We start from the raw sequence: 70,653 nt of genomic DNA, 5'->3' as shown, positions 1-70,653 counted from the left end.
GTTAGGATTGCAACTAAGGTTAGGGTTATGTTGAGGGCTAGGGTTAGAGATATGGTTAGGGTTAGGATTGCAAATAGGGTTAGGGTTATGTTGAGGGCTAGGGTTAGAGAGATGGTTATGGTTAGGATTGGACCTAGGGTTAGGGTTATGTTGAGGGCTAGGGTTAGAAAGATGGTTAGGGTTAGGATTGGACCTAGGGTTAAGGTTATGTTGAGGACTAGGGTTAGAGAGATGGTTAGGGTTAGGATTACACCTAGGGTTAGGGTTATGTTGAGGGCTAGTGTTAGAGAGATGGTTAGGGTTAGCATTGGACCTAGGGTTAGGGTTATGTTGAGGGCTAGGGTTAGAGAGATGGTTAGGGTTAGGATTGCAACTAAGGTTAGGGTTATGTTGAGGGCTAGGGTTAGAGAGATGGTTAGGGTTAGGATTGGACCTAGGGTTAGGGGTATGTTGAGGGCTAGGGTTAGAGAGATGGTTAGGGTTAGGATTGGACCTAGGTTTAGGGTTATGTTGAGGGCTAGGGTTAGAGAGATGGTTAGGGTTAGGATTGGACCTAGGGTTAGGGTTATGTTCAGGCTTGAGGTTAGAGAGGTGGTTACGGTTACGATTGGACCTAGGGTTAGGGTTATGTTGAGGGCTAGCTTGATGGAGATGATTAGGGTTAGGATTGGAACTAGGGTTAGGGTTATGTTGAGGGCAGTGGTTAGAGAGATGCTTAGGGTTAGGATTGGACCTAGGGTTGCGATTATGTTGAGGGCTAGGGTTAGAGAGATGGTTAGGGTTAGGATTGGACCTAGGATTAGGGTTATGTTGAGGGCTAGGGTTAGAGAGCTGTTTAGGGTTAGGATTGGACCTAGGGTGAGGGTTATGTTGAGGACTAGGGTTAGAGAGATGGTTAGGGTTAGGACTGAAACTAGGGTTAGGGTTATGTTGAGGGCTAGGGATAGAGAGATGGTTTTGGTTAGGATTGGACCTTGGGTTAGGGTTATGTTGAGGACTAGGTTTAGAGAGATGGTTAGTGTTAGGATTGAAACTAGGGTTAGGGTTAGGTTGAGGGCTAGGTTTAGAGAGATGGTTAGGAATAGGATTGGACCTAGGGTTAGGCTTATTTTGAGGACTAGGGTTAGAGAGACGGTTAGGGTTAGGATTGGACCTAGGGTTAGGGTTATGTTGAGGGTTAGGTTTAGAGAGATGGTTAGGGTTAGGATTGGACCTAGGGTTAGGGTTATGTTGAGGGCTAGGGTTAGAGAGATGGTTAGGGTTAGGATTGGACCTCGGGTTAGGGTTATGTTGAGGGATAGGGTTACAGAGATGATTAGGGTTGGGATGGCACCTAGGGTTATTTTTATGTTGAGGGCCAGGGTTAGAGAGATGGTTGGGGTTAGGATTGGACCTAGGGTTAGGGTTATGTTGAGGGCTAGGGTTAGAGGGATGGTTAGGGTTAGGATTGGACCTAGGGTTAGGGTTATGTTGAGGGCTACGGTTATGGAGATGGTTAGGGTTAGGATTGGACCAGGGGTTAGTGTTATGTTGAGGGCCAGGGTTAGAGAGATGGTTGGGGTTAGGATTGGACCTAGGGTTAGGGTTATGTTGGGGGCTAGGGTTAGAGAGATGGTTAGGGTTAGGATTGGACCTAGGGTTAGGGTTATGTTGAGGGCTACGGTTAGGGAGATGGTTAGGGTTAGGATTGGACCTAGGGTTAGGGTTATGTTGAGGGCTAGGGTTAGAGAGATGGTTAGGGTTAGTATTGCACCTAGGGTTAGGGTTATGTTGAGGGCTAGGGTTAGAGTGATGGTTAGGGTTAGGATTGGACTTCGGGTTAGGGTTATGTTGAGAACTAGGGTTAGAGTGATGGTTAGGGTTAGGATTACACCTAGGGGTAGGGTTATGTTGAGGGCTAGTGTTAGAGAGATGGTTAGGGTTAGGATTGGAGCTAGGGTTAGGGTTATGTTGAGGGCTAGGTTTAGAGAGATGGTTAGGGTTAGTATTGGACCTAGGGTTAGGGTTATGTTGAGGGCTAGGGTTAGAGAGATGGTTAGGGTTAGGATTGGACCTAGGGTTAGGGTTATGTAGAGGGCTAGGGCTAGGGAGATGGTTAGGGTTAGGATTGGACCTAGGGTTAGGGTTATGTTGAGGGCAGAAGTTAGAGAGATGGTTAGGGTAGGGATGGCACCTAGGGTTAGGTTTATGTTGAGGGCCATGGTTAGAAAGATGGTTGGGGTTAGGATTGGACCTAGGGTTAGGGTTATGTTGAGAGCTAGGGTTAGACAGATGGTTAGGGTTAGGATTGCACTTACGGTTAGGGTTATGTTGCGGGCTAGGGTTAGAGAGATGGTTAGGGTTAGTATTGGACCTAGGGTTAGGGTTATGTTGAGTACTAGGGTTAGAGAGATGGTTAGGGTTGGGATTTCACCTAGGGTTAGGTTTATGTTGAGGGCCAGGGTTAGAGAGATGTTTGGGGTTAGGATTGGACCTAGGGTTAGGGTTATGTTGAGGGCTAGGGTTAGAGATATGGTTAGGGTTAGGATTGCACTTACGTTTAGGGTTATGTTGCGGGCTAGGGTTAGAGAGATGGTTAGGGTTCGGATGGCACCTAGGGTTAGGTTTATGTTGAGGGCCAGGCTTAGAGAGATGGTTAGGGTAAGGATTGGACCTAGGGTTAGGGTTATGTTGAGGGCTAGGGTTAGAGAGATGGTTAGGGTTAGGATTGAACTTAGGGTTAGGTTTATGTTGAGGGCTAGGGTTAGAGAGATGGTTAGGGTTAGTATTGGACCTAGGGTTAGGGTTATGTTGAGGACTCGGGTTAGAGAGATGGTTAGGGTTAGGATTGCAACTAGGGTTAGGGTTATGTTGACGGCTAGGGTTAGAGAGATGGTTAGGGTTAGGATTGGACCTAGGGTTAGGGTTATGTTGAGGGCTAGGGTTAGAGAGATCGTTAGGGTTAGGATTGGACCTAGGGTTAGGGTTATGTTGAGGGCTAGGGTTAGGGAGATGGTTAGGGTTAGTATTGCACCTAGGGTTAGGGTTATGGTGAGGGCTAGGGTTAGAGAGATGGTTAGGGTTAGGATTGGACCTAGGGTTAGGGTTATGTTGAGGCCAGAAGTTAGAGAGATGGTTAGGGTTGGGATGGCACCTAGGGTTAGGTTAATGTTGAGGGCCAGGGTTAGAGAGATGGTTGGGGTTAGGATTGGACCTAGGGTTAGGGTTATGTTGAGGGCTAGGGTTAGAGAGATGGTTAGGGTTAGGATTGGACCTACGGTTAGGGTTATGTTGAAGGCGAGGGTTAGAGAGATGGTTAGGGTTGGGATGGCACCTAGGGTTAGGTTTATGTTGAGGGCCAGGGTTAGAGAGATTGTTGGGGTTCGGATTGGACCTAGGGTTAGGGTTATGTTGAGGGCTAGGGTTAGAGAGATGGTTAGGGTTAGCATTGGACCTAGGGTTAGGGTTATGTTGAGGGCTACGGTTAGGGAGATGGTTAGGGTTAGGATTGGACCTAGGGTTAGGGTTATGTTGAGGGCTAGGGTTACAGAGATGGTTAGGGTTATTATTGGACCTAGGGTTAGGGTTATGTTGAGGGCTAGGTTTAGAGAGATGGTTAGGTTTAGGATTGGGCCTAGGGTTAGGGTTATGTTGAGAACTAGCGTTAGAGTGTTGGTTAGGGTTAGGATTACACCTAGGGTTAGGGTTATGTTGAGGGCTAGTGTTAGAGAGATGGTTACGGTTAGGATTGGACCTAGGGTTAGGGTTATGTTGAGGGCTAGGGTTAGAGAGATGGTTAGGGTTAGTATTGGACCTAGGGTTAGGGTTATGTTGAGGGCTAGGGTTACAGAGATGGTTAGGGTTAGTATTGCACCTAGGGTTTGGGTTATGTTGAGGGCTAGGGTTAGAGAGATGGTTAGGGTTAGGATTGGGCCTAGGGTTAGGGTTATGTTGAGAATTAGCGTTAGAGTGATGGTTAGGGTTAGGATTACACCTAGGGTTAGGGTTATGTTGAGGGCTAGTGTTAGAGAGATGGTTACGGTTAGGATTGGACCTAGGGTTAGGGTTATGTTGAGGGCTAGGGTTAGAGAGATGGTTAGGGTTAGTATTGGACCTAGGGTTAGGGTTATGTTGAGGGCTAGGGTTAGAGAGATGGTTAGGGTTAGGATTGTTCCTAGGGTTAGGGTTATGTAGAGGGCTAGGGTTAGGGAGATGGTTAGGGTTAGGATTGGACCTAGGGTTAGGGTTATGTTGAGGGCTAGGGTTAGAGAGATGGTTAGGGTTAGAATTGCACCTAGGGTTAGGGTTATGTTGAGGGCTAGGGTTAGAGAGATGGTTAGGGTTAGGATTGGGCCTAGGGTTAGGGTTATGTTGAGGGTCAGGGTTAGAGAGATGGTTAAGGTTAGGAATGGACCTAGGGTTAGGGTTATGTTGAGGGCTAGGGTTAGAGAGATGGTTAGGGTTAAGATTTCACTTAGGGTTAAGGTTATGTTGAGGGCTAGTGTTAGAGAGATGGTTAGGGTTAGGATTGGACCTAGGGTTAGGGTTATGTTGAGAGCTAGGGTTAGACAGATGGTTAGGGTTAGGATTGCACTTACGGTTAGGGTTATGTTGCGGAATAGGGTTAGAGAGATGGTTAGGGTTAGTATTGGACCTAGGGTTAAGGTTATGTTGAGTACTAGGGTTAGAGAGATGGTTAGGGTTGGGATTTCACCTAGGGTTAGGTTTATGTTGAGGGCCAGGGTTAGAGAGATGTTTGGGGTTAGGATTGGACCTAGGGTTAGGGTTATGTTGAGGGCTAGGGTTAGAGATATGGTTAGGGTTAGGATTGCACTTACGTTTAGGGTTATGTTGCGGGCTAGGGTTAGAGAGATGGTTAGGGTTCGGATGGCACCTAGGGTTAGGTTTATGTTGAGGGCCAGGCTTAGAGAGATGGTTAGGGTAAGGATTGGACCTAGGGTTAGGGTTATGTTGAGGGCTAGGGTTAGAGAGATGGTTAGGGTTAGGATTGAACTTAGGGTTAGGTTTATGTTGAGGGCTAGGGTTTGAGAGATGGTTAGGGTTAGTATTGGACCTAGGGTTAGGGTTATGTTGAGGACTCGGGTTAGAGAGATGGTTAGGGTTAGGATTGCAACTAGGGTTAGGGTTATGTTGACGGCTAGGGTTAGAGAGATGGTTAGGGTTAGGATTGGACCTAGGGTTAGGGTTATGTTGAGGGCTAGGGTTAGAGAGATCGTTAGGGTTAGGATTGGACCTAGGGTTAGGGTTATGTTGAGGGCTAGGGTTAGGGAGATGGTTAGGGTTAGTATTGCACCTAGGGTTAGGGTTATGGTGAGGGCTAGGGTTAGAGAGATGGTTAGGGTTAGGATTGGACCTAGGGTTAGGGTTATGTTGAGGCCAGAAGTTAGAGAGATGGTTAGGGTTGGGATGGCACCTAGGGTTAGGTTAATGTTGAGGGCCAGGGTTAGAGAGATGGTTGGGGTTAGGATTGGACCTAGGGTTAGGGTTATGTTGAGGGCTAGGGTTAGAGAGATGGTTAGGGTTAGGATTGGACCTACGGTTAGGGTTATGTTGAAGGCGAGGGTTAGAGAGATGGTTAGGGTTGGGATGGCACCTAGGGTTAGGTTTATGTTGAGGGCCAGGGTTAGAGAGATTGTTGGGGTTCGGATTGGACCTAGGGTTAGGGTTATGTTGAGGGCTAGGGTTAGAGAGATGGTTAGGGTTAGCATTGGACCTAGGGTTAGGGTTATGTTGAGGGCTACGGTTAGGGAGATGGTTAGGGTTAGGATTGGACCTAGGGTTAGGGTTATGTTGAGGGCTAGGGTTACAGAGATGGTTAGGGTTATTATTGGACCTAGGGTTAGGGTTATGTTGAGGGCTAGGTTTAGAGAGATGGTTAGGGTTAGGATTGGGCCTAGGGTTAGTGTTATGTTGAGAACTAGCGTTAGAGTGATGGTTAGGGTTAGGATTACACCTAGGGTTAGGGTTATGTTGAGGGCTAGTGTTAGAGAGATGGTTACGGTTAGGATTGGACCTAGGGTTAGGGTTATGTTGAGGGCTAGGGTTAGAGAGATGGTTAGGGTTAGTATTGGACCTAGGGTTAGGGTTATGTTGAGGGCTAGGGTTACAGAGATGGTTAGGGTTAGTATTGCACCTAGGGTTTGGGTTATGTTGAGGGCTAGGGTTAGAGAGATGGTTAGGGTTAGGATTGGGCCTAGGGTTAGGGTTATGTTGAGAATTAGCGTTAGAGTGATGGTTAGGGTTAGGATTACACCTAGGGTTAGGGTTATGTTGAGGGCTAGTGTTAGAGAGATGGTTACGGTTAGGATTGGACCTAGGGTTAGGGTTATGTTGAGGGCTAGGGTTAGAGAGATGGTTAGGGTTAGTATTGGACCTAGGGTTACGGTTATGTTGAGGGCTAGGGTTAGAGAGATGGTTAGGGTTAGGATTGTTCCTAGGGTTAGGGTTATGTAGAGGGCTAGGGTTAGGGAGATGGTTAGGGTTAGGATTGGACCTAGGGTTAGGGTTATGTTGAGGGCTAGGGTTAGAGAGATGGTTAGGGTTAGAATTGCACCTAGGGTTAGGGTTATGTTGAGGGCTAGGGTTAGAGAGATGGTTAGGGTTAGGATTGGGCCTAGGGTTAGGGTTATGTTGAGGGTCAGGGTTAGAGAGATGGTTAAGGTTAGGAATGGACCTAGGGTTAGGGTTATGTTGAGGGCTAGGGTTAGAGAGATGGTTAGGGTTAAGATTTCACTTAGGGTTAAGGTTATGTTGAGGGCTAGTGTTAGAGAGATGGTTAGGGTTAGGATTGGATCTAGGGTTAGGGTTATGTTGAGGGCTAGGGTTAGAGAGATGGTTAGGGTTAGTATTGGACCTAGGGTTAGGGTTATGTTGAGGGCTAGGGTTAGAGAGATGGTTAGTGTTAGGATTGGACCTAGGGTTAGGGTTATGTTGAGGGCTACGGTTAGGGAGTTGGTTAGGGTTAGGATTGGACCTAGGGTTAGGGTTATGGTGAGGGCTGGGGTTAGAGAGATGGTTAGGGTTAGGATTGGACCTAGGGTTAGGGTTATGTGGAGGGCAGGAGTTAGAGAGATGGTTAGGGTTGGGATGGCACCTAGTGTTAGGTTTATGTTGAGGGCCAGGGTTAGAGAGGTGGTTGGGGTTAGGATTGGACCTAGGGTTAGGGTTATGTTGAGGGCTAGGGTTAGAGAGATGGTTAGGGTTAGGATTGGACATAGGGTTAGGGTTATGTTGAGTACTAGGATTAGAGAGATGGTTAGGGTTGGGATTGCACCTAGGGTTAGGGTTATGTTGAGGGCTAGGGTTAGAGAGATGGTTAGCGTTGGGATGGCACCTAGGGTTAGGTTTATGTTGAGGGCGAGGGTTAGAGAGATGGTTAGGGTAAGGATTGGACCTAGGGTTAGGGTTATGTTGAGGGCTAGGGTTAGAGAGATGGTTAGGGTTAGTATTGAACTTAGGGTTAGGTTTATGTTGAGGGCTAGCGTTAGAGAGATGGTTAGGGTTAGTATTGGACCTAGGGTTAGGGTTATGTTAAGAGAAAGGGTTATAGAGTTGGTTACGGTTAGGATTGGACCTAGGGTTAGGGTTATGTTGAGGACTAGGGTTAGAGAGATGGTTAGGGTTAGTATTGAACTTAGGGTTAGGTTTATGTTGAGGGCGAGGGTTAGAGAGATGGTTAGGGTAAGGATTGGACCTAGGGTTAGGGTTATGTTGAGGGCTAGGGTTAGAGAGATGGTTAGGGTTAGTATTGAACTTAGGGTTAGGTTTATGTTGAGGGCTAGCGTTAGAGAGATGGTTAGGGTTAGGATTGGACCTAGGGTTAGAGTTATGTTGAGGGCTAGGGTTAGAGAGATGGTTAGCGTTAGGATTGAAACTAGGGCTAGGGTTATGTTGAGGGCTACGGTTATAGAGATGGTTAGGCTTAGGAATGACCTAGGGTTAGGGTTATGTTCAGGACTAGGTTTAGAGAGATGGTTAGAGTTAGGATTGAGCCTAGGGTTAGGGTTATGTTGAGGGCTAGGGTTAGAGAGATGGTTAGGGTTAGGATTGGACCTAGGGTTAGGGTTATGTTTAGGGCTAGGGTTAGAGAGTTGGTTAGGGTTAGGATTGCACTTAGGGTTAGGGTTATGTTGAGGATTAGGGTTAGAGAGATGGTTAGGGTTAGGAATGGACCTAGGGTTAGGGTTATGTTGAGGCATAGGGTTAGAGAGATGGTTAGAGTTAGGATTGCACCCAGGGTTAGGGTTATGTTGAGGGCTAGGGTTAGAGAGATGGTTAGGGTTAGGATTGGACCTAGGGTTAGGGTTATGTTGAGGGCTAGGGTTAGAGAGATGGTTAGGGTTTGGATTGGACCTAGGGTTAGGGTTATGTTAAGGGAAAGGGTTATAGAGAAGGTTACGGTTAGGATTGGACCTAGGGTTAGGGTTATGTTGAGGACTAGGGTTAGAGAGATGGTTAGGGTTGGGATTGCAACTAGGGTTAGGGTTATGTTGAGGTCTAGGGTTAGAGAGATGGTTAGGGTTAGGATTGGACCTAGGTTTAGGGTTATGTTGAGGACTAGGGTTAGAGAGATGGTTAGGGTTGGGATGGCACCTAGGGTTAGGTTTATGTTGAGGGCCAGGGTTAGAGAGATGGTTAGGGTTAGGATTTGACCTAGGGTTAGGGTTATGTTGAGGGCTAGGGTTAGAGAGATGGTTAGGGTTAGGATTGGACCTAGGGTTAGGGTTATGTTGAGGACTAGGGATAGAGAGATGGTTAGGGTTAGGATTGAAACTAGTGTTAGGGTTATGTTGAGGGCTAGGGTTAGGGTATGTTGAGGGCTAGGGTTAGAGAGATGGTTAGGGTTAGGATTGAAACTAGGGTTAGGGTTATGTTGAGGGCTAGTGTTAGAGAGATGGTTAGGGTTAGGATTTGACCTAGGGTTAGGGTTATGTTGAGAACTAGGGTTAGAGTGATGGTTAGGGTTAGGATTACACCTAGGGTTAGGGTTATGTTGATGGCTAGTGTTAGATAGATGGTTAGGGTTAGTATTGGACATAGGGTTAGGGTTATGTTGAGGGCTAGGGTTAGAGAGATGGTTAGAGTTAGGATTGGACCTAGGGTTAGGGTTATGTAGAGGGCTAGGGTTAGAGAGATGGTTAGCGTTAGGATTGAACTTAGGGTTAGGTTTATGTTGAGGGCTAGGGTTAGAGAGATGGTTAGGGTTAGTATTGGACCTAGGGTTAGGGTTATGTTGAAGGCTAGGGTTAGAGCGATGGTTAGGGTTAGGATTGCAACTAGGGTTAGGGTTATGTTGTCGGCTAGGGTTAGAGAGATGGTTAGGGTTAGGATTGGACCTACGGTTAGGGTTATGTTGAGGGCTAGGGTTAGAGAGATGGTTAGCGTTAGGATTGAAACTAGGGTTAGGGTTATGTTGAGGGCTACGGTTAGAGAGATGGTTAGGCTTAGGAATGGACCTAGGGTTAGGGTTATGTTCAGGACTAGGGTTAGAGAGATGGTTAGAGTTAGGATTGCACCTAGGGTTAGGGTTATGTTTAGGGCTAGGGTTAGAGAGATGGTTAGGGTTAGGATTGGGCCTAGGGTTAGGGTTATGTTTAGGGCTAGGGTTTGAGAGTTGGTTAGGGTTAGGATTGCACCTAGGGTTAGGGTTATGTTGAGGACTAGGGTTAGAGAGATGGTTAGGGTTAGGATTGAAAATAGGGTTAGGGTTATGTTGAGGGCTAGGGTTAGGGAGATGGTTAGGATAGGAATGGACCTAGGGTTAGGGTTATGTTGAGGCATAGGGTTAGAGAGATGGTTAGAGTTAGGATTGCACCCAGGGTTAGTGTTATGTTGAGGGCTAGGGTTAGAGAGATGGTTAGGGTTAGGATTGGACCTAGGGTTAGGGTTAGGTTGAGGGCTAGGGTTAGAGAGATGCTTAGGGTTAGGATTGGACCTAGGGTTAGGGTTATGTTGAGGGCTAGGGTTAGAGTGATGGTTAGGGTTAGAATTGGACCTAGGGATAGGGTTATGTTGAGGAATAGGGTTAGAGAGATGGTCAGAGTTGGGTTGGCACCTAGGGTTAGGTTTATGTTGAGGGCTAGGGTTAGAGAGATGTTTAGGGTTAGGATTGGACCTAGGGTTAGGGTCATGTTGAGGACTAGGGTTAGAGAGATGGTTAGGGTTGGGATTGCACCTCGGGTTAGGGTTATGTTGAGGGCTAGGGTTAGAGAGATGGTTAGGGTTGTGATTGCACCTAGGGTTAGGATTATGTTGAGGGCTAGGGTTAGAGAGATGGTTAGGGTTAGGATTGGACCTCGGGTTAGGGTTATGTTGAGGGCTAGGGTTAGAGAGATGGTTAGGGTTGGGATGGCACCTAGCGTTAGGTTTATGTTGAGGGCCAGGGTTAGAGAGATGGTTAGGGTTAGGATTTGACCTAGGGTTAGGGTTATGTTGAGGGCTAGGGTTAGAGAGATGGTTAGGGTTAGGATTGGACCTAGGGTTAGGGTTATGTTGAGGACTAGGGTTAGAGAGATGTTTAGGGTTAGGATTGAAACTAGTGTTAGGGTTATGTTGAGGGCTAGGGTTAGGGTATGTTGAGGGCTAGGGTTAGAGAGATTTTTAGGGTTCGGATTGAAACTAGGGTTAGGGTTATGTTGAGCGCTAGGGTTAGAGAGATGGTTAGGGTTAGGATTTGACCTAGGGTTAGGGTTATGTTGAGGGCTAGGGTTAGAGAGATGGTTAGGGTTAGGATTGCACTTAGGGTTAGGGTTATGTTGAGGACTAGGTTTAGAGAGATGGTCAGGGTTAGGATTGCAACTAGGGTTAGGTTGATGTAGAGGGCTAGGGTTAGAGAGATGGTTAGGGTTAGGATTGCAACTAGGGTTAGGGTTATGTTGAGGGCTAGGGTTAGAGAGATGGTTAGGGTTAGGATTGGACCTAGGGTTAGGGTTATGTTGAGGGCTAGGGTTAGAGAGATGGTTAGGGTTAGGATTGGACCTAGGGTTAGGGTTATGTTGAGGACTAGGGTTAGAGAGATGGTTAGGGTTAGGATTACACCTAGGGTAAGGGTTATGTTGAGTGCTAGGGTTAGAGAAATGGTTAGGGTTAGGATTGAAACTAGGGTTAGGGTAATGTTGAGGGCTAGGGTTAGAGAGATGGTGAGGGTGAGGAATGGACCTAGGGTTAGGGTTATGTTGAGGACTAGGGTTAGAGAGATGGTTAGAGTTAGGATTGCACCTAGGGTTAGGGTTATGATGAGGGCTAGGGTTCGAGAGATGGTTAAGGTTAGGATTGGACCTAGGGTTAGGGTTACGTTGAGGGCTAGGGTTAGAGTGATGGTTAGGGTTAGGATTGGACCTAGGGATAGGGTTATGTTGAGGAATAGGGTTAGAGAGATGGTTAGGGTTCGGACTGCACCAAGGGTTAGGGTTATGTTGAGGGCTAGGGTTAGAGAGATGGTTAGGGTTGGGATGGCACCTAGGGTTAGGTTTATGTTGAGGGCTAGGGTTAGAGAGATGTTTAGGGTTAGGATTGGACCTAGGGTTAGGGTTATGTTGAGGCCTAGGGTTAGAGAGATGGTTAGGGTTAGGATTGCACTTAGGGTTAGGGTTATGTTGAGGGCTAGGGTTCTCGAGATGGTTAGGGTTAAGATTGGACCTAGGGTTAGGGTTATGTTAAGGGAAAGGGTTATAGAGATGGTTACGGTTAGGATTGGACCTAGGGTTAGGGTTATGTTGAGGACTAGGGTTAGAGAGATGGTTAGGGTTGGGATTGCACCTAGGGTTAGGGTTATGTTGAGGGCTAGGGTTAGAGAGATGGTTAGGGTTAGGATTGGACCTAGAGGTAGTGTTATGTTGAGGACTAGGGTTAGAGAGATGGTTAGGGTTGGGATTGCACCTAGGGTTAGGGTTATGTTGAGGGCTAGGGTTAGAGAGATAGTTAGGGTTGGGATGGCACCTAGGGTTAGGTTTATGTTGAGGGCCAGTGTTAGAGAGATGGTTAGGGTTAGGAAAGAAACTAGGGTTAGGGTTATGTTGAGGGCTAGGATTAGGGTATGTTGAGGGCTAGGGTTAGAGAGATGGTTAGGTATAGGATTGAAACTAGGGTTAGGGTTATGTTGAGGGCTAGGTTTAGAGAGATGGTTAGGGTTAGGATTGCACTTAGGGTTAGGGTTATGTTGAGGACTAGGGTTAGAGAGATGATCAGGGTTAGGATTGCAACTAGGGTTAGGTTTATGTTGAGGGCTAGGGTTAGAGAGATGTTTAGGGTTAGGATTACACCTAGGGTTAGGGTTATGTTGAGCGCTAGGGTTAGAGAGATGGTTAGGGTTAGGATTGGACCTAGGGTTAGGGTTATGTTGAGGGCTAGGGTTAGAGAGATGGTTAGGGTTAATATTGGACCTAGGGTTAGGGTTATGTTGAGGGCTAGGGTTAGAGAGATGGTTAGGGTAGGATTGGACCTAGGGTTAGGGTTATGTAGAGGGCTAGGGTTAGAGAGATGGTTAGGGTTAGGATTGGACCTAGGGTTAGGGTTATGTTGAGGGCTACGGTTAGGGAGATGGTTAGGGTTAGGATTGGACCTAGGGTTAGGGTTATGTTGAGGTCTGGGGTTAGAGAGATGGTTAGGGTTAGTATTGCACCTAGGGTTAAGGTTATGGTGAGGGCTAGGGTTAGAGAGATGGTTAGGGTTAGGATTGAACTTAGGGTTAGGTTTATGTTGAGGGCTAGGGTTAGAGCGATGGTTAGGGTTAGTATTGGACCTAGGGTTAGGGTTATGTTGAGGACTCGGGTTAGAGAGATGGTTAGGGTTAGGATTGCAACTATGGTTAGGGTTATGTTGACAGCTAGGGTTAGAGAGATGGTTAGGGTTAGGATTGGACCTAGGGTTAGGGTTATGTTGAGGGCTAGGGTTAGAGAGATGGTTAGCGTTAGGATTGAAACTAGGGTTAGGGTTATGATGAGGGCTAGGGTTAGAGAGATGATTAGGGTTAGGATTGGACCTAGGGTTAGGGTTACGTTGAGGGCTAGGGTTAGAGTGATGGTTAGGGTTAGGATTGGACCTAGGGATAGGGTTATGTTGAGGAATAGGGTTAGAGAGATGGTTAGGGTTCGGACTGCACCAAGGGTTAGGGTTATGTTGAGGGCTAGGGTTAGAGATGGTTAGGGTTGGGATGGCACCTAGGGTTAGGTTTATGTTGAGGGCTAGGGTTAGAGAGATGTTTAGGGTTAGGATTGGACCTAGGGTTAGAGTTATGTTGAGGCCTAGGGTTAGAGAGATGGTTAGGGTTAGGATTGCACTTAGGGTTAGGGTTATGTTGAGGGCTAGGGTTCTCGAGATGGTTAGGGTTAAGATTGGACCTAGGGTTATTGGTATATTAAGGGAAAGGGTTATAGAGATGGTTACGGTTAGGATTGGACCTAGCGTTAGGGTTATGTTGAGGACTAGGGTTAGAGAGATGGTTAGGGTTGGGACTGCACCTAGGGTTAGGGTTATGTTGAGGGCAAGGGTTAGAGAGATGGTTAGGGTTAGGATTGGACCTAGGGTTAGGGTTATGTTGAGCACTAGGGTTAGAGAGATGGTTAGCGTTTGGATTGTACCTAGGGTTAGGGTTATGTTGAGGGTTAGGGTTAGAGAGATGGTTAGGGTGCGATGGCACCTAGGGTTAGGTTTATGTTGAGGGCCAGGGTTAGAGAGATGGTTAGGGTTAGGAAAGAAACTAGGGTTAGGGTTATGTTGAGGGCTAGGATTAGGGTATGTTGAGGGCTAGTGATAGAGAGATGGTTAGGGTTAGGATTGAAACTAGGGTTAGGGTTATGTTGAGGGCTAGGTTTAGAGAGATGGTTAGGGTTAGGATTTGACCTATGGTTAGGGTTATCTTGAGGGCTAGGGTTAGAGAGATGGTTAGGGTTAGGATTGCACTTAGGGTTAGGGTTATGTTGAGGACTAGGGTTAGAGAGATGATCAGGGTTAGGATTGCAACTAGGGTTAGGTTTATGTTGAGGGCTAGGGTTAGAGAGATGTTTAGGGTTAGGATTGCAACTAGGGTTAGGGTTATGTTGAGGGCTAGGGTTAGAGAGATGGTTAGGGTTAGGATTGGACCTAGGGTTAGGGTTATGTTGAGGGCTAGGGTTAGAGAGATGGTTAGGGTTAGGATTGAACTTAAGGTTAGATTTATGTTGAGGGCTAGGGTTAGAGAGATGTTTAGGGTTAGTATTGGACCTAGGGTTAGGGTTATGTTTAGGGCTAGGGTTAGAGAGATGGTTGGGGTTAGGATTGGACCTAGGGTTCGGGTTATGTTTAGGGCTAGGGTTAGAGAGTTGGTTAGGGTTAGGATTGCACCTAGGGTTAGGGTTATGTTGAGGACTAGGGTTAGAGAGATGGTTAGGGTTAGGATTGAAACTAGGGTTAGGATAATGTTGAGGGCTAGGGTTAGAGAGATGGTTAGGGTTAGGAATGGACCTAGGGTTAGGGTTATGTTGAGGCATAGGGTTAGAGAGATGGTTAGAGTTAGGATTGCACCCAGGGTTAGGGTTATGTTGAGGGCTAGGGTTAGAGTGATGGTTAGGGTTAGGATTTGACCTAGGGTTAGGGTTATCTGGAGGGCTAGGGTTAGAGAGATGGTTAGGGTTAGGATTGCACTTAGGGTTAGGGTTATGTTGAGGACTAGGGTTAGAGAGATGATCAGGGTTAGGATTGCAACTAGGGTTAGGTTTATGTTGAGGGCTAGGGTTAGAGAGATGTTTAGGGTTAGGATTGCAACTAGGGTTAGGGTTATGTTGAGGGCTAGGGTTAGAGAGATGGTTAGGGTTAGGATTGGACCTAGGGTTAGGGTTATGTTGAGGGCTAGGGTTAGAGAGATGGTTGGGGTTAGGATTGGACCTAGGGTTAGGGTTATGTTTAGGGCTAGGGTTAGAGAGTTGGTTAGGGTTAGGATTGAAACTAGGGTTAGGATAATGTTGAGGGCTAGGGTTAGAGAGATGGTTAGGGTTAGGAATGGACCTAGGGTTAGGGTTATGTTGAGGCATAGGGTTAGAGAGATGGTTAGAGTTAGGATTGCACCCAGGGTTAGGGTTAGGATTGAAACTAGGGTTAGGGTTATGTTGACGGCTAGGGTTGGAGAGATGGTTAGGGTTGGGAATGGACCTAGGGTTAGGGTTATGTTGAGGCATAGGGTTAGAGAGATGGTTAGAGTTAGGATTGCACCCAGGGTTAGTGTTATGTTGAGGGCTAGGGTTAGAGAGATGGTTAGGGTTAGGATTGGACCTAGGGTTAGGGTTATGTTGAGGGCTAGGATTAGAGAGATGGTTAGGGTTAGGATTGCACCTAGGGTTAGGGTTATGTTGAGGGCTAGGGTTAGAGTGATGGTTACGGTTAGGATTGAAACTAGGGTTAGGGTTATGTTGAGGGCTAGGGTTAGAGAGATGGTTAGGGTTAGGAATGGACCTAGGGTTAGGGTTATGTTGAGGCATAGGGTTAGAGAGATGGTTAGAGTTAGGATTGCACCCAAGGTTAGGGTTATGTTGAGGGCTAGGGTTAGAGAGATGGTTAGGGTTAGGATTGGACCTAGGGTTAGGGTTATGTTGAGGGCTAGGGTTAGAGAGATGGTTAGGGTTAGGATTGCACCTAGGGTTAGGGTTATGTTGAGGAGTAGGGTTAGAGAGATGGTTAGGGTTAGGATTGAAACTAGGTTTAGGGTTATGTTGAGGGCTAGGGTTAGAGAGATGGTTAGGGTTAGGAATGGACCTAGTGTTAGGGTTATGTTGAGGACTAGGGTTAGAGAAATGGTTAGAGTTAGGATTGCACCTAGGGTTAGGGTTATGATGAGGGCTAGGGTTAGAGAGATGGTTAGGGTTAGGATTGGACCTAGGGTTAGGGTTATGTTGAGGGCAGGGTTAGAGTGATGGTTAGGGTTAGGATTGGACCTAGGGATAGGGTTATGTTGAGGAATAGGGTTAGAGAGATGGTTAGGGTTCGGACTGCACCTAGGGTTAGGGTTATTTTGAGGGCTAGGGTTAGAGAGATGGTTAGGGTTGGGATGGCACCTAGGGTTAGGTTTATGTTGAGGGCTAGGGTTAGAGAGATGTTTAGGGTTAGGATTGGACCTAGGGTTAGGGTTATGTTGAGGCATAGGGTTAGAGAGATGGTTAGGGTTAGGATTGCACTTAGGATTTGGGTTATGTTGAGGGCTAGGGTTCTAGAGATGGTTAGGGTTAGGATTGGACCTAGGGTTAGGGTTATGTTAAGGGAAAGGGTTATAGAGATGGTTACGGTTAGGATTGGACCTAGGGTTAGGGTTATGTTGAGGACTAGGGTTTGAGAGATGGTTAGGGTTGGGATTGCACCTAGAGTTAGGGTTATGTTGAGGGCTAGGGTTAGAGAGATGGTTAGGGTTAGGATTGGACCTAGGGTTAGGTTTATGTTGAGGACTAGGGTTAGAGAGATGGTTAGGGTTAGGATTGGACCTAGGGTTAGGGTTATGTTGAGGACTAGGGTTAGAGAGATGGTTACTGTTGGGATTGCACCTAGGGTTAGGGTTATGTTGAGGGCTAGGTTTAGAGAGATGGTTAGTGTTAGGATTGCACCTAGGGTTAGGGTTATGTTGAGAGCTACAGTTAGGGAGATGGTTAGGGTTAGGACTGGACCTAGGGTTAGGGTTATGTTGAGGGTTTGGGTTAGAGAGATGGTTAGGTTTAGTATTGAACCTAGGGTTAGGGTTATGTTGAGGGCTAGGGTTAGAGAGATGGTTAGGGTTAGGATTGGACCTAGGGTTAGGGTTATGTTGAGAACTAGGGTTAGAGTGATGGTTAGGGTTAGGATTACACTTAGGGTTAGGGTTATGTTGAGGGCTAGTGTTAGAGAGATGGTTAGGGTTAGGATTGGACCTAGGGTTATGGTTATGTTGAGGGCTAGGGTTAGAGAGATGGTTAGGGTTAGTATTGGACCTAGGGTTAGGGTTATGTTGAGGGCTAGGGTTAGAGAGATGGTTAGGGTTAGGATTGGACCTAGGGTTAGGGTTATGTAGAGGGCTAGGGTTAGAGAGATGGTTAGGGTTAGGATTGGACCTAGGGTTAGGGTTATGTTGAGGGCAGGAGTTAGAGAGATGGTTAGGGTTGGGATGGCACCTAGGGTTAGGTTTATGTTGAGGGCCAGGGTTAGAGAGATGGTTGGGGTTAGGATTGGACCTAGGGTTAGGGTTATGTTGAGGGCTAGGGTTAGAGAGATGGTTAGGGTTAGGATTGCACTTAGGGTTAGGGTTATGTTGAGGTCTAGGGTTAGAGAGATAGTTAGGGTTAGTATTGGACCTAGGCTTAGGGTTATGTTGAGTACTAGGGTTAGAGAGATGGTTAGGGTTGGGATGGCACCTAGGGTTAGGTTTATGTTGAGGGCCAGGGTTAGAGAGATGGTTAGATTAAGGATTGGACCTAGGGTTAGGGTTATGTTGAGGGCTAGGATTAGAGAGATGGTTAGGGTTAGGATTGAACTTAGGGTTAGGTTTATGTTGAGGGCTAGGGTTAGAGAGATGGTTAGGGTTAGTATTGGACGTAGGGTTAGGGTTATGTTGAGGACACGAGTTAGAGAGATGGTTAGGGTTAGGATTGCAACTAGGGTTAGGGTTATGTTGAGCGCTAAGGTTAGAGAGATGTTTAGGCTTAGGAATGGACCTAGGGTTAGGGTTATGTTGAGGACTAGGGTTAGAGAGATGATTAGTGTTAGGATTGCACCTAGGGTTAGGGTTATGTTGAGGGCTAGGGTTAGAGAGATGGTTAGGGTTAGGATTGGACCTAGGGTTAGGGTTATGTTTAGGGCTAGGGTTAGAGAGTTGGTTAGGGTTAGGATTGCACCTAGGGTTAGGGTTATGTTGAGTACTAGGGTTAGAGAGATGGTTAGGGTTAGGATTGAAACTAGGGTTAGGGTTATGTTGAGGGCTAGGGTTAGAGAGATGGTTAGGGTTTGGAATGGACCTAGGGTTAGGGTTATGTTGAGGCATAGGGTTAGAGAGATGGTTAGAGTTAGGATTGCACCCAGAGTTAGGGTTATGTTGAGGGCTAGGGTTAGAGAGATGGTTAGGGTTAGGATTGGACCTAGGGTTAGGGTTATGTTGAGGGCTAGGGTTAGAGAGATGGTTAGGGTTCGGATTGCACCTAGGGTTAGGGTTATGTTGAGGAGTAGGGTTAGAGAGATGGTTAGGGTTAGGATTGAAACTAGGCTTAGGGTTATGTTGAGGGCTAGGGTTAGACAGATGGTTAGGGTTAGGAATGGACCTAGGGTTAGGGTTATGTTGAGGACTAGGGTTAGAGAGATGGTTAGAGTTAGGATTGCACCTAGGGTTAGGGTTATGATGAGGGCTAGGGTTAGAGAGATGGTTAGGTTTAGGATTGGACCTAGGGTTAGGGTTATGTTGAGGGCTAGGGTTAGAGTGATGGTTAGGGTTAGGATTGGACCTAGGGATAGGGTTATGTTGAAGAATAGGGTTAGAGAGATGGTTAGGGTTCGGACTGCACCTAGGGTTAGGGTTATGTTGAGGGCTAGGTTTAGAAGAATGGTTAGGGTTGGGATGGCACCTAGGGTTAGGTTTATGTTGAGGGCAAGGGTTAGAGAGATGTTTAGGGTTAGGATTAGACCTAGGGTTAGGGTCATGTTGAGGCATAGGGTTAGAGAGATGGTTAGGGTTAGGATTGCACTTAGGATTAGGGTTATGTTGAGGGCTAGTGTTCTAGAGATGGTTAGGGTTAGGATTGGACCTAGGGTTAGGGTTATGTTAAGAGAAAGGGTTATAGAGATGGTTACGGTTAGGATTGGACCTAGGGTTAGGGTTATGTTGAGGACTAGGGTTAGAGAGATGGTTAGGGTTGGGATTGCACCTAGAGTTAGGGTTATGTTGAGGGCTAGGGTTAGAGAGATGGTTAGGGTTAGGATTGGACCGAGGGTTAGGGTTATGTTGAGGAGTAGGGTTAGAGTAATGGTTACTGTTGGGATTGCACCTAGGGTTAGGGTTATGTTGAGGGCTAGGGTTGGAGAGATGGTTAGGTTTGGGATGGCACTTAGGGTTAGGTTTATGTTGAGGGCCAGGGTTAGAGAGATGGTTAGGGTTAGGAATGGACCTAGGGTTAGTGTTATGTTGAGGAGTAGGGTTAGAGAGATGGTTAGGGTTAGGATTGCACTTAGGGTTAAGGTTATGTTGAGGACTAGGGTTAGAGAGATGGTTAGGGTTAGGATTAGACCTAGGGTTAGGGTTATGTTGAGGGCTAGGGTTAGAGAGATGGTTAGGGTTAGGATTGGACCTCGGGTTAGGGTTATGTTGAGGACTAGGGTTAGAGAGATGGTTAGGGTTAGGATTACAGCTAGGGTTAGGGTTATGTTGAGGGCTAGTGTTAGAGAGATGGTTAGGGTTAGGATTGGACCTAGGGTTAGGGTTATCTTGAGGGCTAGGGTTCGAGAGATGGTTAGGGTTAGTATTGGACCTAGGGTTAGGGTTATGTTGAGGGCTAGGGTTATAGAGATGGTTAGGGTTAGGATTGGACCTAGGGTTAGGGTTATGTTGAGGGCTAGGGTTAGAGAGATGGTTAGGGTTAGGATTGGATCTAGGTTTAGGGTTATGTTGAGGGCTAGGGTTAGAGAGATGGTTAGGGTTAGGATTGGACCTAAGGTTAGGGTTATGTTGAGGGGTAGCTTGATGGAGATGATTAGGGTTAGGATTGGAGGTAGGGTTAGGGTTTTGTTGAGGGCAGTTGTTAGAGAGATGCTTAGGGTTAGGATTGGACCTAGGGTTACGGTTATGTTGAGGGCTAGGGTTAGAGAGATGCTTAGGGTTAGGATTACAGCTAGGGATAGGGTTATGTGGAGGGCTAGGGTTAGAGAGATGGTTAGGGTTAGGATTGGACCTAGGGTTAGGGTTATGTTGAGGACTCGGGTTAGAGAGATGGTTAGGGTTAGGATTGCAACTAGGGTTAGGGTTATGTTGACGGCTATGGTTAGAGAGATGGTTAGGGTTAGGATTGGACCTAGGGTTAGGGTTATGTTGAGGGCTAGGGTTAGAGAGATGGTTAGCGTTAGGATTGAAACTAGGGTTTGGGGTATGTTGAGGGCTACGGTTAGAGAGATGGTTAGGCTTAGGAATGGACGTTGGGTTAGGGTTAGGTTGAGGACTAGGGTTAGAGAGATGGTTAGAGTTAGGATTGCACCTAGGGTTAGGATTATGTTGAGGGCTTGGGTTAGAGAGATGTTTAGGTTTAGGATTGGACCTAGGGTTAGGGTAATGTTTAGGGCTAGGGTTAGAGAGTTGGTTAGGGTTAGGATTGAACCCAGGGTTAGGGTTATGTTGAGGGCTAGGCTTAGACTGATATTTAGGGTTAAGATTGGATATAGGGTTAGGGTTATGTTGAGGGCTAGGGGTAGAGTGATGATTAGGGTTAGGATTGCACCTAGGGTTAGGATTATGTTGAGGGCTAGGGTTAGAGAGATGGTTAGGGTTAAGATTTGACCTAGGGTTAGGCTTATGTTGAGGGCTAGGCCTAGTCTGATGTGTAGTGTTAGGATTGGACCTCGGGTTAGGGTTATGTTGAGGACTAGGTTTAGAGAGATGGTTAGGGTTAGAATTGGACCTAGGGTTAGGGTTATGTTGAGGGCTAGGGTTAGAGAGATGGTTAGCGTTGGGATTGAAACTAGGGTTAGGGGTATGTTGAGGGCTACGGTTAGAGAGATGGTTAGCCTTAGGAATGGACCTTGGTTTAGGGTTATGTTGAGGACTAGGTTTAGAGAGATGGTTAGAGTTAGGATTGCACCTTGGGTTAGGGTTATGTTGAGAGCTACGGTTAGGGAGATGGTGAGGGTTAGGACTGGACCTAGGGTTAGGGTTATGTTGAGGGTTAGGGTTAGAGAGATGGTTAGGTTTAGTATTGAACCTAGGGTTAGGGTTATGTTGAGGACTCGAGTTAGAGAGATGGTTAGGGTTAGGATTGCAACTAGGGTTAGGGTTATGTTGACGGCTAGGTTTAGAGAATGGTTAGGGTTAGGATTGGACCTAGGGTTAGGGTTATGTTGAGGGCTAGGTTTAGAGAGATGGTTAGCGTTAGGATTGAAACTAGGGTTAGTGTTATGTTGAGGGCTAAGGTTAGAGAGATGTTTAGGCTTAGGAATGGACCTAGGGTTAGGGTTATGTTGAGGACTAGGGTTAGAGAGATGGTTAGAGTCAGGATTGCACCAAGGGTTAGGGTTATGTTGAGGGCTAGGGTTAGAGAGAAGGTTAGGGTTAGGATTGAACCTAGGGTTAGGGTTATGTTTAGGGCTAGGGTTAGAGTGATGGTTAGGGTTAGGATTGCACCTAGGGTTAGAATTATGTTGAGGGCTAGGGTTAGAGAGATGGTTAGGGTTAAGATTTGACCTAGGGTTAGGGTTATGTTGAGGGCTAGGCTTAGACTGATGGTTAGGGTTAAGATTGGATCTAGGGTTAGGGTTATGTTGAGGGCTAGGGATAGAGTGATGGTTAGGGTTAGGATTGCACCTAGCGTTAGGGTTATGTTGAGGGCTAGGGTTATAGAGATGGTTAGGGTTAAGATTTGACCTAGGGTTAGCCTTTTGTTGAGGGCTAGGCCTAGACTGATGGTTAGTGTTAGGATTGGACCTCGGGTTAGGGTTATGTTGAGGACTAGGGTTAGAGAGATGGTTAGGGTTAGGATTGGACCTAGGGTTAGGGTTATGTTGAGGGCTAGGGTTAGAGAGATGGTTAGCGTTGGGATTGAAACTAGGGTTAGGGGTATGTTGAGGGCTACGGTTAGAGAGATGGTTAGGCTTAGGAATGGACCTTGGTTTAGGGTTATGTTGAGGACTAGGTTTAGAGAGATGGTTAGAGTTAGGATTGCACCTAGGGTTAGGGTTATGTTGAGAGCTACGGTTAGGGAGATGGTTAGGGTTAGGACTGGACCTAGGGTTAAGGTTATGTTGAGGGTTAGGGTTAGAGAGATGGTTAGGTTTAGTATTGAACCTAGGGTTAGGGTTATGTTGAGGACTCGAGTTAGAGAGATGGTTAGGGTTAGGATTGCAACTAGGATTAGGGTTATGTTGACGGCTAGGTTCAGAGAATGGTTAGGGTTAGGATTGGACCTAGGGTTAGGGTTATGTTGAGGGCTAGGTTTAGAGAGATGGTTAGCGTTAGGATTGAAACTAGGGTTAGTGTTATGTTGAGGGCTAAGGTTAGAGAGATGTTTAGGCTTAGGAATGGACCTAGGGTTAGGGTTATGTTGAGGACTAGGGTTAGAGAGATGGTTAGAGTCAGGATTGCACCTAGGGTTAGGGTTATGTTGAGGGCTAGGGTTAGAGAGATGGTTAGGGTTAGGATTGGACCTAGGGTTAGGGTTATGTTTAGGGCTAGGGTTAGAGTGATGGTTAGGGTTAGGATTGGACCTAGGGATAGGGTTATGTTGAGGAATAGGGTTAGAGAGATGGTTAGGGTTCGGACTGCACCTAGGGTTAGGGTTATGTTGAGGGCTAGGGTTAGAGAGATGGTTAGGGTTCGATGGCACCTAGGGTTAGGTTTATGTTGAGGGCAAGGGTTAGAGAGATGTTTAGGGTTAGGACTGGACCTAGGGTTAGGGTCATGTTGAGGCATAGGGTTAGAGAGATGGTTAGGGTTACGATTGCACTTAGGATTAGGGTTATGTTGAGGGCTAGGGTTCTAGAGATGGTTAGGGTTAGGATTGGACCTAGGGTTAGGGTTATGTTAAGAGAAAGGGTTATAAAGATGCTTACGGTTAGGATTGGACCTAGGGTTAGGGTTATGTTGAGGACTAGGGTAGAGAGATGGTTAGGGTTAGGATTGAAACTAGGGTTAGGATAATGTTGAGGGCTAGGGTTAGAGAGATGGTTAGGGTTAGGAATGGACCTAGGGTTAGGGTTATGTTGAGGCATAGGGTTAGAGAGATGGTTAGAGTTAGGATTGCACCCAGGGTTAGGGTTATGTTGAGGGCTAGGGTTAGAGAGATGGTTAGGGTTAGGATTTGACCTAGGGTTAGGGTTATCTTGAGGGCTAGGGTTAGAGAGATGGTTAGGGTTAGGATTGCACTTAGGGTTAGGGTTATGTTGAGGACTAGGGTTAGAGAGATGATCAGGGTTAGGATTGCAACTAGGGTTAGGTTTATGTTGAGGGCTAGGGTTAGAGAGATGTTTAGGGTTAGGATTGCAACTAGGGTTAGGGTTATGTTGAGGGCTAGGGTTAGAGAGATGGTTAGGGTTAGGATTGGACCTAGGGTTAGGGTTATGTTGAGGGCTAGGGTTAGAGAGATGGTTAGGGTTAGGATTGAACTTAGGGTTAGATTTATGTTGAGGGCTAGGGTTAGAGAGATGTTTAGGGTTAGTATTGGACCTAGGGTTAGGGTTATGTTTAGGGCTAGGGTTAGAGAGATGGTTGGGGTTAGGATTGGACCTAGGGTTAGGGTTATGTTTAGGGCTAGGGTTAGAGAGTTGGTTAGGGTTAGGATTGCACCTAGGGTTAGGGTTATGTTGAGGACTAGGGTTAGAGAGATGGTTAGGGTTAGGATTGAAACTAGGGTTAGGATAATGTTGAGGTCTAGGGTTAGAGAGATGGTTAGGGTTAGGAATGGACCTAGGGTTAGGGTTATGTTGAGGCATAGGGTTAGAGAGATGGTTAGAGTTAGGATTGCACCCAGGGTTAGGGTTAGGATTGAAACTAGGGTTAGGGTTATGTTGACGGCTAGGGTTGCAGAGATGGTTAGGGTTGGGAATGGGCCTAGGGTTAGGGTTATGTTGAGGCATAGGGTTAGAGAGATGGTTAGAGTTAGGATTGCACCCAGGGTTAGTGTTATGTTGAGGGCTAGGGTTAGAGAGATGGTTAGGGTTAGGATTGGACCTAGGGTTAGGGTTATGTTGAGGGCTAGGGTTAGAGAGATGGTTAGCGTTGGGATTGAAACTAGGGTTAGGGGTATGTTGAGGGCTACGGTTAGAGAGATGGTTAGGCTTAGGAATGGACCTTGGTTTAGGGTTATGTTGAGGACTAGGTTTAGAGAGATGGTTAGAGTTAGGATTGCACCTAGGGTTAGGGTTATGTTGAGAGCTACGGTTAGGGAGATGGTTAGGGTTAGGACTGGACCTAGGGTTAAGGTTATGTTGAGGGTTAGGGTTAGAGAGATGGTTAGGTTTAGTATTGAACCTAGGGTTAGGGTTATGTTGAGGACTCGAGTTAGAGAGATGGTTAGGGTTAGGATTGCAACTAGGATTAGGGTTATGTTGACGGCTAGGTTCAGAGAATGGTTAGGGTTAGGATTGGACCTAGGGTTAGGGTTATGTTGAGGGCTAGGTTTAGAGAGATGGTTAGCGTTAGGATTGAAACTAGGGTTAGTGTTATGTTGAGGGCTAAGGTTAGAGAGATGTTTAGGCTTAGGAATGGACCTAGGGTTAGGGTTATGTTGAGGACTAGGGTTAGAGAGATGGTTAGAGTCAGGATTGCACCTAGGGTTAGGGTTATGTTGAGGGCTAGGGTTAGAGAGATGGTTAGGGTTAGGATTGGACCTAGGGTTAGGGTTATGTTTAGGGCTAGGGTTAGAGTGATGGTTAGGGTTAGGATTGGACCTAGGGATAGGGTTATGTTGAGGAATAGGGTTAGAGAGATGGTTAGGGTTCGGACTGCACCTAGGGTTAGGGTTATGTTGAGGGCTAGGGTTAGAGAGATGGTTAGGGTTCGATGGCACCTAGGGTTAGGTTTATGTTGAGGGCAAGGGTTAGAGAGATGTTTAGGGTTAGGACTGGACCTAGGGTTAGGGTCATGTTGAGGCATAGGGTTAGAGAGATGGTTAGGGTTACGATTGCACTTAGGATTAGGGTTATGTTGAGGGCTAGGGTTCTAGAGATGGTTAGGGTTAGGATTGGACCTAGGGTTAGGGTTATGTTAAGAGAAAGGGTTATAAAGATGCTTACGGTTAGGATTGGACCTAGGGTTAGGGTTATGTTGAGGACTAGGGTAGAGAGATGGTTAGGGTTAGGATTGAAACTAGGGTTAGGATAATGTTGAGGGCTAGGGTTAGAGAGATGGTTAGGGTTAGGAATGGACCTAGGGTTAGGGTTATGTTGAGGCATCGGGTTAGAGAGATGGTTAGAGTTAGGATTGCACCCAGGGTTAGGGTTATGTTGAGGGCTAGGGTTAGAGAGATGGTTAGGGTTAGGATTTGACCTAGGGTTAGGGTTATCTTGAGGGCTAGGGTTAGAGAGATGGTTAGGGTTAGGATTGCACTTAGGGTTAGGGTTATGTTGAGGACTAGGGTTAGAGAGATGATCAGGGTTAGGATTGCAACTAGGGTTAGGTTTATGTTGAGGGCTAGGGTTAGAGAGATGTTTAGGGTTAGGATTGCAACTAGGGTTAGGGTTATGTTGAGGGCTAGGGTTAGAGAGATGGTTAGGGTTAGGATTGGACCTAGGGTTAGGGTTATGTTGAGGGCTAGGGTTAGAGAGATGGTTAGGGTTAGGATTGAACTTAGGGTTAGATTTATGTTGAGGGCTAGGGTTAGAGAGATGTTTAGGGTTAGTATTGGACCTAGGGTTAGGGTTATGTTTAGGGCTAGGGTTAGAGAGATGGTTGGGGTTAGGATTGGACCTAGGGTTAGGGTTATGTTTAGGGCTAGGGTTAGAGAGTTGGTTAGGGTTAGGATTGCACCTAGGGTTAGGGTTATGTTGAGGACTAGGGTTAGAGAGATGGTTAGGGTTAGGATTGAAACTAGGGTTAGGATAATGTTGAGGTCTAGGGTTAGAGAGATGGTTAGGGTTAGGAATGGACCTAGGGTTAGGGTTATGTTGAGGCATAGGGTTAGAGAGATGGTTAGAGTTAGGATTGCACCCAGGGTTAGGGTTAGGATTGAAACTAGGGTTAGGGTTATGTTGACGGCTAGGGTTGCAGAGATGGTTAGGGTTGGGAATGGGCCTAGGGTTAGGGTTATGTTGAGGCATAGGGTTAGAGAGATGGTTAGAGTTAGGATTGCACCCAGGGTTAGTGTTATGTTGAGGGCTAGGGTTAGAGAGATGGTTAGGGTTAGGATTGGACCTAGGGTTAGGGTTATGTTGAGGGCTAGGATTAGAGAGATGGTTAGGGTTAGGATTGCACCTAGGGTTAGGGTTATGTTGAGGGCTAGGGTTAGAGTGATGGTTACGGTTAGGATTGAAACTAGGGTTAGGGTTATGTTGAGGGCTAGGGTTAGAGAGATGGTTAGGGTTAGGAATGGACCTAGGGTTAGGGTTATGTTGAGGCATAGGGTTAGAGAGATGGTTAGAGTTAGGATTGCACCCAAGGTTAGGGTTATGTTGAGGGCTAGGGTTAGAGAGATGGTTAGGGTTAGGATTGGACCTAGGGTTAGGGTTATGTTGAGGGCTAGGGTTAGAGAGATGGTTAGGGTTAGGATTGCACCTAGGGTTAGGGTTATGTTGAGGAGTAGGGTTAGAGAGATGGTTAGGGTTAGGATTGAAACTAGGTTTAGGGTTATGTTGAGGGCTAGGGTTAGAGAGATGGTTAGGGTTAGGAATGGACCTAGTGTTAGGGTTATGTTGAGGACTAGGGTTAGAGAAATGGTTAGAGTTAGGATTGCACCTAGGGTTAGGGTTATGATGAGGGCTAGGGTTAGAGAGATGGTTAGGGTTAGGATTGGACCTAGGGTTAGGGTTATGTTGAGGGCAGGGTTAGCGTGATGGTTAGGGTTAGGATTGGACCTAGGGATAGGGTTATGTTGAGGACTAGGGTTAGAGAGATGGTTAGGGTTAGGATTACAGCTAGGGTTAGGGTTATGTTGAGGGCTAGTGTTAGAGAGATGGTTAGGGTTAGGATTGGACCTAGGGTTAGGGTTATCTTGAGGGCTAGGGTTCGAGAGATGGTTAGGGTTAGTATTGGACCTAGGGTTAGGGTTATGTTGAGGGCTAGGGTTATAGAGATGGTTAGGGTTAGGATTGGACCTAGGGTTAGGGTTATGTTGAGGGCTAGGGTTAGAGAGATGGTTAGGGTTAGGATTGGATCTAGGTTTAGGGTTATGTTGAGGGCTAGGGTTAGAGAGATGGTTAGGGTTAGGATTGGACCTAAGGTTAGGGTTATGTTGCGGGGTAGCTTGATGGAGATGATTAGGGTTAGGATTGGAGGTAGGGTTAGGGTTTTGTTGAGGGCAGTTGTTAGAGAGATGCTTAGGGTTAGGATTGGACCTAGGGTTACGGTTATGTTGAGGGCTAGGGTTAGAGAGATGCTTAGGGTTTGGATTACAGCTAGGGATAGGGTTATGTGGAGGGCTAGGGTTAGAGAGATGGTTAGGGTTAGGATTGGACCTAGGGTTAGGGTTATGTTGAGGACTCGGGTTAGAGAGATGGTTAGGGTTAGGATTGCAACTAGGGTTAGGGTTATGTTGACGGCTATGGTTAGAGAGATGGTTAGGGTTAGGATTGGACCTAGGGTTAGGGTTATGTTGAGGGCTAGGGTTAGAGAGATGGTTAGCGTTAGGATTGAAACTAGGGTTTGGGGTATGTTGAGGGCTACGGTTAGAGAGATGGTTAGGCTTAGGAATGGACGTTGGGTTAGGGTTAGGTTGAGGACTAGGGTTAGACAGATGGTTAGAGTTAGGATTGCACCTAGGGTTAGGGTTATGTTGAGGGCTTGGGTTAGAGAGATGTTTAGGTTTAGGATTGGACCTAGGGTTAGGGTAATGTTTAGGGCTAGGGTTAGAGAGTTGGTTAGGGTTAGGATTGAACCCAGGGTTAGGGTTATGTTGAGGGCTAGGCTTAGACTGATATTTAGGGTTAAGATTGGATATAGGGTTAGGGTTATGTTGAGGGCTAGGGGTAGAGTGATGATTAGGGTTAGGATTGCACCTAGGGCTAGGATTATGTTGAGGGCTAGGGTTAGAGAGATGGTTAGGGTTAAGATTTGACCTAGGGTTAGGGTTATGTTGAGGGCTAGGCTTAGACTGATGGTTAGGGTTAAGATTGGATCTAGGGTTAGGGTTATGTTGAGGGCTAGGGATAGAGTGATGGTTAGGGTTAGGATTGCACCTAGCGTTAGGGTTATGTTGAGGGCTAGGGTTAGAGAGATGGTTAGGGTTAAGATTTGACCTAGGGTTAGGCTTATGTTGAGGCCTAGGCCTAGTCTGATGGTTAGTGTTAGGATTGGACCTCGGGTTAGGGTTATGTTGAGGACTAGGTTTAGAGAGATGGTTAGGGTTAGGATTGGACCTAGGGTTAGGGTTATGTTGAGGGCTAGGGTTAGAGAGATGGTTAGCCTTAGGAATGGACCTTGGTTTAGGGTTATGTTGAGGACTAGGTTTAGAGAGATGGTTAGAGTTAGGATTGTACCTTGGGTTAGGGTTATGTTGAGAGCTACGGTTAGGGAGATGGTGAGGGTTAGGACTGGACCTAAGGTTAGGGTTATGTTGAGGGTTAGGGTTAGAGAGATGGTTAGGTTTAGTATTGAACCTAGGGTTAGGGTTATGTTGAGGACTCGAGTTAGAGAGATGGTTAGGGTTAGGATTGCAACTAGGGTTAGGGTTATGTTGACGGCTAGGTTTAGAGAATGGTTAGGGTTAGGATTGGACCTAGGGTTAGGGTTATGTTGAGGGCTAGGTTTAGAGAGATGGTTAGCGTTAGGATTGAAACTAGGGTTAGTGTTATGTTGAGGGCTAAGGTTAGAGAGATGTTTAGGCTTAGGAATGGACCTAGGGTTAGGGTTATGTTGAGGACTAGGGTTAGAGAGATGGTTAGAGTCAGGATTGCACCTAGGGTTAGGGTTATGTTGAGGGCTAGGGTTAGAGAGATGGTTAGGGTTAGGATTGGACCTAGGGTTAGGGTTATGTTTAGGGCTAGGGTTAGAGTGATGGTTAGGGTTAGGATTGCACCTAGGGTTAGAATTATGTTGAGGGCTAGGGTTAGAGAGATGGTTAGGGTTAAGATTTGACCTAGGGTTAGGGTTATGTTGAGGGCTAGGCTTAGACTGATGGTTAGGGTTAAGATTGGATCTAGGGTTAGGGTTATGTTGAGGGCTAGGGATAGAGTGATGGTTAGGGTTAGGATTGCACCTAGCGTTAGGGTTATGTTGAGGGCTAGGGTTATAGAGATGGTTAGGGTTAAGATTTGACCTAGGGTTAGGCTTTTGTTGAGGGCTAGGCCTAGACTGATGGTTAGTGTTAGGATTGGACCTCGGGTTAGGGTTATGTTGAGGACTAGGGTTAGAGAGATGGTTAGGGTTAGGATTGGACCTAGGGTTAGGGTTATGTTGAGGGCTAGGGTTAGAGAGATGGTTAGCGTTGGGATTGAAACTAGGGTTAGGGGTATGTTGAGGGCTACGGTTAGAGAGATGGTTAGGCTTAGGAATGGACCTTGGTTTAGGGTTATGTTGAGGACTAGGTTTAGAGAGATGGTTAGAGTTAGGATTGCACCTAGGGTTAGGGTTATGTTGAGAGCTACGGTTAGGGAGATGGTTAGGGTTAGGACTGGACCTAGGGTTAAGGTTATGTTGAGGGTTAGGGTTAGAGAGATGGTTAGGTTTAGTATTGAACCTAGGGTTAGGGTTATGTTGAGGACTCGAGTTAGAGAGATGGTTAGGGTTAGGATTGCAACTAGGGTTAGGGTTATGTTGACGGCTAGGTTCAGAGAATGGTTAGGGTTAGGATTGGACCTAGGGTTAGGGTTATGTTGAGGGCTAGGTTTAGAGAGATGGTTAGCGTTAGGATTGAAAGTAGGGTTAGTGTTATGTTGAGGGCTAAGGTTAGAGAGATGTTTAGGCTTAGGAATGGACCTAGGGTTAGGGTTATGTTGAGGACTAGGGTTAGAGAGATGGTTAGAGTCAGGATTGCACCTAGGGTTAGGGTTATGTTGAGGGCTAGGGTTAGAGAGATGGTTAGGGTTAGGATTGGACCTAGGGTTAGGGTTATGTTTAGGGCTAGGGTTAGAGTGATGGTTAGGGTTAGGATTGGACCTAGGGATAGGGTTATGTTGAGGAATAGGGTTAGAGAGATGGTTAGGGTTCCGACTGCACCTAGGGTTAGGGTTATGTTGAGGGCTAGGGTTAGAGAGATGGTTAGGGTTGGGATGGCACCTAGGGTTAGGTTTATGTTGAGGGCAAGGGTTAGAGAGATGTTTAGGGTTAGGATTGGACCTAGGGTTAGGGTCATGTTGAGGCATAGGGTTAGAGAGATGGTTAGGGTTAGGATTGCACTTAGGATTAGGGTTATGTTGAGGGCTAGGGTTCTAGAGATGGTTAGGGTTAGGATTGGACCTAGGGTTAGGGTTATGTTAAGAGAAAGGGTTATAGAGATGCTTACGGTTAGGATTGGACCTAGGGTTAGGGTTATGTTGAGGACTAGGGTTAGAGAGATGGTTAGGGTTGGGATTGCACCTAGAGTTAGGGTTATGTTGAGGGCTAGGGTTAGAGAGATGGTTCGGGTTAGGATTGGACCGAGGGTTAGGGTTATGTTGAGGAGTAGGGTTAGAGTAATGGTTACTGTTGGGATTGCACCTAGGGTTAGGGTTATGTTGAGGGCTAGGGTTGGAGAGATGGTTAGGTTTGGGATGGCACTTAGGGTTAGGTTTATGTTGAGGGCCAGATTTAGAGAGATGGTTAGGGTTAGGAATGGACCTAGGGTTAGTGTTATGTTGAGGAGTAGGGTTAGAGAGATGGTTAGGGTTAGGATTGCACTTAGGGTTAAGGTTATGTTGAGGACTAGGGTTAGAGAGATGGTTAGGGTTAGGATTGGACCTAGGGTTAGGGTTATGTTGAGGGCTAGGGTTAGAGAGATGGTTAGGGTTAGGATTGGACCTCGGGTTAGGGTTATGTTGAGGACTAGGGTTAGAGAGATGGTTAGGGTTAGGATTACAGCTAGGGTTAGGGTTATGTTGTGGGCTAGTGTTAGAGAGATGGTTAGGGTTAGGATTGGACCTAGGGTTAGGGTTATCTTGAGGGCTAGGGTTCGAGAGATGGTCAGGGTTAGTATTGGACCTAGGGTTAGGGTTATGTTGAGGGCTAGGGTTAGAGAGATGGTTAGGTTTAGGATTGGACCTAGGGTTAGGGTTAGGTTGAGGGCTAGGGTTAGAGAGATGGTTAGGGTTAGGATTGGATCTAGGTTTAGGGTTATGTTGAGGGCTAGGGTTAGAGAGATGGTTAGGGTTAGGATTGGACCTAGGGTTAGGGTTATGTTGAGGGGTAGCTTGATGGAGATGATTAGGGTTAGGATTGGAGGTAGGGTTAGGGTTTTGTTGAGGGCAGTTGTTAGAGAGATGCTTAGGGTTAGGAGTGGACCTAGGGTTACGGTTATGTTGAGGGCTAGGGTTAGAGAGATGCTTAGGGTTAGGATTACAGCTAGTGATAGGGTTATGTGGATGGCTAGGCTTAGAGAGATGGTTAGGGTTAGGATTGGACCTAGGGTTAGGGTTATGTTGAGGACTCGGGTTAGAGAGATGGTTAGGGTTAGGATTGCAACTAGGGTTAGGGTTATGTTGACGGCTATGGTTAGAGAGATGGTTAGGGTTAGGATTGGACCTTGGGTTAGGGTTATGTTGAGGGCTAGGGTTAGAGAGATGGTTAGCGTTAGGATTGAAACTAGGGTTAGGGGTATGTTGAGGGCTACGGTTAGAGAGATGGTTAGGCTTAGGATTGGACCTAGGGTTAGGGTAATGTTTAGGGCTAGGGTTAGAGAGTTGGTTAGGGTTAGGATTGAACCCAGGGTTAGGGTTATGTTGAGGGCTAGGCTTAGACTGATATTTAGGGTTAAGATTGGATATAGGGTTAGGGTTATGTTGAGGGCTAGGGGTAGAGTGATGATTAGGGTTAGTATTGCACCTAGGGTTAGGATTATGTTGAGGGCTAGGGTTAGAGAGATGGTTAGGGTTAAGATTTGACCTAGGGTTAGGGTTATGTTGAGGGCTAGGCTTAGACTGATGGTTAGGGTTAAGATTGGATATAGGGTTAGGGTTATGTTGAGGGCTAGGGATAGAGTGATGGTTAGGGTTAGGATTGCACCTAGCGTTAGGGTTATGTTGAGGGCTAGGGTTAGAGAGATGGTTAGGGTTAGGATTGGACCTAGGGTTAGGGTTATGTTGAGGGCTAGGGTTAGAGAGATGGTTAGGCTTAGGAATGGACCTTGGTTTAGGGTTATGTTGAGGACTAGGTTTAGAGAGATGGTTAGAGTTAGGATTGCACCTAGGGTTAGGGTTATGTTGAGAGCTACGGTTAGGGAGATGGTTAGGGTTAGGACTGGACCTAGGGTTAGGGTTATGTTGAGGGTTAGGGTTAGAGAGATGGTTAGGTTTAGTATTGAACCTAGGGTTAGGGTTATGTTGAGGACTCGAGTTAGAGAGATGGTTAGGGTTAGGATTGCAACTAGGGTTAGGGTTATGTTGACGGCTAGGTTTAGAGAATGGTTAGGGTTAGGATTGGACCTAGGGTTAGGGTTATGTTGAGGGCTAGGTTTAGAGAGATGGTTAGCGTTAGGATTGAAACTAGGGTTAGTGTTATGTTGAGGGCTAAGGTTAGAGAGATGTTTAGGCTTAGGAATGGACCTAGGGTTAGGGTTATGTTGAGGACTAGGGTTAGAGAGATGGTTAGAGTCAGGATTGCACCTAGGGTTAGGGTTATGTTGAGGGCTAGGGTTAGAGAGATGGTTAGGGTTAGGATTGGACCTAGGGTTAGGGTTATGTTTAGGGCTAGGGTTAGAGTGATGGTTAGGGTTAGGATTGGACCTAGGGATAGGGTTATGTTGAGGAATAGGGTTAGAGAGATAGTTAGGGTTCGGACTGCACCTAGGGTTAGGGTTATGTTGAGGGCTAGGGTTAGAGAGATGGTTAGGGTTGGGATGGCACCTAGGGTTAGGTTTATGTTGAGGGCAAGGGTTAGAGAGATGTTTAGGGTTAGGATTGGACCTAGGGTTAGGGTCATGTTGAGGCATAGGGTTAGAGAGATGGTTAGGGTTAGGATTGCACTTAGGATTAGGGTTATGTTGAGGGCTAGGGTTCTAGAGATGGTTAGGGTTAGGATTGGACCTAGGGTTAGGGTTATGTTAAGAGAAAGGGTTATAGAGATGCTTACGGTTAGGATTGGACCTAGGGTTAGGGTTATGTTGAGGACTAGGGTTAGAGAGATGGTTAGGGTTGGCATTGCACCTAGAGTTAGGGTTATGTTGAGGGCTAGGGTTAGAGAGATGGTTCGGGTTAGGATTGGACCGAGGGTTAGGGTTATGTTGAGGAGTAGGGTTAGAGTAATGGTTACTGTTGGGATTGCACCTAGGGTTAGGGTTATGTTGAGGGCTAGGGTTGGAGAGATGGTTAGGTTTGGGATGGCACTTAGGGTTAGGTTTATGTTGAGGGCCAGGGTTAGAGAGATGGTTAGGGTTAGGAATGGACCTAGGGTTAGTGTTATGTTGAGGAGTAGGGTTAGAGAGATGGTTAGGGTTAGGATTGCACTTAGGGTAAAGGTTATGTTGAGGACTAGGGTTAGAGAGATGGTTAGGGTTAGGATTGGACCTAGGGTTAGGGTTATGTTGAGGGCTAGGGTTAGAGAGATGGTTAGGGTTAGGATTGGACCTCGGGTTAGGGTTATGTTGAGGACTAGGGTTAGAGAGATGGTTAGGGTTAGGATTACAGCTAGGGTTAGGGTTATGTTGAGGGCTAGTGTTAGAGAGATGGTTAGGGTTAGGATTGGACCTAGGGTTAGGGTTATCTTGAGGGCTAGGGTTCGAGAGATGGTCAGGGTTAGTATTGGACCTAGGGTTAGGGTTATGTTGAGGGCTAGGGTTAGAGAGATGGTTAGGGTTAGGATTGGACCTAGGGTTAGGGTTATGTTGAGGGCTAGGGTTAGAGAGATGGTTAGGGTTAGGATTGGATCTAGGTTTAGGGTTATGTTGAGGGCTAGGGTTAGAGAGATGGTTAGGGTTAGGATTGGATCTAGGTTTAGGGTTATGTTGAGGGCTAGGGTTAGAGAGATGGTTAGGGTTAGGATTGGACCTAGGGTTAGGGTTATGTTGAGGGGTAGCTTGATGGAGATGATTAGGGTTAGGATTGGAGGTAGGGTTAGGGTTTTGTTGAGGGCAGTTGTTAGAGAGATGCTTAGGGTTAGGATTGGACCTAGGGTTACGGTTATGTTGAGGGCTAGGGTTAGAGAGATGCTTAGGGTTAGGATTACAGCTAGGGATAGGGTTATGTGGAGGGCTAGGGTTAGAGAGATGGTTAGGGTTAGGATTGGACCTAGGGTTAGGGTTATGTTGAGGACTCGGGTTAGAGAGATGGTTAGGGTTAGGATTGCAACTAGGGTTAGGGTTATGTTGACGGCTATGGTTAGAGAGATGGTTAGGGTTAGCATTGGATCTAGGGTTAGGGTTATGTTGAGGGCTAGGGTTAGAGAGATGGTTAGCGTTAGGATTGAAACTAGGGTTAGGGGTATGTTGAGGGCTACGGTTAGAGAGATGGTTAGGCTTAGGAATGGACGTTGGGTTAGGGTTAGGTTGAGGACTAGGGTTAGAGAGATGGTTAGAGTTAGGATTGCACCTAGGGTTAGGGTTATGTTGAGGGCTTGGGTTAGAGAGATGGTTAGGTTTAGGATTGGACCTAGGGTTAGGGTAATGTTTAGGGCTAGGGTTAGAGAGTTGGTTAGGGTTAGGATTGAACCCAGGGTTAGGGTTATGTTGAGGGCTAGGCTTAGACTGATATTTAGGGTTAAGATTGGATATAGGGTTAGGGTTATGTTGAGGGCTAGGGGTAGAGTGATGATTAGGGTTAGGATTGCACCTAGGGTTAGGATTATGTTGAGGGCTACGGTTAGAGAGATGGTTAGGGTTAAGATTTGACCTAGGGTTAGGGTTATGTTGAGGGCTACACTTAGACTGATGGTTAGGGTTAAGATTGGATGTAGGGTTAGGGTTATGTTGAGGGCTAGGGATAGAGTGATGGTTAGGGTTAGGATTGCACCTAGCGTTAGGGTTATGTTGAGGGCTAGGGTTAGAGAGATGGTTAGGGTTAAGATTTGACCTAGGGTTAGGCTTATGTTGAGGGCTAGGCCTAGACTGATGGTTAGTGTTAGGATTGGACCTAGGGTTAGGGTTATGTTGAGGACTAGGGTTAGAGAGATGGTTAGGGTTAGGATTGGACCTAGGGTTAGGGTTATGTTGAGGGCTAGGGTTAGAGAGATGGTTAGCGTTGGGATTGAAACTAGGGTTAGGGGTATGTTGAGGGCTACGGTTAGAGAGATGATTAGGCTTAGGAATGGACCTTGGTTTAGGGTTATGTTGAGGACTAGGTTTAGAGAGATGGTTAGAGTTAGGATTGCACCTAGGGTTAGGGTTATGTTGAGAGCTACGGTTAGGGAGATGGTTAGGGTTAGGACTGGACCTAGGGTTAGGGTTATGTTGAGGGTTAGGGTTAGAGAGATGGTTAGGTTTAGTATTGAACCTAGGGTTAGGGTTATGTTGAGGACTCGAGTTAGAGAGATGGTTAGGGTTAGGATTGCAACTAGGGTTAGGGTTATGTTGACGGCTAGGTTTAGAGAATGGTTAGGGTTAGGATTGGACCTAGGGTTAGGGTTATGTTGAGGGCTAGGTTTAGAGAGATGGTTAGCGTTAGGATTGAAACTAGGGTTAGGGTTATGTTGAGGGCTAAGGTTAGAGAGATGTTTAGGCTTAGGAATGGACCTAGGGTTAGGGTTATGTTGAGGACTAGGGTTAGAGAGATGGTTAGAGTCAGGATTGCCCCTAGGGTTAGGGTTATGTTGAGGGCTAGGGTTAGAGAGATGGTTAGGGTTAGGATTGGACCTAGGGTTAGGGTTATGTTTAGGGCTAGGGTTAGAGAGTTGGTTAGGGTTAGGATTGCACCTAGGGTTATGGTTATGTTGAGGACTAGGGTTAGAGAGATGGTTAGGGTTAGGATTGAAACTAGGGTTAGGGTTATGTTGAGGGCTAGGGTTAGAGAGATGGTTAGGGTTAGGAATGGACCTAGGGTTAGGGTTATGTTGAGGCATAGGGTTAGAGAGATGGTTAGAGTTAGGATTGCACCCAGAGTTAGGGTTATGTTGAGGGCTAGGGTTAGACAGATGGTTAGGGTTAGGATTGGACCTAGGGTTAGGGTTATGTTGAGGGCCAGGGTTAGAGAGATGGTTAGGGTTAGGATGGCACTTAGGGTTAGGGTTATGTTGAGGAGTAGGGTTAGAGAGATGGTTAGGGTTAGGATTGAAACTAGGCTTAGGGTTATGTTGAGGGCTAGGGTTAGAGAGATGGTTAGGGTTAGGAATGGACCTAGGGTTAGGGTTATGTTGAGGACTAGGGTTAGAGAGATGGTTAGAGTTAGGATTGCACCTAGGGTTAGGGTTATGATGAGGGCTAGGGTTAGAGAGATGGTTAGGGTTAGGATTGGACCTAGGGTTAGGGTTATGTTGAGGGCTAGGGTTAGAGTGATGGTTAGGGTTAGGATTGGACCTAGGGATAGGGTTATGTTGAGGACTAGGGTTAGAGAGATGGTTAGGGTTAGGATTTCAGCTAGGGTTAGGGTTATGTTGAGGGCTAGTGTTAGAGAGATGGTTAGGGTTAGGATTGGACCTAGGGTTAGGGTTATCTTGAGGGCTAGGGTTCGAGAGATGGTTAGGGTTAGTATTGGACCTAGGGTTAGGGTTATGTTGAGGGCTAGGGTTAGAGAGATGGTTAGGGTTAGGATTGGACCTAGGGTTAGGGTTATGTTGAGGGCTAGGGTTAGAGAAATGGTTAGGGTTAGGATTGGATCTAGGTTTAGGGTTATGTTGAGTGCTAGGGTTAGAGAGATGGTTAGGGTTAGGATTGGACCTAGGGTTAGGGTTATGTTGAGGGGTAGCTTGATGGAGATGATTAGGGTTAGGATTGGAGCTAGGGTTAGGGTTTTGTTGAGGGCAGTTGTTAGAGAGATGCTTAGGGTTAGGATTGGACCTAGGGTTACGGTTATGTTGAGGGCTAGGGTTAGAGAGATTCTTAGGGTTAGGATTACAGCTAGGGTTAGGGTTATGTGGAGGGCTAGGGTTAGAGAGATGGTTAGGGTTAGGATTGGACCTATTGTTAGGGTTATGTTGAGGGCTAGGGTTAGAGAGATGGTTAGCGTTAGGATTGAAACTAGGGTTAGGGGTATGTTGAGGGCTACGGTTAGAGAGATGGTTAGGCTTAGGAATGGACGTTGCATTAGGGTTATGTTGAGGACTAGGGTTAGAGAGATGGTTAGAGTTAGGATTGCACCTATGGTTAGGGTTATGTTGAGGGCTTGGGTTAGAGAGATGGTTAGGTTTAGGATTGGACCTAGGGTTAGGGTAAAGTTTAGGGCTAGGGTTAGAGAGTTGGTTAGGGTTAGGATTGCACCCAGGGTTAGGGTTATGTTGAGGGCTAGGCTTAGACTGATATTTAGGGTTAAGATTGGATATAGGGTTAGGGTTATGTTGAGGGTTAGGGATAGAGTGATGATTAGGGTTAGGTTTGCACCTAGGGTTAGGATTATGTTGAGGGCTAGGGTTAGAGAGATGGTTAGGGTTAAGATTTGACCTAGGGTTAGGGTTATGTTGAGGGCTAGGCTTAGACTGATGGTTAGGGTTAAGATTGGATATAGGGTTAGGGTTATGTTGAGGGCTAGGGATAGAGTGATGGTTAGGGTTAGGATTGCACCTAGCGTTAGGGTTATGTTGAGGGCTAGGGTTAGAGAGATGGTTAGGGTTAAGATTTGACCTAGGGTTAGGCTTATGTTGAGGGCTAGGCCTAGGCTGATGGTTAGTGTTAGGATTGGATCTAGGGTTAGGGTTATGTTGAGGGCTAGGGTAAGGGAGATGGTTAGGGTTAGGATTGGACCTACGGTTAGGGTTATGTTGAGCGCTAGGGTTAGAGTGATGGTAAGGGTTAGGATTGCACCTAGGGTTAGGGTTATGTTGAGGAATAGGCTTAGAGAGATGGTTAGGGTTAGGATTGAAACTAGGGTTAGGGTTATGTTGAGGACTTGGATTAGAGAGATGGTTAGGGTTAGGATTGGACCTAGGGTGAGGGTTATTTTGAGGTCTAGGGTTAGAGAGATGGTTAGGGTTAGGATTGCACCTAGGGTTAGGGTTATGTTGAGGACTAGGGTTAGAAAGATGGTTAGGGTTAGGATTGCACCTAGGGTTAGGGTTATGTTGAGGGCTAGGGTTAGAGAGATGGTTAGGGTTAGGATTGGACCTAGGGATAGGGCTATGTTGATGACTTGGGTTAGAGAGATGGTTAGGGTTGGGATTGCACTTAGGGTTAGGGTTATGTTGAGGACTAGGATTCTAGAGATGGTTAGGGTTAGGATTGGACCTAGGGTTTGGGTTATGTTAAGGGCTAGGGTTGTAGAGATGGTTACGGTTAGGATTGAACCTAGGGTTAGGGTTATGTTGAGGACTAGGGTTAGAGAGATGGTTAGGTTTAGGATTGGACCTAGGGTTAGGGTTATGTTGAGGACTAGGGTTAGAGAGATGGTTAGGGTTGGGATTGCACCTAGGGTTAGGGTTATGTTGAGAGCTAGGGTTAGAGAGATGGTTAGGGTAGGGATGGCACCTAGGGTTAGGTTTATTTTGAGGGCCAGGTTTAGAGAGATGGTTAGGGTTATGATTGGACCTAGGGTTATGGTTATGTTGAGGGCTAGGGTTAGAGAGATGGTTAGGGTTAGGATTGCACTTAGGCTTAGGGTTATATTGAAGGCTAGGGTTAGAGAGATGGATAGGGTTAGGATTGGACCTAGGGTTAGGGTTATGTTGAGGACTAGGGTTAGAGAGATGGTTAGGGTTGGGATTGCACCTAGGGTTAGGGTTATGTTGAGGGGTAGGGTTAGAGAGATGGTTAGGTTTGGGATGGCACGTTGGGTTAGGTTTATGTTGAGGGCCAGGGTTAGAGAGATGGTTAGGGTTAGGATTGGACCTAGGGTTAGGGTTATGTTGAGGGCTAGGGTTAGAGAGATGGTTAGGGTTAGGATTGCACTTAGGGTTAGGGTTATGTTGAGGGCTAGGGTTAGAGAGATGGATAGGGTTAGTATTGGACCTAGGGTTAGGGTTATGTTGAGTACTAGGGTTAGGGAGATGGTTAGGGTTAGGATTGCAACTAGGGTTAGGGTTATGTTGTGGGCTAGGGTTAGAGAGATGGTTAGGGTTAGGATTGGACCTAGGGTTAGGTTTATGTTGAGGGCTGGGGTTAGAGAGATGGTTAGGGTTAGGATTTCACCTAGGGTTAGGGTTATGTTGAGGACGAGGATTAGAGAGATGGTTAGGGTTAGGATTGAAACTAGTGTTAGGGTTATGTTGAGGGTTAGGGTTACAGAGATGGTTAGGGTTAGGAATGGACCAAGGGTTAGGGTTATGTTGAGGACTAGGGTTAGAGGGATGGTTAGAGTTAGGATTGCACCTAGGGTTAGTGTTATGTTGAGGGCTAGGGTTAGAGAGATGGTTAGGGTTAGGATTGTACCTAGGGTTAGGGTTATGTTGAGGGTTAGGGTTAGAGAGTTGGTTAGGGTTAGGATTGCACCTAGGTTTAGGATTATGTTGAGGACTAGGGTTAGAGAGATGGTTAAGGTTAGGATTGAAACTAGGGTTAGGGTTATGTTGAGGGCTACGGTTAGAGAGATGGTTAGGGTTAGGAATGGTCCTAGGGTTAGGGTTATGTTGAGGACTAGAGTTAGAGAGATGGTTAGAGTTAGGATTGCACCCAGGGTTAGGGTTATATTGAGGGCTAGGGTTAGAGAGATGGTTAGGGTTAGGATTGGACCTAGGGTTAGGGTTATGTTGAGGGCTGGACTTAGACTCATGGTTAGGGTTAAGATTGGATCTAGGGTTAGGGTTATGTTGAGGGCTAGGGATAGAGTGATGATTAGGGTTAGGATTGCACCTAGGGTTAAGTTTATGTTGAGGGCTAGGGTTAGAGAGATGGTTAGGGTTAAGATTTGACCTAGGGTTAGGGTTATGTTGAGGGCTAGGGTTAGAGAGATGGTTTGGGTTAGGATTGGATCTAGGGTTAGGGTTATGTTGAGGGCTAGGGTTAGGGAGATGATTAGGGTTAGGATTGGACCTAGGTTAGGGTTATGTTGAGGGCTAGGGTTAGAGAAATGGTTAGGGTTAGGATTGGACCTAGGGTTACGGTTATGTTGAGGAATAGGGTTAGAGTGATGGTTAGGGTTAGGATTGAAACTAGGTTTAGGGTTATGTTGAGAACTTGGGTTAGAGAGATGGTTAGGGTTAGGATTGCATTTAGGGTTAGGGTTATGTTGAGGGCTAGGGTTAGAGAGATGATTAGGGTTAGTATTGGACCTAGAGTTAGGGTTGAGTACTAGGGTTAGAGAGATGGTTAGGGTTAGGATGGCAACTAGGGTTAGGGTTATGTTCAGGGTTAGGCTTAGACTGATGGTTAGGGTTAAGATTGGATCTAGGGTTAGGGTTATGTTGAGGGCTAGGGATATAGTGATGATTAGGGTTAGGATTGCACTTAGGGTTAAGGTTATGTTGAGGGCCAGGGCTAGAGAGATGGTTAGGGTTAGTATTATACCTAGGGTTAGGGTTATGTTTAGGGTTAGGCTTAGACTGATGGTTAGGGTTAAGATTGGATCTAGGGTTAGGGTTATGTTGAGGGCTAGGGATATAGTGATGATTAGGGTTAGGATTGCACTTAGGGTTAAGGTTATGTTGAGGGCTACGGTTAGAGAGAAGGTTAGGGTTAAGATTTGTCCTAGGGTTAGGCTTATGTTGAGGGCTAGGCTTAGACTCATGGTTAGGGTTAAGATTGGAACTAGGGTTCGGGTTATGTTGAGGGCTAGGGTTAGAGAGATGTTTAGGGTTAAGATTTGACCTAGGGTTAGGCTTATGTTGAGGGCTAGGCTTAGACTGATGGTTAGGGTTAAGATTGGATCTAGGGTTAGGGTTATGTTCAGGGCTAGGGATAGAGTGATTATTAGGGTTAGGATCGCACCTAGGGTTTGGGTTATGTTGAGGTCTAGGGTTAGAGAAATGGTTAGGGTTAGTATTGGACCTTGGGTTAGGATTATATTAAGGACTATGGTTAAAGAGATGGTTAGGGTTAAGATTTGACCTAGGGTTAGGCTTATGTTGAGGGCTAGTTTTAAACTGATGGTTATGGTTAGCATTGGACCTAGGGTTAGGGTTATGTTGAGGCCTGAGGTTACAGAGATGGTTGGGGTTAGGATTGGACCTAGGGTTAGGGTTATGTTGAGGGCTAGGATTAGAGAGATGGTTAGGGTTAGTATTGGAAGTAGGGTTAGGGTTATGTTGAGGCTTGAGGTTAGAGAGGTGGTTATGGTTAGGATTGGACCTAGGGTTTGGGTTATGTTGAGGCTTGAGGTGAGAGAGGTGGTTAGGGTTAGGATTGGACCTAGGGTTAGTGTTATGTTGAGGACTAGGGTTGGAGAGATGGTTAGGGTTAGGATTGGACCTAGGGTTAGGGTTATGTTGAGGGCAGCGGTTAGAGAAATGGTTAGGGTTAGGATTGGACCTAGGGTTAGGGTTATGTTGAGGGCTAGGGTTAGAGAGATGGTTAGGGTTAGGATTGGACCTAGGGTTAGGGTTATGTTGAGGAATAGGGTCAGAGAGATGGTTAGGGTTAGGATTGCACCTAGCGTTAGGGTTATGTTGACGGCTAGAGTTAGAAAGATGGTTATGGTTTGGAATGCACCTAGGGTTCGGGTTACGTTGAGGCCTGGGTTAGAGAGATGGTTAGGGTTAGTATTGGACCTAGGGTTAGGGTTATGTTGAAGGCTAGGGATAGAGTGATGATTAGGGTTAGGATTGCACCTACGGTTAGGGTTATGTTGAGGGCTAGGGTTAGAGAGATGGTTAGGGTTGGGATGGCTCCTAGATTTAGGTTTATGTTGAGGGTCAGGGTTAGAGAGATGGTTAGGGTTAGTATTGTACCTAGGGTTAGGGTTATGTTGAGGGCCAGGGCTAGAGAGATGGTTAGGGTTAGTATTGTACCTAGGGTTAGGGTTTTGTTCAGGGTTAGGCTTAGACTGATGGTTAGGGTTAAGATTGGATCTAGGGTTAGGGTTATGTTGAGGGCTTGGGATATAGTGATGATTAGGGTTAGGATTGCACCTAGGGTTAAGGTTATGTTGAGGGCTACGGTTAGAGAGAAGGTTAGGGTTAAGATTTGTCCTAGGGTTAGGCTTATGTTGAGGGCTAGGCTTAGACTGATGGTTAGGGTTAAGATTGGAACTAGGGTTAGAGTTATGTTGAGGGCTAGGGTTAGAGAGATGTTTAGGGTTAAGATTTGACCTTGGGTTAGGCTTATGTTGAGGGCTAGGCTTAGACTGATGGTTAGGGTTAAGATTGGATCTAGGGTTAGGGTTATGTTGAGGGCTAGGGATAGAGTGATTATTAGGGTTAGGATCGCACCTAGGGTTTGGGTTATGTTGAGGGCTAGGGTTAGAGAAATGGTTAGGGTTAGTATTGGACCTAGGGTTAGGATTATATTAAGGACTATGGTTAAAGAGATGGTTAGGGTTAAGATTTGACCTAGGGTTAGGGTTATGTTGAGGGCTAGGGTTAGAGAGATGGTTTGGGTTAGGATTGGATCTAGGGTTAGGGTTATGTTGAGGGCTAGGGTTAGGGAGATGATTAGGGTTAGGATTGGACCTAGGTTAGGGTTATGTTGAGGGCTAGGGTTAGAGAAATGGTTAGGGTTAGGATTGGACCTAGGGTTACGGTTATGTTGAGGAATAGGGTTAGAGTGATGGTTAGGGTTAGGATTGAAACTAGGTTTAGGGTTATGTTGAGAACTTGGGTTAGAGAGATGGTTAGGGTTAGGATTGCATTTAGGGTTAGGGTTATGTTGAGGGCTAGGGTTAGAGAGATGATTAGGGTTAGTATTGGACCTAGAGTTAGGGTTGAGTACTAGGGTTAGAGAGATGGTTAGGGTTAGGATGGCAACTAGGGTTAGGGTTATGTTCAGGGTTAGGCTTAGACTGATGGTTAGGGTTAAGATTGGATCTAGGGTTAGGGTTATGTTGAGGGCTAGGGATATAGTGATGATTAGGGTTAGGATTGCACTTAGGGTTAAGGTTATGTTGAGGGCCAGGGCTAGAGAGATGGTTAGGGTTAGTATTATACCTAGGGTTAGGGTTATGTTTAGGGTTAGGCTTAGACTGATGGTTAGGGTTAAGATTGGATCTAGGGTTAGGGTTATGTTGAGGGCTAGGGATATAGTGATGATTAGGGTTAGGATTGCACTTAGGGTTAAGGTTATGTTGAGGGCTACGGTTAGAGAGAAGGTTAGGGTTAAGATTTGTCCTAGGGTTAGGCTTATGTTGAGGGCTAGGCTTAGACTCATGGTTAGGGTTAAGATTGGAACTAGGGTTCGGGTTATGTTGAGGGCTAGGGTTAGAGAGATGTTTAGGGTTAAGATTTGACCTAGGGTTAGGCTTATGTTGAGGGCTAGGCTTAGACTGATGGTTAGGGTTAAGATTGGATCTAGGGTTAGGGTTATGTTCAGGGCTAGGGATAGAGTGATTATTAGGGTTAGGATCGCACCTAGGGTTTGGGTTATGTTGAGGTCTAGGGTTAGAGAAATGGTTAGGGTTAGTATTGGACCTTGGGTTAGGATTATATTAAGGACTATGGTTAAAGAGATGGTTAGGGTTAAGATTTGACCTAGGGTTAGGCTTATGTTGAGGGCTAGTTTTAAACTGATGGTTATGGTTAGCATTGGACCTAGGGTTAGGGTTATGTTGAGGCCTGAGGTTACAGAGATGGTTGGGGTTAGGATTGGACCTAGGGTTAGGGTTATGTTGAGGGCTAGGATTAGAGAGATGGTTAGGGTTAGTATTGGAAGTAGGGTTAGGGTTATGTTGAGGCTTGAGGTTAGAGAGGTGGTTATGGTTAGGATTGGACCTAGGGTTTGGGTTATGTTGAGGCTTGAGGTGAGAGAGGTGGTTAGGGTTAGGATTGGACCTAGGGTTAGTGTTATGTTGAGGACTAGGGTTGGAGAGATGGTTAGGGTTAGGATTGGACCTAGGGTTAGGGTTATGTTGAGGGCAGCGGTTAGAGAAATGGTTAGGGTTAGGATTGGACCTAGGGTTAGGGTTATGTTGAGGGCTAGGGTTAGAGAGATGGTTAGGGTTAGGATTGGACCTAGGGTTAGGGTTATGTTGAGGAATAGGGTCAGAGAGATGGTTAGGGTTAGGATTGCACCTAGCGTTAGGGTTATGTTGACGGCTAGAGTTAGAAAGATGGTTATGGTTTGGAATGCACCTAGGGTTCGGGTTACGTTGAGGCCTGGGTTAGAGAGATGGTTAGGGTTAGTATTGGACCTAGGGTTAGGGTTATGTTGAAGGCTAGGGATAGAGTGATGATTAGGGTTAGGATTGCACCTACGGTTAGGGTTATGTTGAGGGCTAGGGTTAGAGAGATGGTTAGGGTTGGGATGGCTCCTAGATTTAGGTTTATGTTGAGGGTCAGGGTTAGAGAGATGGTTAGGGTTAGTATTGTACCTAGGGTTAGGGTTATGTTGAGGGCCAGGGCTAGAGAGATGGTTAGGGTTAGTATTGTACCTAGGGTTAGGGTTTTGTTCAGGGTTAGGCTTAGACTGATGGTTAGGGTTAAGATTGGATCTAGGGTTAGGGTTATGTTGAGGGCTTGGGATATAGTGATGATTAGGGTTAGGATTGCACCTAGGGTTAAGGTTATGTTGAGGGCTACGGTTAGAGAGAAGGTTAGGGTTAAGATTTGTCCTAGGGTTAGGCTTATGTTGAGGGCTAGGCTTAGACTGATGGTTAGGGTTAAGATTGGAACTAGGGTTAGAGTTATGTTGAGGGCTAGGGTTAGAGAGATGTTTAGGGTTAAGATTTGACCTTGGGTTAGGCTTATGTTGAGGGCTAGGCTTAGACTGATGGTTAGGGTTAAGATTGGATCTAGGGTTAGGGTTATGTTGAGGGCTAGGGATAGAGTGATTATTAGGGTTAGGATCGCACCTAGGGTTTGGGTTATGTTGAGGGCTAGGGTTAGAGAAATGGTTAGGGTTAGTATTGGACCTAGGGTTAGGATTATATTAAGGACTATGGTTAAAGAGATGGTTAGGGTTAAGATTTGACCTAGGGTTAGGCTTATGTTGAGGGCTAGTTTTAAACTGATGGTTATGGTTAGCATTGGACCTAGGGTTAGGGTTATGTTGAGGCCTGAGGTTACAGAGATGGTTGGGGTTAGGATTGGACCTAGGGTTAGGGTTATGTTGAGGGCTAGGATTAGAGAGATGGTTAGGGGTAGTATTGGAAGTAGGGTTAGGGTTATGTTGAGGCTTGAGGTTAGAGAGGTGGTTACGGTTAGGATTGGACCTAGGGTTAGTGTTATGTTGAGGCTTGAGGTGAGAGAGGTGGTTAGGGTTAGGATTGGACCTAGGGTTAGGGTTATGTTGAGGGCAGCGGTTAGAGAAATGGTTAGGGTTAGGATTGGACCTAGGGTTAGGGTTATGTTGAGGACTAGGGTTAGAGAGATGGTTAGGGTTAGGATTGGACCTAGGGTTAGGGTTATGTTGAGGACTAGGTTTAGAGAGATGGTTATGGTTGGGATTGCTCCTAGGGTTAGGGTTATGTTGAGGGTTAGGGTTAGAGAGCTGGTTAGGGTTAGGATTGGACCTAGGGTTAGGGTTATGTTGAGGACTAGGGTTAGAGAGATGGTTAGGTTTGGGATTGCACGTAGGGTTAGGGTTATGTTGAGGGCCAGGGTTAGTGAGATGATTAGAGTTAGGATTGGACCTAGGGTTAGGGTTATGTTGAGGGCTAGGTTTAGAGAGATGGTTAGGGTTAGGATTGCACTTAGGGTTAGGGTTATGTTGAGGACTAGGGTTAGAGAGATGGTCAGGGTTAGGATTGCAACTAGGGTTAGGTTTATGTTGAGGGCTAGGGTTAGAGAGATGATTAGGGTTAGGATTGCAACTAGGGTTAGGGTTATGTTGAGGGCTAGGGTTAGAGAGATGGTTAGGGTTAGGATTGGACCTAGGGTTACTGTTATGTTGAGGGCTAGGGTTAGAGAGATGGTTAAGGTTAGGATTGGACCTAGGGTTAGGGTTATGTTGAGGACTAGTGTTAGAGAGATTGTTAGGGTTAGGATTACACCTAGGGTAAGGGTTATGTTGAGGGCTAGGGTTAGAGAGATTGTTAGGGTTAGGATTGGACCTAGGGTTAGGGTTATGTTGAAGGCGAGGGTTAGGGAGATGGTTAGGGTTAGTATTGGACCTAGGGTTTGGGTTAGTTGAGGTCTAGGGTTAGAGAGATGGTTAGGGTTAGGATTGCACTTAGGGTTATGGTTATGTTGAGGGCTAGGGTTAGAGAGATGGTTAGGGTTAGGATTGGACCTAGGGTTAGGGTTATGTTGAGGGCTAGGGTTAGAGAGTTGGTTAGGTTTAGGATTGCACCTAGGGTTAGGGGTTTGTTGAGGACTAAGGTTAGAGAGATGGTTAGGGTTAGGATTGAAACTAGGGTTAGGGTTATGTTGAGAGCTAGGGTTACAGAGATGGTTAGGGTTAGGATTGCAACTAGGGTTAGGGTTATGTTGAGGGCTAGGGTTAGAGAGATGGTTAGGGTTAGGATTCGACCTAGGGTTACGGTTATGTTGAGGGCTAGCTTTACAGAGATGATTAGGGATAGGATTGAACCTAGGCTTATGGTTATGTTGAGGGCATTGGTTGGAGAGATGGTTAGGGTTAGGATTGGACCTAGGGTTAGGGTTATGTTGAGGGCTAGGGTAAGAGAGATGGTTAGGGTTAGGATTGAACCTAGGGTTAGGGTTATGTTGAGGACTAGGGTTAGAGAGATTGTTAGGGTTAGGATTGCACCTAGGGTTAGGGTTATGTTGAGGACTAGGGTTACAGAGATGGTTAGGGTGAGGATTGGACCTAGGGTTAGGGTTATGTTCAGGGCTAGGGTTAGAGAGATGGTTAGGGTTAGGATTGCACCTAGGGTTAGGGTTATGTTCAGGGCTAGGGTTAGAGAGATGGTTAGGGTTAGGATTGCACCTAGGGTTAGGGTTATGTTGAGAACTAGGGTTAGAGAGATGGTTAGGGTTAGGATTGGACCTAGGTTTAGGGTTATGTTGAGGACTAGGGTCAGAGAGATGGTTAGGGTTAGGATTGCACCTAGCGTTAGGGTTATGTTGACGGCTAGAGTTAGAAAGATGGTTATGGTTTGGAATGCACCTAGGGTTCGGGTTACGTTGAGGCCTGGGTTAGAGAGATGGTTAGGGTTAGTATTGGACCTAGGGTTAGGGTTATGTTGAAGGCTAGGGATAGAGTGATGATTAGGGTTAGGATTGCACCTACGGTTAGGGTTATGTTGAGGGCTAGGGTTAGAGAGATGGTTAGGGTTGGGATGGCTCCTAGATTTAGGTTTATGTTGAGGGCCAGGGTTAGAGAGATGGTTAGGGTTAGTATTGTACCTAGGGTTAGGGTTATGTTGAGGGCCAGGGCTAGAGAGATGGTTAGGGTTAGTATTGTACCTAGGGTTAGGGTTTTGTTCAGGGTTAGGCTTAGACTGATGGTTAGGGTTAAGATTGGATCTAGGGTTAGGGTTATGTTGAGGGCTAGGGATATAGTGATGATTAGGGTTAGGATTGCACCTAGGGTTAAGGTTATGTTGAGGGCTACGGTTAGAGAGAAGGTTAGGGTTAAGATTTGTCCTAGGGTTAGGCTTATGTTGAGGGCTAGGCTTAGACTGATGGTTAGGGTTAAGATTGGAACTAGGGTTAGGGTTATGTTGAGGGCTAGGGTTAGAGAGATGTTTAGGGTTAAGATTTGACCTAGGGTTAGGCTTATGTTGAGGGCTAGGCTTAGACTGATGGTTAGGGTTAAGATTGGATCTAGGGTTAGGGTTATGTTGAGGGCTAGGGATAGAGTGATTATTAGGGTAGGATCGCACCTAGGGTTTGGGTTATGTTGAGGGCTAGGGTTAGAGAAATGGTTAGGGTTAGTATTGGACCTAGGGTTAGGATTATATTAAGGACTATGGTTAAAGAGATGGTTAGGGTTAAGATTTGACCTAGGGTTAGGCTTATGTTGAGGGCTAGTTTTAAACTGATGGTTATGGTTAGCATTTGACCTAGGGTTAGGGTTATGTTGAGGCCTGAGGTTACAAAGATTGTTGGGGTTAGGATTGGACCTAGGGTTAGGGTTATGTTGAGGGCTAGGATTAGAGAGATGGTTAGGGGTAGTATTGGAAGTAGGGTTAGGGTTATGTTGAGGCTTGAGGTTAGAGAGGTAGTTACGGTTAGGATTGGACCTAGGGTTTGGGTTATGTTGAGGGTGAGGTGAGAGAGGTGGTTAGGGTTAGGATTGGACCTAGGGTTAGTGTTATGTTGAGGACTAGGGTTAGAGAGATGGTTAGGGTTAGGATTGGACCTAGGGTTAGGGTTATGTTGAGGACTAGGGTTAGAGAGATGGTTATGGTTGGGATTGCTCCTAGGGTTAGGGTTATGTTGAGGGCTAGGGTTAGAGTGCTGGTTAGGGTTAGGATTGGATCTAGGGTTAGGGTTATGTTGAGGACTAGGGTTAGAGAGATGGTTAGGTTTGGGATTGCACGTAGGGTTAGGGTTATGTTGAGGGCCAGGGTTAGAGAGATGGTTAGAGTTAGGATTGGACCTAGGGTTAGGGTTATGTTGAGGGCTAGGTTTAGAGAGATGGTTAGGGTTAGGATTGCACTTAGGGTTAGGGTTATGTTGAGGACTAGGGTTAGAGAGATGGTCAGGGTTAGGATTGCAACTAAGGTTAGGTTTATGTTGAGGGCTAGGGTTAGAGAGATGATTAGGGTTAGGATTGCAACTAGGGTTAGGGTTATGTTGAGGGCTAGGGTTAGAGAGATGGTTAGGGTTAGGATTGGACCTAGGGTTACTGTTATGTTGAGGGCTAGGGTTAGAGAGATGGTTAGGGTTAGGATTGGACCTAGGGTTAGGGTTATGTTGAGGACTAGGGTTAGAGAGATGGTTAGGGTTCGGATTGCATCTAGGGTTAGGGTTATGTTGAGGGCTAGGGTTATAGAGATTGTTAGGGTTAGGATTGGACCTAGGGTTAGGATTATGTTGAGGACTAGGGTTAGAGAGATGGTTAGGTTTAGGATTTCGCCTAGGCTTAGGGTTATGTTGAGGGCTAGGGTTAGAGAGATGGTTATGGTTAGGATTGCAACTAGGGTTAGGGTTATGTTGAGGGCAGTGGTTAGAGAGATGGTTAGGGTTAGGATTGGACCTAGGGTTAGGGTTATGTTGAGGGCTAGGGTAATAGAGATGGTTAGGGTTAGGATTGGACCTAGGGTTAGGGTTATGTTGAGGACTAGGGTTAGAGAGATGGTTAGGGTTAGGATTGCACCTAGGGTTAGGGTTATGTTGAGGACTAGGGTTACAGAGATGGTTAGGGTGAGGATTGGACCTAGGGTTAGGTTTATGTTGAGGGCTAGGGTTAGAGAGATGGTTAGGTTTAGTATTGGACCTAGGGTTAGGGTTATTTTGAGGGCTAGGGTTAGAGAGATGGTTAGGGTTAGGATTGGACCTAGGGTTAGGGTTTTGTTGAGGGCTAGTGTTAGAGAGATGGTTAGGGTTAGTATTGGACCTAGGGTTAGGGTTATTTTGAGGGCTAGGGTTAGAGAGATGGTTAGGGTTAGGATTGGACCTAGGGTTAGGGTTATGTTGAGGACTAGGGTTACAGAGATGGTTAGGGTTAGGATTGGACCTAGGGTTAGGGTTATGTTGAGGGCTCGGGTTAGAGAGATGGTTAGGGTTAGGATTGCAACTAGGTTTAGGGTTATGTTGAGGGCTAGGATTAGAGAGATGGTTAGGGTTAGAATTGGACCTAGGGTTAGGGTTATGTTGAGGACTAGGGTTAGAGAGATGGTTAGGGTTAGGATTGCACCTAGGGTTAGGGTTATGTTGAGGGCTAGTGTTAGAGAGATGGTTAGGGTACGGATTGCACCTAGGGTTAGGGTTATGTTGAGGGCTAGGGTTAGAGAGATGGTTAGGGTTAGTATTGGACCTAGGGTTAGGGTTATGTTGAGGGCTAGGGTTAGAGAGATGGTTAGGTTTAGGATTGGACCTAGGGTTCGGGTTATGTTGAGGACTAGTGTTAGAGAGATGGTTAGGGTTAGGATTGCAACTAGGGTTAGGGTTATGTTGAGGCCTAGGGATAGAGAGATGGTTAGGGTTAGTATTGGACCTAGGGTTAGGGTTATGTTGAGGGGTAGGGTTAGTGAGGTGGTTAGGGTTATGATTTGCCCTAGGGTAATTTTATGTACAGTACTAGGGTTAGAGAGATTTTTAGGAGTAGCATTAGACGTAGGGTTAGTGTTATTTTTTGGACTAGTTTTAGGAGGTTTGTTAGGGTTAGGATCATCTTGCGTTAGGTTTATGTTGTTGGCTAGGATTAGAGTGATGGTTAGGGTTAGGATTGGACCTAGGGTTAGGTTTATTTTGTGGGATAGTGTTAGAGTGATGGTTCGGTTTAGCATTTGATCTAGGGTCAGGGTTTTGTTTAGGGATAGGGTTAGAGAGATGGTTAGGGTTAGGTTTAGACCTAGGGTTACGGTCATGTTGAGGGCTAGGTGTAGAGGGTTGGTTAGTGTTAGGAATAGACCTAGGGTTAAGGTTATGTTGAGGGTTAGGGTTTGAGAGATGGTTAGGCTTATGATTTGTCCCAGGGTTAAGGTTATGTACAGGACTAGGGTTAGTTGGATTGTTAAGGTTAAGATTAGACCTAGGGTTAGTGTTTTTGAGGACTAGGGTTAGGAGGTTTGTTAGGTTTAGGATCACCCTGCATTAGGTTTATGTTGAGGTATAGCGTTAGAAAGTTGTTTAGGGTTAAGATTAGACTTACGGTTAGGGTTATGTTGAATGCTAGGGTAGGCAAATCTTTAGGTTTAGGATTAGATGTAAGGTTAATATTAAGTTTAGGTTAGGGTTAGGAATATTGTTAGGGTTATCATTTGACCTTGGGTTATTTTTTGGTTTGTCTTAGGTGTGGTGATATTTTTAGTGTTATCATTAGACGTAGGGTTATTTGTATGTAAAACATAGGATTGTGCAAAACTAAGTTCCCCTTTTTAAGTAGAAAATTTTTTTTTCTTTATTATATATCTTTATTGATTTCAGAGAGAAGATAAGATAGGGAGCGAGAATGAAACATCAATAATGAGAGAGTGATTGATCGGCTGCCTAGCTTGAAACCTGGGCATGTGTCATGACTGGGAATCGAACCCCGATCGCCGGGATCCTAGGGCAACGCTCCACCCCTGAGCCACTTTGGGCCGAGGGAAAATTGTTCATTCTTATATTATCATTTATTCATTATTGTATTATTTTCAATATGAACAACTCTAAACCTACATTTGTTCCACCCTCTGTGTACTATAAGTATATACGTTTCAATAAGTATATGTGTACTTATTAAAAATCTGAATATATACTTCACTATATTCAGATTATGAATGCAATTGCAAAGATATGTCAAGTTTTTCTGTTTTCACAGTTTCTATACTTGTGTTTGAGTCCAGAGTCTTTAATAACTATTCGGGCAGCTTGGATGATCTCATTTTTTACTTGAACCACCCAGACTGGCTCAGTGCTGGGAGTGAAGGAGTTTGTCCTTGTGTGTCCATGTCCTGCAATTCCCCTCTGCCTGCTGTCCTGTCACCTCTCCTGAGGAACCTATGGCTTTGGAAGGAAAAGGGTAATTCCCAGATTGAACACTATCTGAATTCTTTGGATAACATGATCAGGAAACAGTTGACATTCTGGCTTCCAATTATTTCAAACTTACTCATTGGTGAGCTACTAAAACCCAATCAGGGACCAGAAGAGTAAACTTGGCACATGATAACGACTGAGTTTAATTCCATAAAAAATGTCTTCTTCAATGCCTGGCCCTAGGAGTAGGAAGATGGTGTTATTAACCCTCACTGTGTGTAGTCTCTACGGCTCATTTAGGCCTTGCAACAACTCAAAGAGGTAGATATCATTATGTCCATTTTATAGATGCAGCTACTGAGAGTTCGGAAGTTATGTAGTTTGCCCAAGGTCACTCAGCTTGTAAATAGTAAAGCCAAGATTCAAGTGTCAGGCTGGTTAGACTCAATGCGCAGGCTCACAAGCCCTACATGGAGCCGCTTCGAAGGGCCCTGAAGCTGCCTGGTGTCTGAGGTGGCATGGATAAAACCGTACAAGAGCAAACACAGGGCAAATACACCCTGCTCCTAACTCACAATGGGCTTCTACTTCCATCACTGCTTTTCAGCTCTGTAAGAACCCCAGGTGTGCAAGGACAGGGCTATTGTCCCCATTTTAGAGATGAAGGGACTGAGGCACAGGCAGGTTAAGCGACTCGCCCACTGTTGCACAGTGAGGCAGTGGCACAGCTGATATTGGAACCCAGGTCTCCTGGCTTTTAGTTAAAAAGCTTTTTTTCCATTACAGCACAACCTCGTGGCCTTCAGCTTTCAGACTCTGATTGAACAGCGGCATACAAATTAACTGAGGTTACTATATTGTCTCCTAAAATGACAGCTTCCTATTAAAAAAAAGAGAGAGAGAACAACAAAAATTCACCAATGGAACGTGTGCAAAATACATTTCAACAAGGCCATTCTCACCCAGAGCTGTTTCAAAAAATTATTATCCTCCATTTGGGCTTTTGGTCCATGATCCCATGGCATGTGCAGTTCAATGGTAATTAAACATTTTAAATAAACGGCATTTCAGAATTGATTTCTGGTGAATAGGCCTGATTTGGGAAGATGTTGGGCTTGGAAGATGTATGTTAAGGGGAACTGAGAAATTGGTTGACCAGCAGAGTTGGGGGATTTAAAGATATCGATTTGGATAAGAACAACCCAAAGCGTTCCATCAGCAGCTGGGTTTGGTGGGCCTGCATGACGGCAAGATCAGCACTAGGTGTTGGTAACGTGTCTCCCACAGCACACGTATGCTTAACGATCACAATGAGGACAACAGCACTTGGTTAGAAAGAACTACATGTAACATGCACACTTAGTGCACTCATTGGGATTTGTGTTGGTTTTACCTAAAGAATATTTTTATTTGTGGAAAGTACGATGCCTTTAAAACACCTACAGATATATGTGTTAGGTTGTAATTCAACAGATATTGGTTGGGGCCCTATTTTGTTCGAAACAAATTGCTAGGTCTTGAATTGGGACTTTTGATGGTATGTGAGTCTGTGAGCTTCAGGGATGCAGGAGCAGTGCCCATCTCTTGCCCTCTGCTCTTTGGGGGAGCCCAAGTTTTCACTTCATTTGTAAAGGTGGTTGGGGGATTTCCAGTTTCTGAGCTCCCAGCAATCCAAGAAGCAGATGTTGGAGGCGGGGGGGAAGCCCCACCTACCTTTCAGCTCTGTTCCCAGGCCAAATAAAACCAGAAAAGTCTTTCTATTTTGAGAAAAGCAATTTATTCTGGACTCATGTTTTCTCCCACACTTGGGCAGGTGAGATAATCTAAATGCAGTTTTATCAGCTTAACTCTTGAATTCTTGGCTGCAAAACTGAGAAAAAACACACACAAAAAAATACTCAAAGAAGCATATCCCCCACCCCCATTTCCATACCAAAGAGCACTAGGCTCCCCTTGGAAATCTTTATCTTTTTAGTGGCAGTGCTTGTCTCATATTTTGTCACAGAATGGTGAGAAAATCAGCTATAAGAAGAGGAAACACTGCCACGACAGAAACTTAAAACTAACTCGCTGATAACAATGAAGCAATAAGCATATGTTCTTCCCCCCTTTCTTTAGCAAATAAGTTGAGAAGAAAACATGTCTTACATAAAACAACCTTTCACATCTCCATCCATGAAGACTCTACAACGTAGACAGCCTTGACTTCACAACAGACGTATTCAGAATTGCTTTTGTTTTCAGTTTTTGCTTGAGTTCTTAAGAAATGCCTCTCAAGATGAATTAAAATACAAAACAAGAAAAATTTAAAGGTGCCTCTGAGAAAGTGAAACACAAACCAGGGTTCATCTCCAGCCAAAAATGCATAGGTTGTTGTGTGTGGTGGAAGTTTTATGGATGCTACGAAGGTCACACAGATGTTAAGGGAAGTCTGCAGTTACAATGTCATGTCTGTGCTTATGTGCTACATGATAAATCACGTTTATCTCTCCAAACATTTCAGCCACTTGTTATCATTTTTCAGTTATTTTTACTCTGTTCTAGGGGGCTTTCTCAGGGATAATTTGTCTCCTAAATCTCCTGTTTTTTATTTGCCCCCAGTGAGAGCAGCAGGAAGTACACGGCAGATCTTGGAAATGAAGAAGTTGGCTGTTCCCCATGAAACTCTAAGCAACTCTTAACCCCTCTCCCCACAAGAGATTTCTTTTTTTAAGCTGATGAGAGAATAGCCAAAAATTGAATGAATCAAAAGGTAAGAATATAAGTTCAAAAACTAGGGAACTTTCTGGAAAAAAATGGTTTATAATTGGGGAAGGATCAAGCCCCTCAAACTCCCAAATTCAATAAAACAAAAATACATTAAGAGCTTATTTGAAATTTATGTTTATGATTTTCTATAGGTTCACAGGACTTAATTTATATTTTTAAATATTTAAATGAAACTCCTTCCTTTCCCCTATGATTTGTGAATGTAAATATCACTATACTTAATATGTAGTAGAGTAGCCAACTCTATCACAAGTGGTAATGTAAGGATAAAAATAGGACCTCTGTGGAGCTGTTGTAAGGATAAAACTCATGAGATGCTTATCACAGGGCAGCATAGTGTTTTGTTTATTATTATTGTTATTATCGTTACTTCTAAATGCATCTCCCTATTTATTTTCCACGCAATTGGAATCAAGTTACACTCTTTTGCCACTTATTTTTATTATTATTAACATAATAGCTTTCAGCTTTCTGTGTTAATAACTATGCATCTATATTATTTTTAAAAAGTAAGAACAAAAAAGAAAGTGGACTATACTGGATATTTATTGGACTCAACCAGTCTTGGAAATGAATGCTACAGATTCACCAGGTCATTCCCCTCTTGATTCCTATCCCATGATTCAATATTGTCAAAGAGAGCAAAATAAGTAACATCCAGGCTCTGTGAGCTGACTTGGCAACCGCCCCCATGCAAACAGAGGGCAGTTGGTCTGTAGGAGCATCTAAGTGGCTCATATACACTGGGGCAAGCTCAAGTGTCCCCTGGAAGTCTAGTGATATATTAGGGTGACAAGATGGCAAGATTACTTCTTAAGCAGACTGAAAATTTCATTATTGTCTGGGGACTTGAATGCCCAACTCAGGTCCTAGTTGGTTCTGAGTTGTGGAACCAGGGTAATCTAGAAGCCAGTTGGACCTGCCTGCTCTGACCTTGACACTGGTTTTGATCTGAAAGGGCTCTGGAGGGAGCCCATGGCAATGAGAAAGGAGACTGACTACTTGCTTGTTGGTAGTTATCTTTGGCACTTGGTTGAATAGTGTCCCCCAAAAGTTAGCACATGTTTACCTGGAACCTGTGAATGTAACCTTATTTGGAAATAGAGTCTTTACAGATGTAATCAAGTTAAGATGAGGTCATCCCGGATTAAGTTGGGCCCTAAATCCAATATGACTGATGTCCTTATAAAAAGGGAAATTTGGACACAGAGACACACACAAGGAAAATGCCATGTGAGAGTAAGGCAAAGGTTTGAGTGATGCTGCCACAAGCCAAAGAATGCTGGGGATTGCTGGCAACCACCTGAAGCGATGAGAGAGACATTAAACAAATTCTCTCTCTGAGCCCCCAAAAAAAACCAACCCTACTGACACCTTGATTTAGGACTTCGGGCCTGCAGAACTGCAAGTGAATAAATTTCTATTGTTTTAAGTCACCAAGTTTGTGGTAATTTGTAATGGCAGCCCTCAGAAACTAATATACCTTTTTATGAATATATGCATATCAGAATGAAAATATGCAAATGATGTACCCTGAATAGACAAATAAGAAAGGAAAGAAGGAAGGAAGGGCAGAGAAAGAACAAGTGTCTAGCTGGCTAACACTGTTTAATCAGAGGATATCAGATATTGCTTTGTTAAAGTGTTAAGGCTCAATGAGTTCATCTAAGAATTTGGCCCTGAATCCAAGCTGATGGAACATACACTCTTTGGAAACACTAGACAATGATAGTCATGTTTGAGTAGTTGGGGATTTATTTGTAAGCAGCACACTACTAAGATGCCATCTGGAAGTCACTCTTACACTGTTCACCCAAGATCCCCTGTCTTGAAGACCTAGATCCAAGTCTGGTGGGCAGGAGGAAAATCTGAGTGTCCTTCTGGGTGCTGACTCTAAAGTTACATGAAGCTCTTTTCCTTTATGCAAACCTGAGTGACTTAACTATTCTGGTGAGTGTGTTCTGGGGGCCTTGGCAGCCTTCCACCCAATCTCTGTGGAATTGTAGGCTCGCACTGGGCCCTGCTTGCTGATGCACAAAATCTGGGTGCATGTTACTCACCTTTGCATAAGAATACTTTAACCCCTGTTAGTTTAGCCCTTGGATACCTAGGATTTAAGAGTATTTGAATGAACCCTGGCCAGATTAAAATAATCATATTGAAAAAGAAACCACGAGTTTTGGCTAAATGAATTTAGATTGTCTTTGTTTTACAACGGGGTTCAGTGACTATTATTTTGCTAGGGCTGCCGTGACAAAGTACCACAAACTGGGAGTCTTCAACAACAGAAATTTACTGTCTTGCAGTTTTGGAGGCCAGAATTCTGAAAGTAAAGTGTTGACAGGATTGGTTTTCTCTGAGGACTGTGAGAACCAATCTCACAGACATTTCTCCTTGACTTGTAGATGGCCATCTTCTCCTTGTGTCTCCGTATCATCTTCCCTCTGTGCGTGTCTGTGTCTATGTCCACATTTCCCCTTTTTATGAGGATACCAGTCATATTAGATTAGGTCCCACCCTAATAAATTCACTTAAATTTGGTGACCTATGTAAAGACCCTATCTCCAAAAAAGGTCACATCCTGAGATACTAAGGGTGAACTCCCACATATTTTTTTCAACCCATATTACTAACCAAACTGAGCTAAGATCTTGGAGTCTGAGCCCCACTGCCTGAGTACACTTCCTAACTCTGCTCTTTTCTCATTTTGCACCTTCAGGCAAATTATTTAAGCTCACTGGGCCTCAGTTTGCTAATTATAAATGGAAATGGTAATAATAGAACCTCCTTTTTAGGGTAGTTGTAAAGAGTAGATGCGATAGCACTTGTCACATGCTTAACACAGTGCAGGTAGCTAGTAAGCACTCATAAACAGATAACATTATTACTGTAAGGGGGGTGACAGACTGCACTGAGAAACCAGACTCTAGTTTGATGGTGTTGTGCCAGCCCGATACAAGCTGACTTACTATGTGACTGACCATTTCGAGTGGGACCTGTAGGGTCATCCTAGAGTTCTCCCCAAGCCCCTGGATTCTGCCTGTGCTTCCAGAAGATTCCAAAAAATATTCACATTAACCTTCCTAAAGGTTTGATTTGAGTCTTAGCTTTAGCAAACCTGAATCTATGTTTGGGTGTTGAGCTGTCACTGGCTGTTTCAGAGAACTAAAATCCCCATCAAAATCAATTTATTCATTGGAGAAAAGGTTACATGTGTGTGTTTGTTCCCCTTCTGCCTCTGGAAAATGGCAGAGTGCCCTACATCGACATTAGGAGAGATTTTTCTGCATTCCCACACCACAAGGCACTCACTCCATGTTCCACTCCTCCACTTCTTTAAAATACATATAAACAGACAACACTTTAGATGCTAGAAAATGATGTGACCTAGAAAGTGAGATGACAGATACAATGAGGGAAGGATCTCCAGGAAACAATCCTGTCGAGGTGGATCTTGTCAGAGCAGATTTCCTGTGACCATAATAAAGGGCTTTTAACACGAGCTGGGTTGCCTCATTTCTGAAGAGTGGAGGCTAGAGAGACTCTTAAAAAGGGAAAATAAATATGGCTCTAATTGGAGCCAGAGGTGAGGTAGGGTGGGACAATGCTTGAACAGGACTATTTATGTTGGAAAAAGGGAAGTGTTAGAAATGGTTTAGCTGAAAAATTCAGGAAGATGAAGGGCTTGGTCAAAACCAAAGGAGGCCCCCTTGTTTGAGAAGAAAGAATCAAATTATAGGGCAGTGAATGTACACGAAATGAAAAGAGCAACCACTGCTTTCTGCGGATATGGAGGCTGGGGAATCTAATGTTAGAACAGGGTGCACTGGCTGACTCTCAAAAGCGTTGGGAAAATTTCATGCTAATGAAAAATGTTCATGGTTAATCAAGATTAGATTATAGTTACCTGAGCAGAGGCTGGGGGATATTTAAAAAGATCATTTTAGACAATAGTGTTCCCCACCAGACTGGGAAGTTCTAGAAAGTTGATGCAATGTCCTGTATTATTCTTTTGTAGTTCCCCATTAGTGCATGACACATTGATCATGGCTACTTTCTTTTTTTTTAAGCCACACTTTACATGTTTTATTTCTATTTTTTACCAACAACCCCCTTTTTACACTTAGAGATACTGAAGCTCATGGAACCAAAATTAGTTACTCAAGGTCATTGGGAAGCAGAACTGAGATTCAAACCCAGGTTTGCCCTAGATCTAAATGTGCACAATTTCTCAGCACATTTCATAGAACTCATAGAACTTGAGATATGAAGTAGAAATTAGAGAGCATACACTCTGACCAACTTCCTCTTATTTTACAAAGGTGAGAAGGGGTTTGTCTAGTGTCCCATAGGAAATGGCAGAACAGGGAGTCACCTGCTAAGTAAATTTATTCATGAATTTGTGCAATTTCTATAACAGGTAGAAGAAAGATAGTTGTACACCTTCCAATTCCAAGTTCCCTCAAATGTCTAGGTATTTTTACATTTCACATATTTTAAACAGTCCATAACTGGGCAAATAAATAGAGAAATTGTACTCTCTTACTTTTAACAAATCTCAAATAACAGCACTGGAGGAAGTAAAAATTTTCTTATTAATCTTTCTGCCTTTGCTAGTCTCAGTTTACCAGGACTCAATTTATATCAAGATTCCTCCTGGGAGTAGAACTAAATTAATGATGGCATGTTTGAATTAAACAAAAGTGTGAATGATAGAAATTTTGAAAATACTCAATAACTGAAATCTCATTCAACCACCACTTTGTCACCGCTGACTCTGCATGTCACACTGAGTGTTAGGAATACTAAGTTGAATGGAATATTTCTGTCTTCTGAGATCTTATAGCTTGATGTAGAGACAGGCATCTGAAGAAATAAGTCATCACATGGTCTGAAAAGTGTTATAAGAGGAGTAGGGAATATACACAAATAAGAATCTAATCTAGTAGAGGATCTTAGGGAACTTATCAAATGGATACATAAATATGTAATACTTAGCAAATCTATGTTTATAAATTAATGCTCCAGAACTTCTTCAAATGTGCTTGAAAATTTTCTTCTCTTATTCTTTGTGACTAGAATCCTGTCTTGTTTATTGAATTGACTGGCTAGTACTGTGTAACAAATTACACAGACTAGAGTGGCTCGAAGCAGCAGCATTTATTACTTCATAATTCTGTGGATGAGGAACCTGGGTGTGGCTTGGGTCTTCTGGCTCTAGTCTCTCACAAGATTGCAAGGTATTGGCGGGGGCTATAGTCATTTTAAGGCTTAATTGGGGTGGATATGTTGGCAAGCCCACTCAGGTGGTTTTTGGCAGGACTCAGTTGCTCCCTTGGTCCCTTGCCATGTGGGCTCTCCATAGGGCAACTCACAGCATCACAGCTGACATCCATCTGAGTGAGTGAGAGGGCAAGAGAGAGACAGTGAGTGACAAGACTAGAATCACAGTCTTTTATAACCTAATGTTAGAAGTGACACCCCATAACTTTTGCCATATTTTATTTATTAGAAACAAGTCATGAAGTCCAGCCCACACTTAAGAGGAGGGGATTACACTAGAGCATCAGTGCCAGGAGGTGGTCATTGGGGACCAGCTAAGAAAACTGCCTACTTCACTTACCCTGTGAATTTATTTTCTGCATAAATAGTGTTCACAGCACCATTCTCCCATGGGACCACATTAGAAATACAAGATTTGCCCATTACTCCTTCTTCTAACTTATCTCAACAAATCCATCATCATATCTTGTCAGTTCTAGTCCACTTCCTAAATATCTCTCAAGGTCATACACTGGGGGCCCCTTCTCTTCATTCCTACTGCTACCTCCTTCGTTCAGGCCCTCATCACTTTTGCCTGGATTTAGGATTGAAACAAAAACTTCAGTGTTCTCTCTGGCTCCCCCTTGGGTCCCTTTCAGCCACTCTGCATACAGTCTTGGCATCATCTTTCTAAGGCACAGATCTGAGAAGGTGAGTTCCTCAATGCCTTCCATAGTCTTCAGAATAAAGCTGGAATCCCTTGGCAAGGATGACAAGGCCCTTTGTGGTCTGGGCCTGCTGACTTCTCTGAGCTCCCCTCTTCCCTGTACTCCAGCTACCTGGAACAATTGGCAGCTTCCAAACCAGTCATGCATTCCATGCCTCCTTGGAAGAGCAGCTCCCTTTTCTTCCTCTGAATAATCCCCACTCAGGACTCTGCTCAAAATGTATGTTCTCTGAGAAGCCTTCTATGACTTCCCAAAAGCAAAATGAAGCTCCTCCTAGTGTTCCCATTGACCCCTGGTGACGTCCTCATATCTGCCACACTGCACCACAATGTTCTACTCTCCTATAACGGACTCGGCCTTCACCCATCTCTAAGCTCACTGTAATCAGGAAATGTGTCTCTTTAGCCATTTATCCCCAGGGTCAGTGAGGTGCTTGGTAACTAATAATTAGATAAATAATGATGGAAACTCTGACTCTCAAGTCTCTCAGCTTCTTTTATACCAGCGATCAGGGACAACTACTTAGTTTGTGGGCCCAGTGCAAAATGAAAATGAAGGCCCCTTGTTGAAAAAACAGGAAAAAAGCCATTCCCTTCCTTCTCTCTCTCGACCCATGATGGTTTTTTAACTTGCTATTTAACACTGTGCACCGATGAGCATGGGGACAGGAGCAGGGAGAGCACTCAAGGGGAGCCCCTGCCCCTGACTCTCCCCGTGTCTGTGCCCTCTGAGCAGGGCAGCCATTTCTGGGTGGGAGTGAGAGAGCAAGAGGCCAAGAACCCATCCAGGGAGGCAGTGGGAGGCAAGACAGCATGTGAGCCAAGGCTCTAGGCCCTTGGTGTTTTCTCCACTGCCCCATCAAGCCTCACTTACAAAACAAATTCAAAGATAAAGTTACCGACAATTTAAAAATGGGACCACAGAGGATTAAACCTCAAGCACAGGGCCCCCCTTCTGAGCACAAGGCAGTGTGTGACTGAATGGGTCACACACCCGTGAAGCCAGCCCAGCCAGTTATCCATATGCTATTGAACCCCTTTCTATGGAATTTGTCTTCCTTATGTCTTCCTATAGCTATCCATGTATTTCTCTCTTCTTCTCCCTAACCAATGTCTTTTAAGCATTTTCTGTTCCAGACTCCTCTGCCTCCTCCATCTCACTTACAGTCAGGCTACCACCTCACTGTGTCCCCCTACCTCCCCACCCTTGGGCCAGTGGAGCTGCTCTCCTCACAGCCACTCAGCAACATCCTTGTCACTAAGTTCCATGAGCCCTGTGCAGAGTTCTTCCTCAGGTTCCTTGTGCAACAAACTCTACATCTCTCCCTAGGGAAGCCCCTCTTCTGCTGGCCTTGGAGATGACATCCTCTCTAGTCTCCTCTTTCCTTTCCAGCATCTCCCCCCCCTTTGACTCCCCTGCCTGTATCTTAGAACATGCTTTCCCCAGGGTTCTTGATAGGCATAATGTCTTCTTACTCTCTGGGCCAATAGCTTGGACCCTGGTTCCAGTTTTGTCCTACTGTTCTTAGTGATCTTGTGAATCACTTAAACTCTCTGGGCTTTAGTTTCTGTATCTTTAAAAGAAAGATTCTCCATTTCAGCACTATTGACATTTTGAGCCAGATAATCCTTCATTGTGGGGACTGTTCTGTGCATTGCAGGCTGGTTAGCAGCATCCCTGGCTTCTTATTCATTAGATGCCTGTAACACCTTTCAGCTGCAACAACCAAAACTATCTCCAGACGTTGCCAAATGCTCCGGGGTTGGGTCAAAATTTCCCTGTTGAGAACTACTGCTCTAAAATGAGGAGTCGAACCAGGCCATCTGTATTCACTTGCTGGGGCTATCATAACAAAGTGACACAGTCTGGGAGCTTAAACAGTAGAAATTTATAGTCTCACAGTTCTGGAGGCTACTAGCAGTCCAAGATCAAGGTATCAGGAAGACTGGTTCCTTCTGAGGGCTCTGAGAAAACCTCTGTTTTATGTTTCTTTCCTGGTTTCTGGTGGTTTGCTGGCAATCCTCAACATTCCTTGACTGGTCTCTGACTTCACATTCACATGGCATTCTCCTTGTGTGCGTGTCTGTGTCCACATCTCTCCTTTTTATAAGGACACTGGCCATATTAGATTAGGGGCCCACCCTACTCCAGTGTAATCTTAACTAATTACATATACCACAATTACCCTATTTCCAAATAAGGTTATATTCTGAGGTGCTGTGAGTTAAGACTTTGTGTAAATTTGGGGGTGGGCAAAATTCGACCCGTAACACCATCTCCTAAGCCCCTGTGAGCTCTAACAGTCTATAGTCCTAATAAAAAGAAAGGGAATATTGGTCTTTGTGGACCCCAATATAGATTCAGATTCTTTTTCCTGAGTTTGTTCTTGTACCAACCACACCTCTGGACACTTCTCTTGGGCAACTCATTCATTTTGAGCTCAGATCAATTTCAGAGGAAGTGATTTGGGAATGCGAGTTTTAGTCTCTGGCAGATAAGAGAGACAAAGGTCTCAAGGAATGTGACGGGCCATCCTTACCAGGTTCATCTTCCTGTCCTTATGTTACTGTAAACACAGATCATGAACTTAACAGTATGAATTAGACTCCATAATTACAGAAATTATGTTATTTTGGGATTACTCAATGACCCCCATCACAAAAAGGATGTTGCCATAGCTCTGCCTAGCCTGTCCAAAGAGGCAGTTTCCAGAATAGAAGGATGAGGCATCAACCAGCAGATGGTTGGCTGCTTGCTTTACTTATTTACTTACCTCTTCTCTCTGCTTAGTCCGCTAGGGGCTGACCCCAGGAGAGGCTGACAAAATGCCTTTAGGGGTCTTGATAGCCCTTATGCCAACATGAGCCTCAGACAGACTGAAAGTAGTTGTTGAAGAAGGAAGCACAATATCCCCAAACCATGAGGCCTTTTTCAAGTGACTCTTCAGTTTGATGGAGCTCCAACAGCTCCTGCTCAGCTGTGAAAGGCATCAGGACATCAGATCTACAGCCGTGCCTCAGAGACCCGGCTCTTTGTGAACACAGGAGTTCCCAAAATAGAGTAGCAGCTCTCTCTCCACCCCTACTCTGCTCAGCTGGCCGCCTCTATTCAGCAAACAGTGTTTTGAAGGACTTTGAGCCGTGATGATCTCATAGCCATGTCTCGAAAGATGTAAGACAAAACACTTCTGCTGTTACATTCTGAAGTATGCAGTTGAGTAATTATTTGAGAAGTTTAACTCAGAACTAATGGTTCTTTTGCCCGGAGTTGTCTGGAGAGTGCCCAAGTCCTCAGCTCTCCACCCTCTGTTGCCTTTTTATAAACCAGAACCCAAGTAGCATTACAGGGGAATAGAGAAGCAGGTGTTCAAAAGGGTGGCCCAGACATCAGGTGCTGGCACCGTTCACAAGAGTAGGCATTGACTGAGGGTTCCAGCAGTTCCTGAGAACATGAGGGAGGAAGTGGGGCTGGCAGAATCTTGCTGGAGGAGATAATGTGCGAAATGGCAAAAGGGCTCTGTCTAGTTAAAGCATAAGAGAAGGAAATAAAAGCCTGAATGTATGTAAGAGATCATACAAAAGAAGTTGGGCACACTGGAGGTGTCTAGGGTCCACTGGTTCTCTCCATATCATGATTTATACCAGGCCTCTTCCCACATCTACATGCCCCCAATAGCCCCTACCTGTTTTAGAGTTACAGGAACTGAGGCCCACAAAGGGTGACTAGCCCAGAGTTACACAGCTAGTTAGCAATAGGGCTAGTCTAGAATCCTGTCTGTTTGGCCCATTGTTCTTAGGCACTCTTCAAAAGCCAGGAGGGCAAAGGCAAGAGGAAAGAACTACATAGAGGCACGAGGTGAAAAGGGCTACCAACAATAATTTCTGTTGTTACCCCTACTTTTTTTATGATGAGCATTTTTGACAACCTACCACCCATGTTCCCAGCCCCATGCTAGGCACTGTGGAAGACACTGAAAATGGTTTTGATTCCCAAGGTGCATGAACTATCACCGGGGAGGTAAAAAGATTAAACTAGTTAGAGAACAACATAAGACAATGTCAGCCCACAGGTATTTATTATGCTCCTCTGTGAGATCCGTTTCTGGCTCTCAGAGTGCATCAGTGAACCAGACAGAGTGCCAGCCTTCAGAGACCTTCCATTCCAGAGAACGATGATGCTCCATAAATACACAGACAGTAATACATCAACAAGATACTTCCATGTACAGAGAAGTCCTATGGAGATAGACGAAGGTAATGTGGTAGAGTGGGTGGAGAGGGTCTCTCTGTGAAGGTGACATAGGAGTTGAGGCCTGAACAGTGAGAAGGAGGAAGCCATGTGAGGACATAAGGAAAGAGCACTCCAAGCAGGAGGAAAAGCTGGTGGCAAGGCTCAGGGATGCCGACCAGCATGTCCGAGAGTGGTGTTCACCTAGAGATAGAGAATAAGGGGGTGAGTATGGGGAAATGAGCCCAAGGAGCCTCCAGGGTCAAAATATGTAGGGTCTTGTAGGATTTCGGATTTATATTTTGATTGCAATGGTAAGCTATTGGAGTTTTTGTTTGTTTGTTTGTTTTTGCTATTAGAGTTTTTAAGAAGGGAGAGGAAGGGTTGTGATTTCAGCTGTAAGAAGATTCTCTGGTCACCATATTGCGGATGGACTGCAATGAATGGAGCTCAGAGCGTAGCTGAAGAACTGTTATAGGTGAGAGATGGAGGTGGCTAGAACCCGGGTTTTAGCAGTGACAGTGGTAAGAAGGAAACTGGCAGGTGGTTTGGAAATAGAGCTAAAAGAACCAACTGATGAATTTGTTTTGTGGTTTCCCCCTTGCTATTGTCTTGGATGGGGAAACTGTGGGGAACAGATTGGGGAGCTGTCATGGTACTATTCAGTTTGGATCACATGATATTTGAGGTGATTTTTAGACATCTGTATCACTCAGAGTTTAACCAGAGAAGCAGAACCACTGGAACATACATATGTATGTGTATATATACTCTAGTGTGGGCACCCTGCAGAAGCTGGGGCCCTATGTCACGGAGCTAAACACACACCTGACTCAGGATTCAGAGAAGATGCAGGAAGATCCAGGGAAAGGTAAAGCAGCTGCAGGTCCTGCTGTTGCTTCAGGCCAAGAAGTGTCAGCAGGTCAGGGACAATACCTGTGAGGGACAACACAGGCATTACTTCTTTCCAAGAATCTCTTCTGAGGCCCACCCTAACTGAATCCTGGAAGACGCAGGTCAGTCTAGTCTAGATGACACATGACAAAGCAACCACAACATCCACATGGAGCTGTCGAATGAGTGGTTTGAAATATGAGTCTAGAACTCCAGGAGGAAGTCCAGGTTGGAGGCAGGCATTCGACACTCCTGGTCACTGAAGCCATGGAGGCGGATAAGATCATCCTGGGACAGAATGTGGACAGCGGATGAAAAGAACAAAAGACTGAGCCCTGAGGTCCTTCAACATTTATAGGTTTGTTAGAGAAGGAGGAATCAGTAAAGGAGAATGAGAGGAGGCCAGCGAGGTATGAGGAAAGCTTGGGAAGTTTGGTGGACACAGAGGTCTAGGGAAGAAAGGAGGAGGGAGTCACTCTGAACACTCAAGACCGTGTCAATATGACTCTGCAAAGGTAACGACCAAGTGCTACTTAGGATGGTGTCTGCTGTGGTCTGAATGCTTTGGTCCCCCCTCCCCCAATTCATATGTTGAAATCCAAACTTCCAAAGATGATGGTAGTAGGAGGTGGGGCCTGTAGGGGGTGCTTAAGTCATTAAGTGGATCCTCATGAATGAGCTTAGAGCCTTACAAAAGAGGCTCCAGAGAGATCCCTATGCTCTCCCACTGTGTGAGAGCAGAGAGGAGGGCCAGCTGTGAACTAGGAAGACAGCCTTCAACAGAGCACAACCATGCTGATGCCATGATCTTGGACTCCCTGGCTTCCAGAACTGTGAGAAATTCTGTCATTTATGGGCTACCCAGTCTGTGGTATTTTGTTATAGCAGCCTGAATAGACTAAGATGTCATCCATGTACACAGTACTAAATAAAGGGATCACGGTGGTCAGGAAGCATCAACCCACATTGATCCTCGAGTCACTGGGGAAGACCTCAGGAACTAGTTGATGTTGGAGAAGGACTCTAAGGGTCAGGTGGAATAAAACATCTGCAATGAATGGAACCTGCAGGCGCTCGTTCATCTCTAAATATTTTCAGGAGCCACTTAAAAGTCACAAATCCCAGCCATTTTCCAACAACCCACACAGAGACCTCTCAGCCTCCTATGCACATCTAAGAATAGCCCACTTGGCTGCAGTTGGCCTGAAATCCTTGCTTTTTGCGTCAAAACACTTGGCCACTATTTTCAGGCTGACACTCCCTTCTACAAACGAGAAGAGGTGCCACTGCTCATTGGAAGCATTCTCACTTATTTGCTGTTGGCAAAGGAATGTGTCAGAACCTGGACAGTAAGTCAAAGAGTTTGCTGAAAGGAATCACTTTGGTCCTATGCCCACGGGAGAATCTCGACTTCAGTGGCTCAAGAATAGGCAGAAGCAGGATTAAAAACTTTAAGTTTGTTTAATTTCCATGTAACCCAGAAATCTCCAAAGGGGCTTTTCAAACAAAAGGAATCCTCACTTATAAATGTGGGAACACCTCTAATTTTCAGGGAAGCCCATGTGTGAGATGGAAGGAGGCAGACCCAGCCTCCTTCATTATAAATAAGTCATTGGATGTGTTTTGGCAAATAAATTTAGCACACTTTTAAATCCTATTTTAAAATACTGGTTTTTGAAGGACTTAAAATAAGCAGCCAGAATGGCTGTTTCAAGATTAGTGGTCAAATGGATTATTTAGTTCTACATAGGATCTGTGCTTTTGGATCCTTCTAGAATTGTTAAAGGGGGAGAAGTCCTTGTGATCATTGCTACTTGAAGCAGGGTCTCACTGTGACTTTTGTGGGCCCTTTGCACTTTTGCTTTAGTGGGCCCCTTCCTCCATCAAAAAAATAAAAATTTTATTTTACAACTGCATTAATATAAAAATAGCTATATTAAGATATGTTAAAACATTTGTATTAAGTTAAAAGTTCATTTTTTCCCCTGAAATGAAATGACAACATTTTTATGGGCCTCATGTTAGTTTCCTATCACTGCTGTAACAAGTTACCACACATTTAGCAGCTTAAAACAGCACAAATTAATTACCTTACAGTTCTGAAGGTCAGAAGTCCAAAATCCCTCTCAAGGTGTTAGCAGGTCTGGCTCGTCCAAAGGCTCTCAAGGAGACTCCATTTCCACCTTTTTGAGCTCCTGGTGGCTGCCCACATTCCTTTGCTTATGGCCCCTTCTGTCACCTTCAAAGTCAGCAGAGTAACATCTTCAAACCCCTGACTCTCGGAACTCTGCTTCCATCATCACATCTCCGTCTTTGACACTTCCTTTCCTGCCTCCCTCTTATAAGAACCCTTGTGATTATTTTGGAGCCACCCTGATAATCCAGGATAATTTCTCCATCTCAAGATCCTTAATGCAATCGCATCTGCAAAGTCCCTTTTGCTATGTCGTGCCCATGGGTTCTGGGAATTAGAATGTGGAACACCTTGGAGGAGGGGCATATTCTGTCTACCACAGCCTCAGAAAGCATTGTGGGTCGGAGGCACTGTGCCTACTGTGACTAATGGATACGTTGGTCTTGACCTAGGAACAGATTGCACCAGAATGCAAAATTGCACTGACTCCTTCATTGAGAGAGCCTTGCTATGAAAGAAACTGTGCTTAATGACACAGCCTGTTTACATGCTGGAGCAAGCGCCTCATCTCGTAGCAAACCAGTAGCAGGAGACTGACAGAACTCTAGAAATTCTCTGAGTTCTGTTGTAAATAGCCACAGGAATCTTTCCGTTATCTTACTTGCTCTCTTTATTTACTTGGGCTACTCTTGGGTACTCCTGTGAGCATGCTTTGTCTTCTTGAAAGCAGATCACCTTGGCGATAGCTCAGAATGTGGAGGAGCAGGCCTGGTGTCTGGTCCACGTTGGACATGCAGCATGGGTCCCACAGAGGCTTGCTGAATGACTGGCTGGGTTGATGAATGGATGAGTGAATGAATTCAAATTAATTGAATTCAAATATTGAATGACTCTGGACCTGCCAAGTAAGTGGTCTGGTTAAAAGTTGGCCCACAAAGGTCTTTAAAGAGAGTAAACAAGTTAACAAGCTGTGAGCAGATGCCTTAGAAGCCATGTGTGGGAGAAGATGGACCTCTCAGTCACCTGGCTTACAGTCTTCAGTGTGGTGGTGCCAGGGCGAGGGTCCTTGTAGCTCCATCACCTCCCGGGTGGAAGGGGGCTCTTCGGCTCTCGAAGGCAAGGGGTGGTGGCCTGAGATGCGGTGGAGAGTGGGGAGGAGGGGGCGGTGGAGCGGCGGCCGCGGCGGCCTAACGAACGTGTAATTTTCTTCTCACTTCACTCATCGCTCTCCATCTGACGTGGCAGGTGTGCTGAGAGGGAACGGTGTGTGAATCGATTCGGAGAGGATCAGTGACACGGCAGCGAGCCAGGGCCGCGCCCCGAGCCATTGATCGCCTCCAAATCAATTTGCACACCGCTCCCACCTAGGTCACCTGCCATTTCAGACCGGGAAGGGAACAGTGAAGTGAGAAGGAAATTATTCCGGGAAGTCTGGGGACCCTCTCTCAAGAACGTGGGGGTCAGCCTTCAGCGGCTCTTGCATCTGCAGCCTTTGGAGAGGACCACACTCCCCAGTCCAGGCCCCTCTCGGTCTTGCTCACCCCCGGCCCTGAAGGGAGGGGAAGTGGGAAGCCTGTAGCAAAATGGGGCCACTCTGAAAATCCATCAGCCTTGAGCTCACCTCTGGGGTTTGGGCTGCCACAGTCATATCCTAAGAGCTATTTCAGAAAACCCAAATTGCCAACAGTAATAATCTTTCCGCCGCGGGACTGGTTTTCATTTGTGCCTCTCAATGCACTTTACAATTAATTCTCACCAACCTCTGCCTCCCACGAGCCAGGAGCCCAAGGGAAGCACAAGGCAAGGCTTGGAAGCCTCATGGCTCCCCCATTGACAGGGCAAAGGGCGTCCCCACTGGGAAGGCAGGCAGGGAGCCCCAAGTCTTCTTCAAGGAGCCAGTGACAACCATCATTTCTGAGAGGAGAGAAGGGAAGGTGGTCTGGGCATGGTTAGGAAGTTGGGGATGTCTCTGGCTCCTGACCTGTCCAGTCATCTCAGTTGAGGCAGGAGGCATCTTAACCACTCACCAAGGCCAAAGACCCGACCAGTAAGCAATTTCCAAATTTACCGTCCATCCAAACACTGATTTTGCTGTGGAAATGCTGTCTTTTCTGGAGCTATGGATAGAGTGAGGTTGAATGTCACCCTTGTTATGTCGCAGGGATCCCGATAAAACAAAACGGAAGGTGATACCCTGCCTCCAAGTACTCGGCACATGCAGGACACGGAGTAGGTATCCAGAAATGGACACTAAATTGGAGTCCACGGCATGTTGACTTGGACCCCCTTCCCAAGTGATGGTTTAGATTATAAGTGCACTCCACTGGGCTGGGCAGATTTTCTAGGCAGCGGGCTCCTTAGTGTTACTGATTCCTTTTGTCTATCCCATTGGAAGCAGGACCAAGGCAGGCGCAAGAGAGACCTTGCAGGAGTAGGGAATGTGGAAGGATGCACCAGCCTTGAGTTTGAAAGAGAGAACAGGAAAACCAGCTAACTCGCCTCATGCCTCGTGCGGTTCTTGGATACCCCTGTGGTGCCTTCTTCCCTCACTGTGAAGGAAATGCTGGTCATGATCTCGCTGTCCTGCCAAGTCCCTCCTGCCTGTGCTTCAGAGATTTGCCAGAGCTCAGGAGAAGGAGGGAGGTTAGGTTTTGCATTTTTGGAACTTGAATCTGGCGAATGGAAATAAAGCAACAGAGACTGCGACTCCAGGAGCTCCCACCTGCTCCCCAAATCCGAGCAATTGCTCCAAGCAGGTTGGTGAAGCAGGGTTCCTGAAGGCTTACTGCCCAGACCCAGCCACATATGCACGCTCCTCTCTCTCTCTCTCTCTCTCTCTCTCTCTCTCTCTCTCTCTCTCTCTCTCTCTCACACTCCCCTCTTCTCATCAAAGGCCACACCCTTCCAGCTCAGGATTCTCACTTTCCAGGCTCTCTGTTCTCCCTGCCCTCAGGAATCTAGCTGTTCCCAGGTAGCACACAAACTCAGTCTTCTTGGCCCTAAGGCCTGCCCTGCTGTCCACAATCTTTCCAGCCCAACCCCAATAATCCCGA

The sequence above is a fragment of the Miniopterus natalensis genome, chromosome 13, assembly GCF_054644295.1.
Source record: "Miniopterus natalensis isolate mMinNat1 chromosome 13, mMinNat1.hap1, whole genome shotgun sequence".
Lineage (NCBI taxonomy): Eukaryota > Metazoa > Chordata > Mammalia > Chiroptera > Miniopteridae > Miniopterus > Miniopterus natalensis.
The sequence above is the reverse complement of the archived record's forward strand: the minus strand, read 5'-3'. Positions refer to the sequence as shown.